Source organism: Gorilla gorilla, chromosome 21 (assembly GCF_029281585.2).
Source record: "Gorilla gorilla gorilla isolate KB3781 chromosome 21, NHGRI_mGorGor1-v2.1_pri, whole genome shotgun sequence".
Lineage (NCBI taxonomy): Eukaryota > Metazoa > Chordata > Mammalia > Primates > Hominidae > Gorilla > Gorilla gorilla.
The window spans coordinates 56,466,518-56,537,454 of record NC_073245.2 but is presented as its reverse complement, the minus strand read 5'-3'; the positions used below and the strand labels follow the sequence as shown (position 1 = coordinate 56,537,454).

The 70,937-nt window shown below is 47.9% G+C and overlaps 2 protein-coding genes across 7 annotated transcripts in view; one reads left to right on the top strand and one right to left on the bottom strand.

Moving 5' to 3' along the window:
- The window catches only part of FITM2 (fat storage inducing transmembrane protein 2), an 8,384-nt gene extending 4,766 nt beyond the window's left edge, over positions 1–3,618 (top strand). Inside the window, exons 2-3 of one of the 2 annotated variants that reach the window (XR_008674556.2) lie at positions 1–273; positions 853–3,618. The exon at positions 1–273 is cut by the window's left edge and continues 788 nt beyond it. The gene's annotated coding sequence lies outside the window, so the exon portion shown is untranslated. The other variant, XM_004062194.4, reaches the window with a different exon arrangement.
- A 21,885-nt stretch (positions 3,619–25,503) lies between these two features.
- Positions 25,504–59,156, bottom strand: GDAP1L1 (ganglioside induced differentiation associated protein 1 like 1). 5 transcript variants are annotated; one of them, XR_008674554.2, is made up of 7 exons: positions 58,740–59,018; positions 48,911–49,103; positions 47,611–47,784; positions 42,894–42,991; positions 41,662–41,776; positions 26,926–27,594; positions 26,138–26,827 (listed from the first exon to the last, which is right to left on the bottom strand). XR_008674554.2 is itself a non-coding variant. In XM_055373024.2 (6 exons), the coding sequence occupies exons 2-6, from the start codon at positions 49,014–49,016 to the stop codon at positions 27,251–27,253; spliced, it is 837 nt and encodes a 278-aa protein (XP_055228999.1). In that variant the 5' UTR covers positions 49,017–49,103; positions 59,052–59,156; the 3' UTR covers positions 25,510–27,250. The 5 variants fall into 5 exon arrangements, 4 of the variants coding, with proteins under 4 accessions (XP_004062238.1, XP_055228999.1, XP_004062236.1 ...); XM_055373024.2 differs by lacking the exon at positions 58,740–59,018 and adding an exon at positions 59,052–59,156 and having other exon boundaries at positions 25,510–27,594; XM_004062188.4 differs by having other exon boundaries at positions 25,512–27,594.
- Positions 59,157–70,937: the final 11,781 nt, after the last annotated feature.

Genomic DNA, 70,937 nt, shown 5'->3' with positions numbered 1-70,937 from the left:
GGCGACATCACCAGTGTTGCAAGCACCACCATTCCCAGTTAGGCACTTTTTGTCCCTGGTAAGACTTGACCTTTATCTGGAACACTCCTTTTGTCCCTAGAGTGGGGAGCTAAGGCTCAGCAAAAGGGCAGAATCAGGAAAGCCTTTATGGTGTGGCTAAAGGAGTGGCCAGAGCCTTGGGACTCCTTTGCTGCCTTCTCCCTGGTTCCAGTTGTCTTTAGATTTTCACGGCTCTTACTGCTGTTACTTAACAGTATTTTCCAGCCGGGCATGGTGGTTCACACCTCTAATCCCTGCACTTTGGGAGGCCGAGGCAGGCGGATCACCTGAGGTCAGGAGTTCGAGACCAGGCTGTCCAACATGGCGAACCTCGTGTCTTCTAAAAATACAAAAATTAGCTGGGTGTGGTGGCCCATGCCTGTAATCCCAGCTACTCAGGAGGCTGAGGCAGGAGAATTGCTTGGACCTAGGAGGTGGAGGTTGCAGTGAGCCGAGATCGCACCACTGCACTCCAGCCTGGGTGACAGAGCAGACTCCATCTCAAAAAAGAAAAAACAAAACAAAACAGTATTTCCCACTGGTCAGTTTTGCATAGGCATCTATTTCAGGCAGAGTTCTTTTTTTTCTTTTTTTCGAGATGGAGTTTTGCTCTTGTTGCCCAGGCTGGGGTGCAATGGCCCGATCTCGGCTCACTGCAACCTCCACCTTCGAGGTTCAAGCGATTCTCCTGCCTCAGCCTCCCGAGTAGCTGGGATTACAGGCATGCGTCACCACACCAGGCTAATTTTGTATTTTTAGTAGAGATGGGGTTTCTCCATGTTGGTCAGGCTGGTCTCAAACTCCTGACCCCAGGTGATCCGCCTGCCTCGGCCTCCCAAAATGCTGGGATTACAGGCATGAGCCACTGCGCCCGGCTCAGGCAGGGTTCTTTATAAAAACACCCTGATGCCTGAAGGACACTCTCTGGTTGTAATATTTGTTTCATCCATGAAATGTTTAAATATTGCAACTGACTTGCGATTAGCCACCAAAACAGGCCCTTTTAGATGCAGTGCCTCTCCGACCAAGTATTGGACGATTCATACGTAATGGACTATGATCATTTTCTGTCCATGTTTTCTATTACTATATGCTGGTTTTTTTTGGAGCAATAAGATTACTTTTTTTCTGTTCTATTTTGAGCGAATCCTTTACAGTTTTTGATAAGAACTATGGCATTTGTTCTTTGTTGATAAAACTCCTGAAAATAACTCACAAGGCCAGTGCTGCACTCTGGCACATGTAGGTTGTTTTGAGGGTTTGTTGGTTGGTTGGTTGGCTGGTTGATTGGTTGGTTGGTTTAGAACACTAATGTACTTGTTATAAACCAAACTCTGGACTTACAGTCTTAAATTCCACCTCATGGGGCTGTTTTCTCTGTTAGCAATGAAACCTGGGCCAGGTGTAGTGGCTCACACCTATAATCCTGGCACTTTGGGAGGCTGAGGTGGGAGGATTACTGGAGCCCAGGAGTTTGAGACCAGCCTGGGCAACATAGTGAGACCCTGGTTTCTATAAATAAATAAGATAATCAAACCAGAAAGCAGGCATTTTAATAACAACCTGTTGAATTTTAAGGTGAATCAAGGTAATTTTGCAGAATGCGTTCTTGCACCGAAATGTCCCTGACCACATATCAGTGGTATAGACTGAACAGTGTGCTTCAGGGTCATGTGCTGAGTGCACTGATCACTCTCCTGTGGCCCAGGGCATCTGTACCTTTTGGACAAGATTATGATAATTCAGAAGTGAAGTAAAATGCCTCCCTCTGATGGCAAAAAGCCAACCTGTTTGCAAAATCACCCTTATTGAAGGGTGGCATGGCTGTGGTCCCTCCCTCCTGTTACTTGCATCACCAACCAAACTAAACCAAACCATACCTGGGCCTGTTCAGCTGGACTTGAAATCAGTTTCCTTTTTCTCTCCCCTTTGCAGCACTTTTCAGTTTCCAGCTTTGTCATTCTGTGGCCTTTGCTGTGACAATGCTGGGAACGGTTAGAAATCCTGTCACCTTCATCCACAAAGGCACAGTTCCACGCCCTGTGATAAGATATCCCCTCTTCTCTCCCAGACTGTCTCCTTAAGCCTTTCAAACTGAGCCCCTTGCTATTGAGGTAATCACCCTTAAGGCCACCTTGATGCCCCTCTCTCCAATCAAGCCCAATAGTAGCATTAACTGAGAAGCACTACACCTGACTGGCTTCACTGAAGCTTAAGTGGTTGAGGGTGAATCTTCGGTGTAAAATCTTTTACTATAAGGATATATTTTAAATATTTCATATCCCATCAAGTTGGAGGTTAATTTTATCCATCACAATGAGTCATGATTTGTTGCACCCAAAAGGAGCAGAAACACAGGTGATGAGATATGAGAGGTGGCACCATAGTGCTTTGGAGGCGTTGGTAAGATGTGACCCTCTGTTGCCTATGCCCATAAACCTGTGGTGGGAGTGGCCATGGAGTAGATGGCAGGGGCTTGTTGAAGGGATTGAAAGCTCTCCTAGGCTAGGCATGGTGGCTCACACCTGTAATCCTAGCACTTTGGGAGGCTGAGATGGGAGGATCACTTGAGGTCGGGCCACCCTAGCCAACATGATAAAACCCCGTCTTGACTAAAAATACAAAAATTAGCCAGGTGTGGTGGTACACGCCTGTAATCCCAGCTACTCGGGAGGCTGGGGCAGGAGAATCGCTTGAACCCAGGAGGCAGAGGTTGCAGTGAGCTAGGATCACGCCACTGCACTCCAGCCTGAGCGACAGAGTGAGACTCTGTCTCAAAAAAAAAAAAGGCTCTCCAAAGTGTCATGTTCAGCACCAAAAGGGAATAGGCACAGGGTGACCCCAGAAGTTCATTTGTGACACTTAAATCTCCAGATATTTATCCCACGTGGGTCTGATGCGGGCTCAGCACTAAATTAACTGTATGTGGAAAGTGTCAATTGCAGAGCCTTCTGTATCGATGAGGCTTCCGCCACTTGTCCATGCTTAGCCCCCTTGCCTCTTCCTTGGGAGCATGCTTTCTATTCCTATGTGAAACAGCCTGACATAAGTGAAAGGATTTGGGCTCAAGCAAACATGAGATGTGGGTTCATATCTTGGCACCACTCCTGATAGCTGTGTGATCATGGTAAACCTCGTTTTCATCGTCTGTCAGGTGGAGATGAAGAGAAATGGTGCATGTGAAGTGCTCAGCATCTGTGCTTAGCAGGCCATAGTCTCCCTGCCTCCTTTTTCTTGAGTAAGCCTTTAGAACTTTCTGACTCCTCTAGAGAAGGCAGAGAAACTAATATATTTTGGGTGCCATTTGGAGTCTGGGTCTTTTGTTAAAATTGTCTTGTATTATGTTGAAAAGTGTTGGTTACCCCCAGGCTCTGGGGGCATCTGTGATCATAGAATACTGCCATGCTTATTTTGCCTCTCTATGTTGAGATTAATTCACTGACGCCTCATTTTCCACGTGCATCTGTCATAGTTTGGGTACCAGATTGTATTTAGAGAATGGCTCTTGCCACTGTTATGTACACACAGATCGTGTGTGTAAACAAGCAAATTAAAGTAAACTGAGATAATGAAATCCCATATTTCAGCATTTTGTGTGTTCTTTTCTAATACTCTTAAGGAAGTGCAGAGCCCAGTAAACCTCAGCGCACTTTGTGAAAGTAGGTAATTATTTCTCAATTTAACTTGTCATATACAGGTTATTTTATGGCTAGAGTTGCTCCTGTATTTCCCCCTATGTCTTGTAATATAAATGCATGTTCAGACATGTATTTCTTAGCTTGACTTACTCCTTCCTTGTGTGCCACCTTCGTGTCTTACAGTCCTGAGGTCAGGATCAGCCAGACTTGGGAGCAGTTCTCTTGGTAAAAAGTGAAGTAGGCCTCACAGAAGCAACACTGAAGAGCACTTTCAAAGTTTACTCAGATGAGGTCACCTTTGCAAGTGCTTTGTAGCCCTGGAGGCCTGTACACATGTGAGAGCTTCTTGTGCCTTTTAGTGCCCACTCGTTTGTCAGCCTGACCTGCTTGGCACGTCCAGGAAGTGTCTGTTGAAAGCTCCGTGGCTCCAGGATCAGAATCCCCTCCTGTTGCAGAACTTCCCTGTTCAGATTCCTTCGGCAGCAACAAACCCTTCTTGGGCTCACACTGTGAGCTGGGAGCTGGGGTGGAATGATAAACTCCCCTCCTCGTGGAGATTGTGGTTCAAAGTCCATCCTTTTGTAGCTTAAGCTGTGTGCTGGTGTTGCAAAGATGAATTTGGTCTATCTCTGCCTTGGAAGAGTTTTCACTCTCATGGAGAAGAACCAATCCTGCCATAAAGGGTTCTGAGTGCTGGGGCAAGGTCAGGGCCAAGAACATAAAGCAGGGAACAACCAGAGGCCCTGGAGAGTCAGGGAATATTTTCAAAGAAGGCAGCAATTCTTTGGGTTTTGATGGATGAGGAGGAGTTCAAGCAGTTAGGCAGAGAAGGGAATCCAAGGCAGTGGGGACAGCACACACAAAGGCTCATAGATATGTTACCATGATTTTTATGCGGACATCCATTTTCAAGAAGCCTCATTTTCCTGTCATTTTTAAAAGCAACTGAGATTGGAAGTTAGCCTTAAAGGACTGTGAGTGGAGATCATAGATACTCCCTGCTATAACATAAAGAGCACTCGGTGCTGTGGTTTGAATATATTTTCCAAAGTTCATGTCTTGGAAACTTTAATCCCCAATGCAACAGCATTGAGGTGGGACCATTAAGAGGTAATCAGGTTATGAGGCCTCTGGCCTCATGAATGGGTTAATGCCAGTATTTGGGGAGTGGGTTTGTTACCATGAGAGGAGCATCTTTATAAAGGATGAGTTTGTCCTCTAGCCCCCAAAATCTTTAGCCCTTTTGCCTTCCACTATAGGATGACGTAGCAAGAAGGCCCTAGCCAGATGCCAGCCCTTTGATCTTGGACTTCCCAGCCTCCAGAACTGTAAGAAGTCACTGTTCTTTATAAGTTACCCAGTCTGTGGTCTTCTGTTATAGCAGCACAAAATGGACTAAGATGCTTAGCTGGAAGTTAGAGCACCTGGCTTTGAGCTGGGTTCTGCTGCTGGTTTTTCCACTCTTTTGTGTGACCTTGAACTAGTCACTCAACATCTCTGGGTTTCAATTTCCTCCTGTAATAAATGATGGGGGTGGACTGGATAATCTCACCAACTCTTTGAATCTTTTCTACTCTGTTTCTCTCTTCTGCTTGATGAAAAGTTCTTCCCAAGCTGACTATGGCTTTTATTTTTGGAAACAACATGAAAAGAAACTCCCACTCAGAGCTGTTGTGGCAGCTGGTTTCTTGGTGAATGATGGGGGAAGCAGACCTCTGGGTGGACTTTGTTGCAGCCCTGCCTCCTTTTTCTCTACATCAACACACAAATGTAGTTCAGGCCTGGTTGCACATGTTCACATAGGTTTAATGGACATGGGGAGCTGGACCTAATTCCCAGAGGAATAAACTGCAGAGGTCTTGTTTATTTGTAATATGTATTTATTTATTTGAGACATAGTCTTGTCTTACCCAGGCTAGAGTGCAGTTGCTAGTGTCGCGTCACTGCAACCTCCACCTTCTGGCTTCAAGCAATGCTCATGCCTCAGCCTCCTGCGTAGCTGGGATTACAGGCATGCACCACCATGCCTGGCTAATTTTTGTATTTTTAGTAGAGACGGGATTTCACCATGTTGGCCAGGCTGGTCTCAAACCCCTGACCTCAGGTGATCCACCCACCTTGGCCTCCCAAAGTGCTGGGATTACAGCAGTGCGCTACTGTGCCTGGCCAGGTCTTTTAAAAAGTCTCAAAAATAAAAACATTTTTGAGAGCTGTCAAGAAGGTAGGTTCTGTTAGGAGAAATCCTTTACAGTTTAAACACCTTTAGAAACTGTCCCAGAAACCTCGAATACAGTCTCTGGGGAGTTTTAAAGTTGAACACACACAGTACAGAAAACAGGGATTCTCATACCTTAGGAGAAGAGGAGGTAAGCTAGTTGTACCTGTTTAGATAGCAACCTAGCGTGTCCAGAATTGGTGGGTTCTTGGTCTCGCTGACTTCAAGAATGAAGCCGCGGACCCTCGCGGTGAGTGTTACAGCTCTTAAGGTGGTGCGTCTGGAGTTTGTTCCTTCTGATGTTCAGATATGTTCAGAGTTTCTTCCTTCTGGGGGGTTCGTGATCTCTCTGGCTCCGGAGTGAAGCTGCAGACCTTCGCGGTGAGTGTTACAGCTCTTAAGGCGGCTTGTCTGGAGTTGTTCCTTCCTCCTGGTGGGCTTGTGGTCTCGCTGGCTTCAGGAGTGAAGCTGCAGACTTTCGGGGTGAGTGTTACAGCTCATAAAAGCAGTGTGGACCCAAAGAGTGAGTAGCAGCAAGATTTATTGCAGAGTGAAAGAACAAAGTTTCCACAGTGTGGAAGGGGACCTGAGCGGGTTGCCACTGCTGGCTCGGGCAGCCTGCTTTTATTCTCTTATCTGGCCCCACCCACATCCTGCTGATGGGTAGAGCTGAGTGGTCTGTTTTGACAGGGCGCTGATTGGTGCGTTTACAATCCCTGAGCTAGACCCAAAGGTTCTCCACGTCCCCACCAGATTAGTTAGATATAGAGTATCCACACAAAGGTTCTCCAAGGCCCCACCAGAGTAGCTAGATACAGAGTGTCGATTGGTGCGTTCACAAACCCTGAGCTAGACACAGGGTGCTGATTGGTGTGTTTACACACCTTGAGCTAGTTAGAGTGCCGATTGGTGTATTTACAATCCCTGAGCTAGACATAAAGGTTCTCCACGTCCCCACCAGACTCAGGAGCCCAGCTGGCTTTACCCAGTGGATCCCGCACCAGGGCTGCAGGTGGAGCTGCCTGCCAGTCCCACGCCGTGCGCCCGCACTCCTCAGCCCTTGGGTGGTCGATGGGACTGGGCGCCGTGGAGCAGGGGGCGGCGCTCATCTGGGAGGCTCGGGCCGCACATGAGCCGATGGAGGAGGTGGGAGGCTCAGGCATGGCAGGGCTGCAGGTCCCGAGCCCTGCTCCGCGGGAAGGCAGCTAAGGCCCGGTGAGAAATCGAGCGCAGCGCCGGTGGGCTGGCACTGCTGGGGGACCCAGTACACCCTCTGCAGCCGCTGGCCTGGGTGCTAAGCCCCTAATTGCCCGGGTCCGGCAGGGCCGGCCGGCTGTTCCGAGTGCGGGGCCCGCCAAGCCCACGCCCTCTCGGAACTCCAGCTGGCCCGCAAGCGCCGCGCGCAGCCCCGGTTCCTGCTCGCGCTTCTCGGTCCACACCTCCCTGCAAGCTGAGGGAGCCGGCTCCGGCCTTGGCCAGCCCAGAAAGGAGCTCCCACAGTGCAGCGGTGGGCTGAAGGGCTCCTCAAGTGCCGCCAAAGTGGGAGCCCAGGCAGAGGAGGCGCCGAGAGCGAGCGAGGGCTGTGAGGACTGCCAGCACGCTGTCACCTCTCACTAGTAGTAGGCCAGGCGCGGTGGCTCATGCCTGTAATCCCAGCACTTTGGGAGGCCGAGGTGGGCAGATCACTTGAGATCAGGAGTTTGAGACCAGCCTGGCCAATATGGTGAAGCCCTGTCTCTACTAAAAATACAAAAATTAGCCGGGCGTTGTGCCGTGCGCCTGTAATCCCAACTACTTGGGAGGCTGAGGCAGGAGAATCACTTGAACCCAGGAGGCAGAGGTGGCAGTGAGCCGAGATCGTGCCGCTGCACTCCAGCCTGAGAAACAGAGTGAGACTCCCTCTCAAAAACAAAACGAAACAAAACAAAAAACACTTAAAATGTGTAGACCCAGTGATTTCAATCTGGGGATTTGGGCTTTAGAAATGCTTCAAGAAGTGAGCAAAGCTAAGGACAAAGGTTTCATTACAGCTGTCTGTAAGAGTGAAAGATTATCAAGAACCTAAATGCCCATCGGTTATAGCAACTCCATTTTAGTGATAAATGCAGTCACTGCAAAGAATAAATGATCTCACCACCACAAAGAAGGCGAGGAGGAATAAAAAGAATAAGTGGTATATGTCTAGTGTAGAACCTGGAGGTAGAAAGCCGCAGGCTCATGTTGGCTATAACTCACAGCCGTGTGTCCTCGCCAAGTCAATGTCTCTGAGCATCAGTTTCTGAAGCATGTGGTGGGGTTAATAGTGCCTCAACTTACTCAGCATTCACTGCCCCAACAGCTGAGGAGCACCAGGTATACCAGGCTCAGTACTAGGCACAGGGGATGCACCATTAACTCAGAGAGACACAGACCTGCCCTCAGCAGGTCTACAGTCTAGCTGGGCATAGGCAGTGAAAGGAGAGTCCCCAAAGTGTGCTGAGGGTCAAAAGCAGGGTGTTTTCCGAATCTACCCTGACACTGTCACCAGCTCAGGCAGAGATGGTTTATATAAAGCATTTAGAAAAGCAAAGGAACGGAGAGATTATCATGGACTGCATTAGTTTAAATCCTTACTCTGTCACACTCTGGCTGTTCCTTAACAAGTTCCTTGACCTCTCTGGGCCACGGTTTCCTCATCTGTAAAATGCGTATAAGAACTTACCTTAAAGGGTTGTGAGAACTAAATGAATTAACACTTGTACTCAGAACAGGAACTAGTGAGGCCGGGCATGGTGGCTCATGCCTGTAATCCCAGCACTTTTGGAGGCTGAGGTGGGCGGATCATTTGAGGTTAGGAGTTTGAGACCAGCCTGGCCAACATGGAGAAACCCCATTTTTACTAAAAATACAAAAAAAAAAAAAAATAGCCGGGCATGGTGGTGGGTGCCTTTAGTCCCAGCTACTCAGCAGGCTGAGGCAGGAGAATCACTTGAACCCAGGAGGCAGAGGTTACAGTGAGCCAAGATTACACCACTGCACTCCAGCCTAGGCAACAGGGTGAGACTCGGTCTCAAAAAATAAATAAAATAAAATAAAATAAAAAGAACAGGAAGTAGCGCGTGGGAGGTACTATATAAATGTCTTTCAAGTGCACAGTAAATCTCTGATGTGCCAGCAGAACCATAACTTACTTTAAAATCAGGGGGAAAAAAACCCATGCATGTGACTTTTAAATTTTTATTGACTCATGGGTAGTCAAAATATACCATCAGGGTAGGCTCAGTGGCTCATGCCTGTAATCCCAGCACTTTGGGAGGTCAAGGAGGGCGGATTGCTTGAGCTCAGGAGTTTGAGACCAACCTGGGCAACATGGCAAAACCCTGTCTCTACTAAAAATAAAAAAAAAAAAAAATTAGCCGGACATGGTGGTATGCACCTGTGGTCCCAGTTACTCGGGAGACTGCAGTGGGAAAATCACTTGATCCCAGGGAGTGGAGGTTGCAGGGAGCCAAGACTGCACCATTGCACTCCAGCCTGGGTGACAGAGTGAGACCCTGTCTCAAAAAAAGAAAAAAGTGCAGTTAGTGAATGTGGAAGGCCGGGTCCCAGTGCTCCAGCATGGGAATGGAGTCTCCGAGACTCTGCAATCTGGTTTCAGGGTTCACTAGGGGATGAGGGAGAATAAGAACTGTTTTTTAGGAGAGCTGTAAAAGGAAAGGGCACATTGTGTCTGTGGCGTCCTTTTGGCTAAGGTTAAGTAGGTCCCCATCTTATTTGAGGTGCTATCTGCCCAAAGGTGAGCTAAGGGCTGCCTGGCACTAGTTCCTGGGCTGCTTAGTTTTGGGGACCAGGCTGGGGGCCTTCTCACTGAGCCCTGCCACTTGCCATGTCTTCTCTGTCAGGGTGTGGCTGCCCAGGGCATGTGCATCTGGGGTGTGGGAGTGCCTAGGAGGTAGGTGGGTGGGAGCCTGGGAGCCACCTCTGGTTAGCCTGTTAATTTCTAAAGTTATTGGGGGTCGGGTGCAGTGGCTCACACCTGTAATCCCAGCACTTTGGGAGGTCGAGGTGGGCGGATCACTTGAGGGCAGGAGTTCTAGACCAGCCTGGCCAACATGGTGAAACCCCATCTCTACTAAAAATACAGAAATTAGCCAGGCACAGTGGTACCTGCCTGTAATCCCAGCTACTCAGGAGGCTGAGGCAGGAGAATCGCTTGAACCCGGGAGACGGAGGTTGCAGTGACCAGAGATGGCACGACTGCACTGTAGCCTGGGCGACAGAGTGAGACTCCATCTCAAAAAAAAAGAAAAAGAAAAAGTTATTGGGGCCCTGCCCTAACAAGCTGCTGTGGTTAATTTCCCACCCTCCACTCCTCTCAGCCCTTCCTGCCTTCTGCCTGCATTTCCTGATCATGCTCCATCTGCCAGGCACACCCCCCCCGTGCTGATGGGAGTGGTATGGGGTGAATGGATGGGGACATAAGTGGACTCTCATCTGGAGTTATTTCAAGCACTCGACCTGGAGCCAAGCAGACCGCGTTCCAGATCTGCCAATCAGCTCCTCGGCTGTATGATCTTGGGCAAATCACTTAGTTTTTCTGAGCTGGTTACTCAACTATGAAGTGAGGATAATACTTTCTGCCACACTAGTCTTTAATTGTCTTTTTTATTTTATTTATTTATTTTTTTGAGACGGAGTTTTGCTCTTGTTGCCCAGGCTAGAGTGCAATGGCGCGGTCTTGGCTCACCACAACCTCTGCCTCCTGGGTTCAAGCAGTTCTCCTGCCTCAGCCTCCTGAGTAGCTGGGATTATAGGCATGCACCACTATGCCCAAGTAATTTTGTATTTTTAGTACAGACAGGGTTTCTCCATTTTGGTCGGGCTGATCTCAAACTCCCGACCTCAGGTGATCCGCCCGCCTCGGCCTCCCAAAGTGCTGCGATTACAGGCGTGAGCCACCGCGCCCGGCCACCTTTAATTGCCTTAATGAAGTCACGGGTTGGAAAATATAAGTTTTAAAATGTCAGGCACCTATGGGGGCTACGTAATATTATATTTTTGCCTAAGGATGTCTCTCTCAGAAGCCTGGGCACTATAGTTCCTAAATATCCCCCAACAACCCTGAAATGACTTAGTATCATCAATATAATAATAAAGCAACAATGAATAACATTAATAACAAGCATTTGTTCCTCATTTTTTTATTTAGGGTCTGACATTTTTACTGTATTTTCTCACCTGTAGTTACCAACAACCTACACCATAGAGAAAATAGCAAAGGCTTTGGCTCCTAACACATCTGATGCTTCATATCCCAGCTCTGCCATTGTATTAGAGATTGCTGTAATAATGAAACCGCCTTTGCAAAATTATAGTAGGAAATTATGACAGTGAAAGAAATCAGACCTAACCGACTCCATCTTGCATCTAACCTTTAAGCTGTCCTTGTTCATTCCTGGGTATAGGCCAAACTAACTTTGGAAAGGAACTCAGTTCATGGTTTGACTTGGAAACAAAACTGATAATAGCCGTTTCCCAAAAAGACCCTCTTCTTGCCTGAGGACCAGTCTGCCTTTGCAGGACTAACAAATTAGCTACAAGATTAGAAATTACACTTCAGGGGTCATGCAGTCCCTGGCTCCAAGAATCTGAACACCCCCAAATTGCTCCTGGGGATAACAACACTGTTGTAAAACCTAAGATCAGTGCTTGAGATATTTTGCAAATCCTGCACTCCATGGATCGGCTGACACTAACCAGACCGGTAATTGGGCTCAACCAGTTCTGCCATTCAACCCAGGAACAGAAGACCGCAAGAAAACCTTACTTCAACCCCCTATGATTCCATCTCCAACCTGACCCATCAGCACTCCCCACTTCCCAAGCCCCTGCCTGCCAAATTATTTTTATTTTTCTTATTTATTTTTTACTTTATTTTTTTGAGGTGGAATCTCACTGTGTTACTCAGGCTGGAGTGCAACGGTGTGATCTCAGCTCACTGCAACTTCCGCCTCCTGGGTTCAAGCGACTCTCCTCTCTCATCCTCCCATGTAGCTGGGACTACAGGCATGTGCCACCACACCCAGCTAATTTTTGTATTTTTAGTAGAGATGGGGTTTCACCATGTTGGCCAGGCTGGTCTCGAACTCCTGACCTCAAGGTGATCCACCCGCCTCGGCCTCCCAAAGTGCTAGGATTATAGATGTGAGCCACTGCACCCAGCAACCCAAATTATTTTTAAAAACTCTGATCCCTGAATACTTGAAGAGACTGATTTGACTAATAATAAAACTCCGGTCTCCTGCACAGCTGGCTCTGGGTGAATTATCCTCTCTCCATTGCAATTCCTCTGTCTTGATACATTGGGTGTGTCTAGGTAGCGGGTAAGGTGAACCCACTGGGTGGTTACAACAATGCTTTACAACAAGCCACCTCCAAACTCACGGGCTTGCAAATGCTCACAGATCAACCGCAGCTCTGCTGGTATGGGCTGGCCTCAGCTGGTGAGTTCCGCATCAGGCTGCCCATCGGCTACACTTGGCTCCAGGCCACAGCTGGGCTCTGCTGTTCCGCTTGTTTCATTCTGGTGTCCAGGCTTAAAGGGCAGCAACTATATGGGGGCATGCTCTTCTCATCAAGACCACTGAGGCACCCAAGCCTTGGCCAAACCATACAGCACATTTAAAGCCTCTGCTCGGCTGGGCGCACTGGCTCATGCCTGTAATCCCAGCACTTTGGGAGGCCAAGGTGGGCAGAGCACCTGAGGCCAGAAGTTTGAAACCAGCCTGGTCAACATTGGTGAAACCCCGTCTCTACTAAAAATACAAAAAATTAGCTAGTCATGGTGATGTGTGCCTGTAATCCCAGCTACTGGGGAGGCTGAGGTAGGAGAGTCACTTGAACCCAAGAGACAGAGGCTGCAGTGAGCCAAGATCGTGCCACCGCATTCCAGCCTGGGCAACAAGAGCAAAACTCCATCTCAATAAATACATACATACATAAATAAAATAAGGCCTCTGCTCCTGACACATCCTTCCTCTAACCTTCTGTGGGCGCATCAGTGGGGCAGGGAATGAACTCTACCGACAGTGGGAGGTCCTGCAAAGTTTCATGTCAAAGGCCAGGAATGTACAATCCAATTGGGGAAGACGAATAGTCTAATCTACTGCCTTTACCTTCAGTACTTGAACTCTCTGAGCCTCAGTTTTCTCATCCATGAAACATAAAAACTGCACTTCTCAGGGTTAGAAATAATTTATGTAAATTTCAGAGTGCATAGTTAGTAGTCAATGAATGGAAGCTATTATTATCAGCTCCATTTCAGAGATGAGAAAACTAAGGCCTTTAGGTAATGTAGGTTGCTAGAAAGGAACCAAACAGGTCTTTGGAGATAAGCTGATGTGATCTAGGCAATTGAGTCTGTGACTTTGGCAGTGAGGAACCAATGAGCTAAAAAAAATATGCCCTTTAGAAGCCCTTACTGTCCTCCCCAGCAGGAATCCTGTAATGATGGAGAGACCTTTCTTAACAGTCTAAACTTTGGGAACACCTACTACCACAGTCCTGGCAGTGTTGTCCATCAGACTACTGAACTCTGATAGCCACCGTCGTCTTCATTTCTGAAGCACCTGATGGCAACTCATAGAAGGCTGGGCAGCTGACGGATTTCTGGGTAAAGGCCTATGTATTGACACTTCCTGTCTCCCACTCTGGATTTTCTCCATGATGTTCTGAGAGACAGAATGGGACCAGGAGCCAGGCATGGTGGTGCACGCCTGTAGTTCCAGCAACTCAGGAGGCTGAGATGGGAGGATCACTTGAGCCCAGGAGTTTGAGGCTGCAGTGAGCTATGATCTCACCACTGCACTCCAGCCTGGGCAACAGCAGAGTGAGACTCTGCCTCTAAAAATAAAAATAAAAATAATGGGACCAGGGAAAGGACTCCTAGGGCTCTAGTCCTCTTACAGTGGGATCCTGACCAAACCAGACATCACCCCATGCAGGGCCTTGGTGTCCCATATGTAGAACAGGTGGGTGAGGGGTTTCCAATGTCTTCCAGCCCATACCAAGTCTGCCATTTTCTTTCTTTCTCCTCCTCTCCTCTCCTCTTTTCTCTCTCTCTCCCCTTCCCTCCTTCCTTTCTTCCTTCCTTCCTCCCTCCCTCCCTTCTCTCTCTCTGTTTCTCTCTTTCTCCTTCCTTCCTTCCTTCCTCCCTCCCTCCCTCTCTCTCTTTCTTTCTTTCAAGACAAAGTCTCCCTCTTGTTGCCCAGGCTGGAGTGCAGTGGCGCAATCTCGGCTCACTGCAACCTCCGCCTCCCAGTTCAAGCAATTCTCCTGCTTCAGCCTCCCCCTAGTAGCTGGGATTACAGGCGTGCACCACCATGCCTGGCTAACTTTTGTATTTTTAGTAGAGACAGGGTTTTACTATGTTGGCCAGGTTGGTCTCAAACTCCTGACCTCAGGTGATCCACCCATCCTGGCCTCCCAAAGTGCTGGGATTACCGGTGTGAGCCACCACGCCCAGCCAGAGTCTGCCATTTTCTCCAGCAGTCTACCTGATCTTCTTCTCATTCACAGTTATTCCTTATGCCAGAGGCTGCTAGCTGTCCAGGAAAATCTGTTCTCTTCTTCCTTAGCAGTAGACTACCCAGCCAGAGACTACATTTCCCAGCCTCCTTTGCAGCTGGGTGAGGCCCTCCATTCTTACCATTGGAATGTGAGCGGAAGTGATATGTTGCTCTTTCAAGCCTAGGCCTTAAACTATTGGGCATATGTTCCTCCATCCTCTCTTTCCTGTCCTATCACATAAAACCCGGCTTCTCATGATCGAGTTTTGACCATGCAGATGAAGACAATGCACTGGAAGGTGGAGTAACAGGCAGCGAACAGACACTGGCTAGTCTGCACCACTGAGCTTGTTAATGGGAGATAACTGAACTTCCCCTACCCCTTTTAAAGATTTGAGTGATGGGGTTTCACTTTGTTGCCCAGGCCGGATTTGAACTCCTGGGCTCAAGCGATCCTCCTGCCTCAGCCTCCCCAAGATAACTGAACTTTTACTCTCTCTCTTTTTTTTTTTTGAGATGGAGTCTTGCTCTGTTGCCCAAGCTGGAGTACAGTGGCGCCATCTCAGCTCACTGCAACCTCCGCCTCCCAGGTTCAAGCAGTTCTTCTGCCTCAGCCTCCCGAGTAGCTGGGATTCCAGGTGACTCCCACCATGCCCGGCTAATTGTTGTATTTTTAGTAGAGACAGGGTTTCACCATGTTGGCTGGTCTCAACTCCTGACCTCATGATCTGCCTATCTCGGCCTCCCAAAGTGCCGGGATTACAGGTGTGAGCCACCACACCTGGCCTGAACTTTTACGCTCTTAAGCTCCAGGTGTTTCTTCCCTCTTGTTAAAACAGCTCAGTGTTCACCCTAATGATTCTGCACTTCCCAGCCCCTGTATTCCATCTCCTTTATTCCCACTTCTCCAAGCTGGGGTTCCTCATTCTCTTCATGCAGATATCCTTAGAAAAGCTACTGTGTGTTGGCCATTTAGTGGAGACAGCTCATTTGGGCAACAGTCTTTCCACAGATTCTAGGAAGAGTTGCCAGCTCTTCTAACAACTGAAGACCCTCCCTGTCTCCAAACCAAGATGGGAGTTTCTCTGTCTTTGCTGTGGGCAGTCATCCCCAAATCTCAGCAGACTCTTCCTGCTGATCAGTCTTTCATTTATTGTTCTGGCCAAAATTGCTTTCCATCCTGCTTCCAGAGTTCCCCTTACCTTCAAGCAATATTGCTCTCTTCTTCAGCCCCAAAGCTGGAGGCTCCCTGGGGGTGGGGACTGGGTCCTATTTAATGACTCTGGCCCAGGGTAGGTGCTTCAGGAGTGTTTGTAAATGGATTCTCCTCCTTGTCCTCCTGCTAGGGATCCCGAGCCCAGGGCAACACTAATCTGCTTCTGCTCCAGCAGACAGAAGAGGCTGACTGGAAGCATCCTCCCAGCTCTAATCCTTGCCCCCCCACCCCCAAACAGGCATCTGTGCTTTCTCCCTGGAAGTGAAATGGTCAAAACACCTGTCAGAGAGTCAAGAGAGCTGTGCTCAGATCTGACTCCACCCTGACTTTGTGTGCAACCTTGGGTGAGCTACTTAAGCTCTCTGAGCCTCAACTTCTTCATCTGAACAAGGAGTATGTGTAACACTCTGTGCCCTTTCTGCATCTTAGGGTGGTCTTAAGGGTCAAATGTTTGTGATGGTACTTGAAAGCACCACGATAATTGCTTTAGCATGGTTTCCTCAGAAACAGACTCTGAGATGAGATTTACATTTAGAAGGTTTGTTGGGAGGTGCTCTTGGAAACATCACCTGCAAGGGAGTGAGACAAGCAGGGAAGGGCAGAGAGAGAAGTTGAACTATGATGCAGTTGTTCCAGAACCTTAGCTGATCCTGTGGAGAGTTGTGGGTCTCGGATGGCCCTTCAGAGATGTCCTAAATTGAAGTAAGGAGGGTCAGACCTTTCTATCTCTGTACCTACCAGTCGTTGGATGTAAGCTACCCTTAGGGAACTGGAGTAACCTTGAATGAGACAGCTCCCTTCAGCTGAGGCAGTGCCCCAAGAGGGACTCAGCTGTGAGCCATTAACAGCCAATCCTCCCAGCCACTGGGGGAGCAAGGGTGGCAGTCCCAGTACCTATTACAACAACAATATAAATAACCCATGCAACTGTAATAATAACTGGAATAATAACATTCTATTGCAAATGTACAGCACTTGATTAATTTATAAAGTAATCTCACAATCATTATCTTAGTTCCTCAACATAATCTACAGAGGTAAGTAGGGGGTGAATTTTTAACTTTGTATTTGAGGCGAGGGACCTGAAGTTCAGCAGGGTTAGTGTCCTGGGCGATGCCCGTTGACTCTGACCTCCACCCTTCCCCTCCACGTGCTCCTCTGTATCCCCAGGATGGGAAGCCTGCATTGTGCGTTTCTCATCCTGCTTTCCTCTGGGCTCTGCCAGTGGAAGACACTGGTGGAGACTGGGAGGTGGAGGAAACGAGGACATTTTTAATTTTTTCTCTGATTCTAGAAATGGGCTCTGACAGTGGCAGTGGGTGACTGAAGGTGACTATAGATGATCCTGGGCTCTAACAACATGAAAAGCATTTTAGCAATCAGCAGGAGTGGGGGTTTCTGTTTGTTTTTTTTTTTTTTTTTTTTCCAGCAGCAGCGGTGAAGTTCCATGAGCTTCAGTAGCGACAGCAGTGCCCCCAGTCATTCAGTAGCAATGGCAGGCTCATGGGCTCCATTCCATTATTCAGATACAGTTTGGACCCTTGTGGGTAAAATCAGATGAATCTGCCAACCTTGAACCTCCATATCAACCCAGGTCCTCTTTAACAGTGGAAGCAGCCCTCCTCCTCTTCTGAGAAGATCATTCTCTTGCTTGAAGACTCGTAATGACCTCATCCAAGACAGTTTCCTTGCAAGGGGGTGCCTCACCTCAAGGCCAACTCCAGCACCCTTCACTGCTTCCAGACCCATACACACCCCAGGAGAGCAAGTTCAAAGTCTGACCAAAAGAGAGTCTATGACACCAAAGAATAAAAATGTTTTGTTGATGTATGTTGACAGAGACCTGGGGGAGTATGTGTGGCAATGGAACATGAAGATGCCAGACCAAGAAGAGCAAACCATATTAGGCTGGGTTAAATTTATGGATATTCATGCATTTTCTGGAGAATCTAGATTTAATATGTTATCTCAGCATTTGCAAGTGACTCTAATGGTTTCCTGGATTGATTGACTGAAACCTGGACTTAATGGTGGTCTACATTCATTGAAGTTGAGATGCTAGAATTTCCCTAAGATACTGTTAAGGGAGGAATTCAAAGTTTTAAGGAAATAGAAATGTTGGGATGGATTTACTATGTACGGTTTTTTAAAATATCATGGGGTGACATCTTTCTTTTTTAATTTTAATTTTAATTTTTTTTTGAGACAGGGTCTCACTATGTTGCGCAGGTTGATTTGAAACTCCTGGGCTTGATTGGTCCTCCCATCTCAGCCTCCCAAGTAGCTAGGATTACAGGTGCCCCACCACACCCAGTTGTTATGTATGACTTGACCCTGACCCTATCACCTTAAATAACCCTATCATTTAAGTCCACCAGGGGGGCCCAGAGGACACTCCTTTCACTAAGGCACTGAGCAAGCACTGGCTGAGAAAGCACTAGTACCATTCAAAAGCCCTGGAGTACTTTCCTCTATAGCCTAGGTGTGACAGTGGAAGTGCCGCCACTGAAATGGGCTTCCTGGTTTTGATGAGGAGTGGCAGAGTCTAAGTGGCAGCACTTACTGCCAGAGATGAGTTGGGTGCATACTCCATCATAGCAGCAGAGCCATAGCAACCACTGGAATATTCTGACCCACAGGGACTTTTACTGGAGGTGAATTCATCATATTGTCCCTAGAAATCAAACATTTGAGCAGTTTAAGTCTTACTTGCTCTGTATAGTCAGAAAAACTTTGGGTCCAGTGAGCAGAGACCTAACTTTAAGTGGAGACATGGTTTGGCTGTGTCCCCACCATAATCTCATTTTGAATTCCCACGTGTTGTGGGAGGGACCCAATGGGAGCTAATTAAATCATGGAGGCAGTTCATTCCCATGCTGTTCTTGTGATAGTAAGTCTTACAAGATTTGATGGTTTTGAAAAACTGGAGTCTCCCTGCACAAGCTCTCTCTTTGCCTGCTGCCATCCATGTAAGACATGACTTGCTCTTCCTTGCCTTCCACCATGATTATGAGGTTTCTCCAGCCACATGGAACTGTTAGTCCAATTAAACCTCTTTCATTTGTAAATTGCCCAGTCTTGGCTATGTCTTTATCAGCAGTGTGAAAACAGACTAATAAAGTGGTGAAACAGGCTCACCATGCACTGGCTACCAACTTGTCTGAGTCCGGTGGGACAGAACACTCATATGCACAAGTTACATGAAGCAGATTTATTACTTACAGATAGGCAGCAAAGGACAACAGAAGCCTGGTCCCCCAAGCCTCAGGAATGCTGCCCAAGGTGGATAATGCCTTGACTGTGTATGCCTCACTTGCACTGCAGCAGTGGGACCCTGGAAGTAGCTTGGCTTGGGTTTTATGACCCAGGGCAATGTGATCACTGGGCTAAAGCACTGAAGGACATCCTGTTCTGGGTGGGCTTTGGGGGGATTGGAACAGAGCCCAGGAAGTTCTGGCTAGTCCCTTCCTATGTCAAGATATTACATTCCAGCACATTCTACTGTTATTTTAGGGAATTGTAAACAAGAAAGTGGGGAGAACTGGGTCAGTCCAAGGACACCCAGAGAACTGTCCTGCAGAAGTAATCTCTTACCCAGTTCAGTGTCCTGGGGCCCATGAAATGTAGGGAAGGCTAGATCTCCTTGAGAAAAGTTCCTGTGACTGTCACAAGTATAAACTATTTTCCTTTAAGCTCTTCAGAGGAGCCTGACACTTACCTGAGTGTATCCCAGAGAAAAGGAAGAAATTTCAAGAAAGAGGGAAATACCCAGAGCTTTCAAGGTATATTCTACACTGGCTCTGATTCGAAGCTATTCCCTGGGGACCCAAAATGCTACTATAATCACAAGCAGGGCTTATTTCCAAACTCATTCTATGAGGTCAGTATTACCCTGATACCAAAACCAGACAAAGACACATTAAAAAAAAAAAGAAAGAAAACTACAGGTCAATATCCCTGATGAACATTGATGTAAAAATCCTCAACAAAATACTAGCAAAAAGAATCCAACAACACATTAAAAAGATCATTAATCATGACCAAGTGGAATTTATCCCAGGGATGCAAGGATGGTTCAGCATATGCAAATCAATCAGTTTGATACATTATATCAATAGAATGAAGGACAAAAACCACATGATAATTTCAATTCATGCTGAAAAAGCATTTGAAAAATTCAACAACCCTTCATGATAAAAAAAACTCAAAAAACAGGATAGAAGGAACATATATCTCAAGACAATAAAAGCCATGTATGGCAGACGCACAGCCAGTATCATACTGAATGGGGAAAAACTGAAAGCCTTTCTTTTAAGATCTAGAACAAGACAAGGGTGCCCACTTTCACCACTGTTATACAACATAGTACTGGAAGTCCTAGCTAGAGCAATTAGACAAAAGAGAGATGTAATGAGCATCCAGATTGGAAAGGAAGAAGTCAAATTATCCTTGTTTGCAGATAATATGACCTTATATTTGGAAAAAACAAAAGACTTCACCAAAAAACTATTAGAACTGATAAATTTAGAACTGATAAGTTGCAGGATGCAAAATCAACGTACAAAAATCAGTGGCATTTCTGTATGCCAACAACAAACAATCTGCAAAAGAAATCAAGAAAATAATCTCATTTACAATAGCTACAAGTAAAATAAAATACCTAAAAATTAATGTAACCAAAGAAGTGAAAGATCTCTATAATGAAAACTACAAAACATTGATGTAAGAAGTTGAAGAGGACATACCAAAAAAGGGAAAGATATTCCATGTTCATGGATTGGAAGAATTAATACTGTTTAAATGTCCATACTACCCAAAGCAATCTACAGATTCAGTGCAATCCCTATCAAAATACCAATTACATTCTTCACAGAAATAGAAAAAATAATCCTAAAATTTATATAGAACCATGAAAGATCCAGAATAGCCAAAGCTAAAGAATAAAACTGGAGAAATCACATTACCTGGCTTCAAATTATACTGTAACCAAAACAGCATAGTACTGGCATAAAAACAGACAGATAGACCAATGGGAAAGAATAGAGAACCCAGAATTAAATCAGTACATCTACACTGAACTAATTTTCAACAAGGGTGTCAACACTAAAAGGCTGCGCATGGTGGCTCACGCCTGTAATCCCAAAATTTGGGGGAGCCAAGGTAGGAGGATTGCTTGAGTGTAGGAGTTTGAGACCAGCTGGGGCAACATAGTGAGACTTTGTCTCTACAAACAAAATTTTAAAACAAAAATACTAAAGAGGCCAGGCACAGTGGCTCATGCCTGTAATCCCAGCACTTTGGGAGGATGAGGTGGGGAGATCACTTGAGGTCAGAAGTTCGAGACCAGCCTGGCCAAAGTGGTGAAACCCGTCTCTACTGAAAATACAAAAAATTAGCCAGGCGTGGTGGCACGTGCCTGTAGTCCCAGCTACTTGGGAGGCTGAGGCAGGAGAATCACTTGAACCTGGGAGGCAGAGTGAGCTGAGATCATGTCACTGCACTCCAGCCTGGGTAACAAAGCGAGACTCCATCTCAAGCAAACAAAAAACTGAAGAGTATAATTGGATTGTTTGTAACACAAAGAAAGGATAAATTCTTGAGGTGATAGATACCCCATTTACCCTGTTATGATTATTATGCATTGTATTCCTGTATCAAAGTGTCTCATGTACCCCATATATACCACAGAAATGTAAAAGTAAATAAATTAACAAATAATTTTTAATGAGGCTTATTGGGATTAGGTGATAAATGGAGTTTTGGTTTGAAAACATCTCATAGTGAGTGGACCAGCGGCTCTGTGGACCCATCTGTGATTTTTAACCCAGGTCCTGAATATGTTATTGCAACAAACAAATTTAACAGCTAGCGGAGCCTACACAGGACTCCTTGACCCATGAAATGAGGACTACTTAGGTAAAAGGACCAAGAGAAAGCTCCTGGAACTTCACATCACACCACCTCACACACTAGACTAGTAAACTAAAAGCAATACTGTAAAAGGGATGGGTTCAGAAGAAGGATAAGGTTTTACTGTGAACCCCCTCAGGTGGTAATTCAAACTGCAGTTTTTTCAGATGTGGTTTCTTTATTAATGCAAATCAACACAGTCTTTAGCACTTTGTATCCAGCTCTTGGTCTAGAAAACGTTTATTCTATATATCAAATTGATAAGAATCACCAAAAGTCATTTTTTTTTTTTTTGAGATGGAGTTTTGCCCTGTCACTGAGGCTGGAGTGCAGTGGCGCAATCTCGGCTCACTGCAACCTCCAACTCCCGAGTTCAAGAAATTCTCCTGTCTCAGCCTCTCGAGCAGCTGGGATTAGAGGCACACGCCACCACACCCAGCTAATTTTTGTATTTTTAGTAGAGATGGGGTTTTACCATATTTGTCAGGCTGGTCTTGAACTCCTGACCTCAGGTGATCCACTCGCCTCGGCTTCCCAAAGTGCTGGGATTACAGGTGTAAGCCACCATGCCCAGCCTCATTTGCCTTAATTGACAGGGCAGTGGCATATCACTTTCTTCATGGGACTGTGTCAGCTTTTCTTTTTCTGTCATAATCTAGTGTGTAGAGACCTTGATTATCTTGATTATCTGTAACAAAACATTGATCCGCTACATTGATGACATCATGCTGTAACTAATGAGCAGGACGCATCAAGTACACCAGATGATTCACTAAGACCCAGGCATGCCAGAGGGTGGTATGTAAACCCCATGAACATTCAGAGTTCTGGAAACCTGGTAAAGTTTTTAGCAACCCAGGGATCTAGGAAATGTCAGGATATCCCCTCCAAGTGAAAGATAAGTTGCTGCACCTCCTACTAAGAAAAAGGCACAATTGGTGGCCCTCTTTGGATTTGGGAGGCAACATACACCCATTTGTTTTTATTTTTGTCTTTGTTTTTGATGGGGGTCTCACTAAATTGCCCAGTCTGGTCTCAAACTCCTGAGCTCAAGTGATCCTTCTGCCTCAGCCTCTCAAGTAGCTGGGATTACAGGCATGTGCCACTGTACCTGGCAATACATCCATTTGTGTACACTGCTCCAAACCATTTACTGAGTAACCCATAAGACTGCCAGTTTTGAATGGATCCCAAAGCAAATTCAGGCTACAGTATAAGATGCTCTGCGAGTTCAGCCTTATGACCCAGCAGATCCAGTGGTATTTAAATCACCTATGACATAGGCATCCAGTATGGAGCTTCCAGCAAGCCCTAATAGGAAAATCTCAGTGCACATCCCTAGGGTTTGGGACAAAGTCATGTCCTCTTCTGCAAACAATAATGGTCCTTTTGAGAAGTAACATCTGGCTTTCTACTGGGCCCTGGTAGAGACTACACGCCTGACCAGGAGACACCAGGTGACTATGCAACCTGATCTCCCCATCATGAACTTGGTATCATCTGATCCATCAAGCCATAAAGCTACATATACAGCAGCATCATTCTATCATCAAGTGAAAGTGATATAGCTCAGACGATGGCATCTATTTCACCACATTGCTGCCTCTTCCTCAGTCAACACTGGAGGCCTCTTGGCAAATGCCCTATAATCAGTTGATGGAGGAAGAAAAAGACTCAGGTCTGGCACCACCTGGAAGTGGATGGTTGCAGCACTACAGGAATCCCCTGAAAGACATTGCAGAAGGCAAATCCTCGCAGTGAACAGAATTTCAAGCAGTATGTCTGCTTGTCTGCCTTATCAAGATAGAGACAGAAGTCCAGGAATACAAATCTGTACATATTCATGGGATGGATGGTTTGGCCGGATGCTTATGAACATGGAAAGAAGACTGGAAGATTGGTAACCAGGAGCTCTGTGGGAGAAGGAATGTGGATGGGCCCCTAACAGTGGACACAGAATGGGAGGATATTTGTGTCCTATGCACATGTTCCCTCAAACAGTACCCACTGCAGAGGAAACCATTGTTCAAGAAACCAATGGACAAGATGCCTTGTTCTGTAGCTGTCATTCTCTTTCCCCAGCCACTCCAGTGCTTGCTCATTAGGCTGATGTACAAAAGGGCCATGGTAATTGAGCTAGAGGTTATAGATGGATACAACAACACGGACTTCCTCTGATTAAGACTGATGTAGTGAATGCCACTGCAGAGTGCCCCGTGTGCACAGTTCCTAATATGACACCATTCGCCATAGGAACCAGCTATCTGAGGGCAGATAGATCACATTGAACCCCTTCCATCACAGAGGAAGCAGCAGTTTGTACTCACTTATTCTCTGTATGGGTTTGCCTTCTCGGACCACTATATCCATGGACTTATGAATGCCTTGGTTCCAGTGTTGGTATTGCACATAACATTGCTTCTGACCAAAGAGTTGATATTATCGCAAAAGAAATTCAGCAATGTGGTTATACCCATGGGATATTGTGGCCTTACCATGTACTCTCTTATCTAGAAGAAAGTACTCTCTTATCTAGAAGCAGCTGGTCTTATTGAACACTGAAATGGTCTCTTGAAGACTGGTACAGTGGCAGCCAGGAGACACTGCAATGTGGAGTGCTGTCCTACAGGATACAGTATGTACTTTGAACCAACCACAGTGCTGTTTCTCCCACTGCCAGAGAACACGGGTCTAACAATGCCAAGGTGGAAGTGGAAGTGACTCTCACTATTATACAAATAACCCATTCATAAAACTGTTGCTTCCTATCCCGGAGACTGTGGATTTTGATAGCTTAGAAATTATAGCTCCTAAGGGAGGAGTACATCTATTGAGGAATAATTCAATGGTTTAATTAAGTTAGAAGTTGAGACTGCCACTTGGCCATTTTGAGGTCCTCATACCCTGGAAACTACAGGCAAAGTAGTGTGTTTCTCTACAGGCTGGGATGATTGAGCTGATTACCAGGGCTAAACTGGGTTGCTCCTGCACAACGATAGCATGGAAGAATAGGGGATTGTCTGCAGTGCCCCATAATACTCCCACATCCAATAGTAATGGAAGACCATAGCAATCTAAGGACCACCAGAGTCTGAGTCATGTCACCAGGTAAAATACGCTAACTAACTGAGGTGCTGGCTGAGGGCAAAGAGAACCTAGAATAGCTAGTGAAAAAAGAGAAACTGTAAATATCAACAGTGGCCTTGGAATCAATTACAGAAATGAGACCTATAGCAGTTCTGAGTATTTTCTTTGCTTGGGGTGTGTGTGTGTGTGTGTGTGTGTGTGTGTGTGTGTGTGTGTGTAATTGAATATAAGGAATGCTAGTGATGGTCAAATTTATGTTTTCATCTGAATATTATAGTAGATTGAGGTATGGGTGTGATCTCTAGAGCTAGAGGAGGAATGAGAAGAGAATCCACCATTATCCAGAGTGATGTTACTGACTGATGGGGCTTTGTGAGTCTCATTTTTGGAGAGAGGTTTAGCACGTCCTCATTGCAGGAGGCAGTAAATCCTGTGAGGATTGAGTATTATATGTTGTTCTTGAGTGGAAGTTGAATGAAGAATGGGGAGAGTCTGTGTGGATGTTTGATTTTTTTTTTTTTTTTTTTTTTTTTGAGATGGAGTCTCACTCTGTTGCTAGGCTGGAATGCAGTGGTGCCATCTTGGCTTACTGCAACCTCTGCCTCCTGGGTTCAAGCGATTCTTGTGCCTCAGCCTCCTGAGTAGCTGGGATTACAGGCATGCGCCACCACACCCAGCTAATTTTTGTATTCTTTGTAGAGACGAGGTTTCACCATGTTGGCCAGGCTGGTCTTGAACTCCTGACCTCGTGATCCACCTGCCTTGGCATCCCAAAGTGCTGGGATCACAGGCGTGAGTCCACACCTAGCCTGTGTGAATGTTTGATTAGCCAAGGGGATGGATGGTGCCAGACAGTGTTCATGGTCTCTAAGTTCCACCTTTGCCCTGTCTTGGCCCTGGATGACTAAGCTTTCTTTTTACCTTGATGAAAAAAGATGTGCAAATTCTTAATACTTTTTTTTTTTTTTTGCAAAATAAGTAAAACCATGCCTTATATTCTATACATTATACTTCTGATTTAATGTTCTTTGGGCATTTTAAATACATTTTTCCCTCTGGGAAATTGGGGTGGGGGGCATGTGCCCTGGGTGCCCCCTGAGGTCCATATATAGGTTTATTTTATTTTATTTTCTAGAGATGGGGTCTCGTTATATTGCCCAGGCTTGTCTTGAACTCCTGGCCTGGAGCAATTCTCCTGCCTTGGCTTCCCAAAGCACTGGGATTATAAATATGAGTCACTACACCTGGCCCTTGCACAGGTTAATGAGAACAAAGGGTTGTAAACATGCCCTGTAACCTGTAAAGGGCTGAGCCTAAATGAGCTGGGTTGATGTTAAGGTCAGAGCCCTGGAAAGTCAATCTGGAAGCCAGCCCCAGACCCAGCAACTTGAGACAGGGAGTCAACTCTTGCTTGCTCTTGTGAAGAACTGAGACTGAAACCTCACATCTCTACCCTTCTGGCTCCAGCGCTTGGCAATGAGAACTAGATGGACAGCACAGGTTTAGAAATGAAAAGCAACTGTTCCTCCTGGATGCTTTATTGGGGCTTTTGGTGGTTTCTATGCATGAGCGGCAGTGACACCAAGACCCTTTCCCAACATGCAAAAGGCACAGGAAAGTGAGACCCGACTGGGGTGGGTGGCATGGATGCAGAGACTTCCCCCCTCCCCCCGGCTCCATGGCACCGTGTAGTACAGGGACAGCCCCGGGAGTGACAGGAAGGGGGCGATATTGAAGGAGATGGCTTGGACAGAGGCTAGGAGGGGGACCTAGGTTTGTCCACCTCCAGATCCGCCCCTGCACTTGGGCTAGACTGACCTTCTGAGAGAGGGTCAACATGGCTTTTACTGAAAGTCCCACCTCACAGGGTAGAAAAACTCAAGGTAGGAAGAGGATGATGGCTGCTGCCTTCAGAGATTTCTACTAAGGCCAAACCCAACACATGGACCAAATCAGAAGGACAATGAGAGGGTGTGCTCATGGTATCCGTCTCCACTGCAGCCTGGTTTTTGGGTGCCACTGCCTTGGCTCAAGCTAGTCCATGTCCAAGAGAAGCGCGAAGCCCCTTCTGATCTTCAGGGACCTCCCATGGGGTCTCCAGTTATCCAGCCCCATTCAGAGGTACCGGTTAGAGGAGTTGAGTCTTGATGTTGGCTTTGTCCTGTGGTAGAGTTCCCTGGGCAAGAGGGAAGGGGAGGCGAGGGGTCAGGCCCTCTGAGTCCCCAGCACCTCCCAGAATCTGGGCCCTGGTGGACGAAACATCCTGGGACTCACCTCAGATCCTAACCAGTCTCCACAGTTCCATCTTGAGACCTTCAATCGATAGAAAAGGCATTCGTGTTTTGTTTCTGTTTTTTGTTTTTTCTCTCTCTCTCTCGCTTCCTCTCTCTCTTTTAGTAGAGCCGTGGCCTTGAGTCACAGCATTGGCAACGTCTACTTCTAAACTACGGAATGTTTTCACACTGACGATATTATTACTCAGAACGAAGGGCGGGGAGGGCTGTCCAAGTGTTCATGAGACAGTGAGTTACTGAGAGCTCACGGGGAATCACACAGCACAGAGACACCGACAGTCAGACACCAAGCCCCAGGTCTGGCCCTAGATGTATTTTTTCTTGAGGTACCAGTAGGCAAAGTAGCCCATCCCACCCAGGGAGCCCATGAGGAAGGACGCCCCGAAGAAGGATGGGGGTTTCCTCTTGACCAGCCGGAAAGCATTGGGGATGACGGCCGACAGCAGGGTGGTGTGGATGTCACCCAGGACTTTCCGGAAGGCAAAGCGTCTCTGGACCCTCTCAAAGAAGGACTGCAGGTTGGGCCGGCTGCCATCTTCCCAGTATTTCTTGGACAGTCCCAGGAACTTGAGGCGGTGCAGGGTGGCTCCCAGGAGGACATCAGCGAGGGTGAAGGCACAGCCACAGAGCCACAGCTCGCATTTCTGCCCTAGAGTGGAAGAAAGAGGAGGCAAGGGGATCAACCTCCCCTAACACACACACTCACTTCTCTCCATGAGCTCCACTGGCTTCTGCATGCCTGCCCCAGTATTTCCTGAGGGTTACTCATTCCTGTACAACTTCAGTGATTTTTGCCATATCCTCATGCTACTTCTATTATTATTATTTTTGTTTAAATCGACTGTTTTTCTTTTTTTTTATTCTTTTGTTTTCTTATCCTCATTTTACAGCTGATACATCAGCTGACTTTTAAAGTGCAAATACGTGGCCAGGCATGGTGGTTCACACCTGTAATCCCAGCACTTTGGGAGGGCAAGGTGAGCAGATCATTTGAGGTCAGGAGTTCAAGACCAGCCTGGCCACTATGGTGAAACCCCATCTCTACTAAAAATATAAAAATTAGCTGGGTGTGGTGGTGCACACCTGTAATCCCAGCTACTCAGGAGGCTGAGGCAGGAGAATTGCTTCAATGTGGGAGATGGAGGCTGCCGTGAGCCAAGACAGTGCCACTGCACTCTAGCCTAGGTGACAGAGTGAGACTCTGTCTCAAATAAATAAATAAATAAAGTGCAAATATGTGTCATGAAACTCCAGACACATATACAACTACTCCTTTGACAGTTCCACTTGGTGTCTGCTCTGCATTTCAAACTCAAAATGGAACTCCCCCCAGAGCCACCATGCTCATCCCCATCTCAGTAATGGAACTTCCACCCTTGCAGTTGCTCTGCCCAAAAGCCTCGGAACCACCATTAATTCTCTTTATTTTATTTATTTATTTTTTTGAGATGGAGTCTCACTCTGTTGCCCAGGCTGGAGTGCAGTGGCACAATCTAAGCTCACTGCAACCTCTACCTCCCAGGTTCAAGTAATTCTCCTGCTTCAGCCTCCCTAATAGCTGGGATTACAGGTGTGCACCACCATGCCCAGCTAATTTTTGTATTTTTAGTAGAAACAGGGTTTCACAATGTTGGCCAGGCTGGTCTTGAACTCCTGACCTCAGGTGATCCACCCACCTCGGCCTCCCAAAGTGCTGGGATTACACGCATAAGCCACTGCGCCCGGCCCCACCATGAATTCTGTCTTACCCCCACATACAATTTGTCAGCAATTTCCATCAGCGTTATCTTCAGATAACTTCAGATATCTTCCAGAATCTAATACCGCCTCTACTTGTACTGTCCTTGTCCAAACGACCATTATCTTCTAAGTGATCACAATGTCCTTTTAAAAGGTCTCCGTGTTTCTGCCCTTGTCCCCTAGAGTCTATTCTTAGCACAGCAGCCAAAGTGGTCATGTTAAAATTTAAATGTTGGATAACGTCACTTCTCCCTTCTCAAAATCCTCTAATGATGATGCACCGTTGTGGCCAGAGTAAAAGCGGAAAGCCTCCCAAGCCCTGTAAGGCCCTGTGTGATCCAGCCCCCAGGTACCTTTCAGACCTCAGAATCTGCTTCTCTCCCGCTTCCTCACTCTTCTCCAGCCACATCGGACTCCTGCAACTCCTCACATCAGGGACATTCCTACCACAGGGCCTTTGCCCTTGCTGTTCCCCCTGCCTCAGTCTTCTGCACAGCCTCAGAGCTCATTCCTCTGCCTCCTTCACATCTTTGCTCACATGCCATTTTCTCCTGGGCTTCCCAGACCGCCAATTTAAAATGGAAGTTTTGGCTGGGCGCCGTGGCTCACGCCTGTAATGCCAGCACTTTGGGAGGCCGAGGTGGCTCTACTAAAAATACAAAAATTAGCCAGGCATGGTGGCAGGCACCTGTAATCCCAGCTTCTCAGGAGGCTGAGGCATGAGAATCGGTGGAACCTGGGAGGCGGAAGTTGCAGTGAGCCAAGATTGTGCCACTGCAGTCCAGCCTGGGCAACAACAGCAAAACCCCATCTCGAAATAAATAAATAAATAAAAATAAAAAAATAAAATGGAAGTTTTAAATGGAAATTATAAATTGGTGGTCTGTGAAGCCCAGGAGAAGCTGGCATGTGAGCAAAGATGCGAAGGAGGTGGAGGAAGACCTTACCCAGCAGTCACTTTCCCCTCTCCTGCTTTGTTTTCCTCCATAGAACATAGCGCCACATTGCACCATCTACTTGACATTCTCATTTTGTTTATTGTCTTTTGTCCTCTACTGGAGTGGAAACTCCACGAGGGCAGGGATTTTGGTCTGTCTTGTCTGTGGCTGTATCCTTTGCATCTAGAACTGTGCCTGGCATACAATAGGTGCTCAATAAATCTTGACTGAATGATTGATGAATGAAAAAATAAACTGTATCATTAACAGTAGTATTAAATGATATTTGCTATAAACTATCTGCAATGGTAAAAGTACACATAACAAAAACAAAACAAATGCAATTAAATTCCAGCTGGATACTACTGCCCGTCAAAGTATCTGCTCCCAAGACTGGCTTCTTTCTTTCTTCCCTCCCTCCCTGCTTACTTGCTTTCTGCCTTTTCTTTCTTTCTTTCCTTCTTTCTTTTTCTTTCTTTCCTTCCTTCCTTCCTTCCTTCCTTCCTTCCTTCCTTCCTTCCTTCTTTCCTTCCTTCCTTCCTTCCTTCCTTCCTTCCTTCCTTCCTTCCTTCCTTCTTTCCTTCTTTTTGACAAAGTCTCGCTCTGTCACCCAGGCTACAGTGCAGTGGCGCAATCTCGGCTCACTGCAACCTCCACCTCCAGGGTTCAAACAATTCTCCTGCCTCAGCCTCCCAAGTAGCTGGGACTACAGGTATGCACCATAATGCCTGGCTAATTTTTTTTTTTTTGGTATTTTTACTAGAGATGGGGTTTTGCCACGTTGGCCAGGCTGGTCTTGAAATCCTGACCTTAGATGATCCGCCTGCCTCGGCATCCCAAAGTGCTGGGATTACAGGTGTGAGCCACCACACCTGGCCTCATTTTGATTTTAAGAAAGGGGCAGATGTTAAACACATATTATAAAGGGGTTAAGCACTAACATCTTACTAATACTCTTTCTTTGATGTAATCAAAAGAGGATAACTCACACAACGTGGTTTTACATTATTTATCACCATGTTTTTGTGTCATCTAAATTTAGCTTGACTATCGCATTTGGGATTAAGAAAGAAAAACTTAGCCTGCATTTTTAGAAAACACTTGTTTGTGCAATATTTTCTCCTAGTTGTTTTGACCTGAAATTCTGGAGCATCTTTGGTCTCTTACATCTCCTCTTTGCTCAAAAATCTTTAATTCTCCCCACTGACCACACCTTAATGTCCAAGTTCCTGTGCCTAGACGTTAAGCCCTTTCAAGAGTGAGTTTAGCTTTAATATGTCTCTAATCTTGACTCCTCATGAATTGCCCATTGGTCCACTGTCTTCCCCAACAAGCTGCCCACTTCAGCCTCCGGGCCTTTGTCTCTGCTGTACCCCATGCCCGGAATGCTCTCCCCTCTCCCTTCCCTTCCTGTGATGGCTGCTTTCCTGGGAGGCTTGCCCCCGCACCTTTGAACAGGTTGTTCCTTTCAGTTCAGGAATTCCATGAGTCCAATGCTCCCTACCGTCAAAACCTGAGCCCCCTCCTTCTGCTCTGCATCTTCTTGGTCACGGATTCATTCATTTAGCAAGTCGTTACCTGGCAGTATGTGCTGGGCATGAAGACACGACACAATACAATGTCTTCCCTCAAGAGGCTCACAGTCACAGGGAAAGGGGTAAAGTGTAATGAAGGCTGTCATCAGAAGGTTATCCTTGAATAGGTAATCTTCAAGGCACCTGATGAGGCTGGGTGCAGTGGCTCACATCTCTCTCCCTTACTTTAGGAGGCTAAGGTAGGAGGATTGCTTGAGCACAGGAGTTTGAGACCAGCCTGGGCAACATGGCGAGACCCTCCTCTCTACAGAAAAATTTAAAAATAGCTGAATCGGTAGCATGTGCGCCTGTGGTCCCAGCTACTAGGGAGGCTGAGGCAGGAGGATGGCTCGAGCCTGGAAGGCTGAGGTTGCAGTGAGCCTTTTTCACACCACCGCACTCCAGCCTGGGTGACAGAGTGAGACCCTGTCTCAAAAACTAACAAACAAACAAACAAAGAAGACACCTGATGGGCCCCCGAGGGGAGATAATGAATTGGGAGTTAGTGATGCAGGTTCCAGGCTCAGAGAAGCACCGTCAATGTGGAGGTGGTATTTAAAGCCAGGAGAGTGGACAGTATCAGTGTAGCCAGACTTGAAAATAGGGCAAGGGACTGAACCTGGGGTCCCTCTGCAAACTTTAAATATTGACACCAAGAGAAACCAGCAAAGACAATAAGAAGGAGCCGCCTTTGAGGTAGGAGAAGAACCAAGAAGAGTGTGGTGTCCAGCAAGCCAACTTAGGACAGGGTTCCGAAGAGGAGACAGTGCTCAGCTGTGTTCAAATGCTGTGTTGAGGTCAAACAGGAGGCCTGAGAACTGGTGACTGCGTTTACCAACTGGCGACCCTGGCAAGAGCAGCTGGAGTAGAATGCTGACTTAAAAGCTGGTTTGGACGGAGTTCAAAGAGAAAGGGAGGAGAGGAATTGGAGATGGTGAACAAAGATCATTCTGCCACGGAATTTTGCTAGAATGGGGAGGATGGGCCAGTAGTGAGAGACAAGTCAAGAGCATTTTCATAAGTTGGGAGGAATAAAATAGCATGTGTTTGTGGATGATGGCACAGAGAAGGGAAAGATTCTATGGGGAAGAGTGGATAGAATTACGGATGTGGTGTACTTACAGGGATGAGAGTGGATGGGATCTGGTGCACTAGGGAAGGGATTGGTTTTAAAGGACAATCCCTTCCATCCTTGGACAAGGACAAGAACAGTCCATCCTTGGTAACAAGAGGGCATATGTGCTACCGTATTTCATCAAATCTAAGTTACTATTAAATATAAGACACTTATCCAAAAGTAAGAAAGGAGAATTAAACTATTGACTGGAATAAACATTCCAGTTTCAGAGATGCTAAGATGTGGTCTAACAAAGATGCATCTTAGAATTGATGATATACAGTGGGTGGGTCGATGATATACAGTGGGTGGGATCAGAGCTGTGAAGATCTCTTTCTAATGCTTTGATTTTCTCAGTGATATATTGCCATTACTTTTAATGGCCAAAACCACAATTATTTTTGCACTAACCTAAAGTGATCAGTTCTGAATGAGGATGTGGGGGAGGTGGCTGGAGGGCTGAGGAGGAAGGAGAAGGCGTAAAGGAGTCATCTAGAGAGTGAAGTGGGGAGGCCTGGGGCAGCATTGAGGTCACCTAAGGCTTGCAGTCGTGAATACAAAGTGAGTCCCGCCAGCATCCTGTGTGTTTCTCCAGCCACATATAGCTTCACAGGTGAAGGCGCTGAGTAGGTGGAGAGCTGGGTTCAACAAGGTTTGAGGTTTTGCAAAGCAAGTATGGAGGGCCAGGGAGTTGAATGTGCAGGCACGAAAGTTCTGCTAATGATGAACCAGGGAATCACCACTAGGTACGGAGGGAGGTGCGATTGTGATGGGAGTGAGGGACAGTGAAAGGATCAAGTGACATAAGTCCCCAGCTGCAGACTGCATGATACCAGCAAGGGAGTGTGGGTAGATAGATCAGAGAACAGGCCCAGGGACTAGGTTTAGATACTGGGCAACATGGAGAAACCAGCAAGGGACATGAGAAGAAGCAGCCCAAGAGATAGGAGGCGAACCAGGACAGTGTGGTATAATTCCCTGGATCTTCCAACAACTCTGTAAAGGTGATGTTATTATCCCCACTTTACAGATGAGGCAATTGAGGCACAGAGAGGTTAAGTAACTTAGTCAAACCTCAGCTAATATGTGTCAGAGCAGAGCCTAGATTTGAACTTAGGCCATCTGGTTCCAGATTCTGTGGTTGTAACCACTCTATTAAGCTACTTATTTCCACATGCAAATGAGCATAGACACAGCAGGTATCTCCACGTCAACTCAGGCCCCTTTCAGTACGTGAGTTCTTTACTCAGGTCTGTGTGCAGATCTCTTCATGCGTCTGTATCCCGCATAGACTGCATGTTTGCCCCGTGTCTGCCTGCACAAATCCATGCAGCCGATTATTTATATGCACGTGGATATCCACTCTCCTGGGCATCTGTGTCCACGTGGTGTGGGATTACCACACATGTGAGTGCAGTTTAAGCCCAGGCGAATCTGGATGTTTGCCTCAGACATGTTCACTATTATGTTCATGCCTATGTTTATGTTTGTAGGCAAATGCTGATGGCCTTCTATGCGTGTCCGTGTTTGTGTGTGCGCCTGGGCAGCAATCTGGTATCTGATCCCTTCCCTGTTCTCTCTTCTCCTCCACTTGTGTGTTCCCTTTGCAAACCCCAGGCCTGGATGAGCCCCTTCTGCACTTCTCTGGGTCTGCCAGCTGGAGGCGATCTCACAATGAGGCCAACTGGTTACACTTTAATGTCAGGACTGCAAAGCCCAGGAGGGCACTCCGTGCTGCCCAGGGTCCTATTATATTTCTTGAGTGCTTCCTGCTCCCTGTGGAGACAATTGCATCTTTTCATCCTCTCTTCTCACCCTTCTCACATCCTTTCCCCAGTTCCCTCTCAGCCAATGACATCACCTCATGCTTCGTTCAGAAGACAGCAGCTTTCAGAGATGAAAGCCCACACTCCCCACCTCGATGCTGCAAAACCGCTCCATACTGCTGATGCGGACACAATGCAGGGCGTGTCCTAACCCCATGGCCAAGCCCTCCATGGGCCCTCTGCACCTGCTCCATGCCACGTCTCCACATCTTTTCAGGTTGCCTTTCTAGGTCCTCCTCCCCCTTCTCCATGTTGTTCTGCACCCCAGGAAGCTCACTTGCTGGCTCCACCCCCCGGGGCTCATGCCCTCTGGCTTCGGAAAGTTAGGCAAGTAGGAAGCAGGGGCGGGAGAGGAGGGAGAGCAACAGTGATGTTGGACTGACTTCCCTCGGCTCCTCTCTGCTAGTCACCACAGCTGGCAGTGACCACCTCTGTCCAGGTTCCTGAATCTGCTCTCATGACCCTGTGATCTCAAGACTTCAGGCCTGGGGTACTCCTCTCTGCCTTGGCATGTCCCTGCATCCTGCCTGTGGCTTGGTAGAGTCCCTTTATTGAGCCGTCTTCCATTTCCCCTGTTTGAAGATGTCCTCTGTTTTCTACGGGGCCCCTGCCTGAACCACGCCCCTCCTGTCTTCGTGGCCTCTGCATCGCCGTCCTGAACCCCCGATTCCGCCTTTCTACTGCACTGTTTCCACCAGCATGAGAACACATTTGTACATCTCCTGTCCAAAAACAATTCCTCCTGTCACCCCACATCCTTCTTCAGCCACCACCACCTTCTTTGTTCACCTTTACCATTCTCAAAAGAGGTATCTACACTCACCGCCTTCATTCCTCACCTCCCATGCACTCTTCAGTCCATTCCAATCTGACTTTTGCCCCAGTTTGCAGTGAAATGCTTCTGGCGAGGTCACCGCCGACATCCATGGTAGAAAGCCGAGGGCACACTTTCCTATCCTGGCTTGCTCAATCTCCCAGCAGCACTGACACCATTCTGTCTCCTTAAAACCCAATCTTCCCACGGTTCCTTCTAACATGAGGGTCTTCCTACTTCACTGGCCACTCCTCAGTGGGCTTTGCTGACTCCTCTGCTTAGTGTGGGAGAACCTCTGCCTAGATGTGGTAATTATGTTTTTATTATTATCATTATTTGAGACAGGGTCTCACTCTGTCTCCCAGAAGACGACTCACTGCAGCCTCAACCTCCCAGGCTCAAGCAATCCTCCTGCCTCAGCCTCCTGAGTAGCTGGGTCTACAGGCATATACTACCACACCCAGCTAATTTTGGTACTTTCTTGTAGAGACAGTCTCACCATGTTGCCCCGACTGGTCTCGAACTCCTGGGGCTCAAGTGATTCTCCTGCCTCAGCCTCCCAACTAGCTGGAATTACAAGTGCACGTGACCTTGCCTAGTCCAGGTGCGACAGTTTTAAAGTACACCCACAAATTACTTGATATACTCCTCCCTTCAGTGGAGCCCAATTCTCCTCCCCTTGAATAGCGGCTGTATTTCATGACTTCTAATGAATGATGGGGCAGAGTGACTTCCAGCAGTAGATCATAAAAGACATTGTGGCTTCTGCATCTTCTCTTTCTCTGGGATAACTTGCTCAGGGAAAGCCAGCAGCCATGCTGTAAAGAAACCCAAGCAGCCTATTGAGAGGCCCACATGGTAAGGAACTAAAGTCTCCTGCCAACAGCCAGCAGGGGATAGAGGCCTCTAGCTAAGAACCACATGAATAAGGCAGCTTGGAAGTGGATCCTCCAGCCCCAGTCAAGCCTTCAAATCATTGCAGCCCCAGCTGACAGCTTGAAGGCAACCTGCATCAAGCAACCCTGTCTCAGAGCTGCCCAGCTCAGCTGCTCCAGAACTCCAGATCCACAGAAAATGTGTGACATAATAAATGATTTTAAAATTTAAGACACTGAGATTGACAGCAATTTCTTATGCCACACAGATAACTAATACAGCAGGTCCTGATTCCTCTTTTTGTCTCTCTCTGCTCTCTTCCTTGATGAAAACATCCAATTCTATAGCTTTAAACACCATGTATGGGCTGAGAACTCCTGAATCTCCAAATTCTGACCTCTCCTTTGAGAGTCAGGCTGGAATATCTAATGGCTTCTGTGACATCCTCTCTTGGGTGTCACAAACTCACTGTCTCCCAAACGCCCAGCCTGGAGTGCAGTGGCACAATCTTGGCTCACTGCAACCTCTGCCTCCCAGGTTCAAGCGATTCGCCTGCCTCAGCCTTCCAAATAGCTGGGATTACAGGCACGTGCCACCACGCCCGGCTAATTCTTTGTATTTTTAGTATAGACAGGGTTTCACTGTGTTAGCCAGGATGGTCTTGATCTCCTGACCTCGTGATTCACCTGCCTCGGCCTCCCAAAGTGCTGGGATTACAGGTGTGAGCCACTGTGCCCAGCCCAGGAATTACTTTTGATTCTCTTTACCTCACTCCCAACCCTCATAGAAATTCCTGCTCATTTTATCTTCAAAATACCTCTCAAGCCCATTCACACCTCACCATCTCCACTGCAACCATCTCAGTCCACGCCAACATCATCTCTCACCTGAGCTGCTGCACCGGCCTCCCCTCTGTCTCCCTTGAAATCCATTTTCACACAGCAGTTGGAATTCTCTCAAATATAAAACCGAACAACTGAGCCCCATGGAGACTGCAAACAGGGCCATGAGTTCCTCCCATTCCTGTACGCATGTCACTTTGCAATGTGTGCATCTTGATGGCTTTGCTCCTCCTGCCATCTAAGACTCATAGTTTTTTTTTTCTAAGACTGCAAACTCCGTGAGAGCAAGAATGACGTCTGGATTTTGCTCATTAATTTATCCCTAGGACCTAGTATCTAGGAGATGTTCAATAAATATTTGAATAAATGAATGAAAAAGAATGGTGATAATAATAATTTTTAGAACATTTCATCTTGAGCTGGGCGCTATGCAAAGTAATCAACATTTACTGTCTTAAATTTGCTGGCCGCAAATGCAGGAATGAGGTCAGCCACTCCCCATGTGTGAGAGGTAAGCCGTCCCAGCTGAGCCCAGCCCATACTGCCAAGCCACATATCATGAACACATAAAAGGCCCTTCTTTTATGTCACTCAGATTTGCAATGGTTTGTTATACAGCAGAAACTAACTGATACAATCCCCTCCTCGAAGCCCTCTAGGGACTTCCCATTGTACTTAGTATAAAATCCAGACTTGTAAATGCAGGCTCTGAGGCCCGTGATCTCACCTCACCTGCTCCAGCTCTCCCCTCATTCCCACCGCTTTCCCGAGGACTCCCCACACAGCAGCCCGTTCCTGAAGAGTTCCCAGTTCTCTCCCACTCCATGGCATCCCTCAGTTTGGGTCATATCTGCCCTGATTCTTCTCTAGGCTCCTTCTCATCCTTCAGGTCTCACTTTGAATATCACCTTCTCAGGGAAACTTTATCCACTTTATCCTGCTCATTTACTCTCAATCTTAACACTTATCACTGTGTGCAATTCTGTGTTTACTTATGGGATTATTTGACTAATGTCTTTTTCCTCTGTAAGATTGCAAACTCCATGAAACCAAGAATGAGGTCTGAGTTTTACTCATTAGTTTATTCCTAGGACCTACCATCTAGTAGGTGTTCAATAAATATTTGAATAAATGAATGAAAGAGAATGGTAATAATGATTATTTTTAGAACATTTTACCTTGAGCCAGGCACTGTGCAAAATACTCAACATTTACTATCTTAACAAATCTTCCACCAGCAACCCTGCTATGAGTTTGATTCTATTATTATCAACATTTTGCAGATGAGCTCAGAGAGATGAAGTGAGTTCCACAAGGTCAAAGAGCTAGGAGGTGGTTGATCAGGAATCTGCATCAAAGCCATCTGGCTCTATGCAAGGGGTCTCAACTGTGACATTAAAATCCCTTCCAACACTGGGCTCTGCCCACGAGGGAAGAAATGGAAGGCATAAAAGTGTTTAACCCAGTCAGGTTCAGGGAACCTGGATGAGCAACAGAGGCCATGTGGGCCCAGCCAGTCAGACCTTTAAAATCCATAACCACTTCCCTGGGGCTTCTGCTACCTCCCCCAGCCCCAGAGGGATGCAAGGACTGTTGACACCTCTCCATCTTGAACAACCCCACTTATCTCACCATGGGACAGTGCAATGCTGTCTCCTCTCAGAAGACCTCAGGACAGCGGTCAGCAGTAGGGTCCCAGCCTAGGAATCCCACAAGGAATGCATGTCCGAGGCTATTCTCCAGAACCATCCACCCTAGCCTCCGTCCAGTTCAGACCCTGGGTCTCTCTGGATCACAATGTATGTGAACACTTCTGTACTCTGTGCCAGACACTGTGCTAAGCCCCTTACATGCATTTGCTCATTGATCCTCGCAGCAGCCCTGGGACGTAGGCACTCATGTTATCACCCCCTGCCTTTTTTTTTTTTTTTCTCTTTGAGACAGAGTCTCGCTCTGGTGCCTAGGCTGGAGTGCAGTGGTACAATCTCAGCTCACTGCAACCTCTGCCTCCTGGGTTCAAGTGATTCTCCTGCCTCAGCCTCCCACATAACTGAGATTACAGCTGCCCACCACCATGCCCAGCTAATTTTTTGTATTTTTAGTAGAGATAGGGTTTCACCATGTTGGCCAGGCTGGTCTCGAACTCCTGACCTCAAGTGATCCACCTGCCTCAGCCTCCCAAAGTGTTGGGGTTACAGGCGTGAGCCACTGTGCCCAACCTATCACCCTTTTATAGAACAGGAAAGAGCCCAGAGCTAGTGCTTCCTCATCTGTTAAACAGGATCCTCATCTGTTAAACAGGATCGCTGATATTACCCACCTCCTGGGGTTGTTATGGGGATTAAGTGAGTTGAAATCTGTGAAACACCTAGAACAGGGCCTGACACACAGTAAGGTCTATTAAATATATAGATTTTTCTGGGCTGGATTGTGACCCTCACAAACTTCACATGTTGAAGCCCTAAGCCCTAGAGCAAGCTTGTCCAACCTGCAGCCCGCGGGCCACATGCAGCCCAGGATGGCTTTGAATGTGGCCCGAAACTAATTCATAAACTTCCTTAAAACATTCTGAGAATTTTTTGCGATGTTTTTTAAGCTCATCAGTTATCGTCAGTGTTAGCATATTTTATGTGTGGCCCAGGACAGTTACTCTTCTTCCAATGTGGCCCGAGGAAGCCAAAAGATTGGACACTCCTAAAATCTCAGAATGTGACTGTATTTGGAAACAGGGCTTTTAAAGAGATAATTACCTTAAAATGAAGAGCTTAAGGTGGGTCCTCATTCAATCAGACTAAAGTATTTATAGGAGGAAATTTGGACTCAAAGACACCAGGCATGTGCAGCACAGGGGAAGGGCCATGTAAGGACACGGCAAGAAGGCAGCCACTTACAAGCCAAGGAGAGAGGCCTCGAGAGAAACCCACCCCACAGGCACCTTGATCTGAGATGTCTAGCCTCCAGCTCTGTGCGACAATAGGTTTCTGCTGTTTAAGCCCCTCAGTCTGTAGTATTTTGTTATGGAAGTCCTAAGAAACTAATGCATAAGTGAATAACATATACTTGATGTCCAAGGTCACCCACCGAGAGCATGGCAGAGCTGGGACTCTCTCCCCCAAAGGCCCGTCTCTGAACTACCAAGCCTTTTGGCCCCTCAAGAGCCATTAACTCTGCAACAGCTCCCCTTAGCTACCGTTAGGATAGAAACAGGAAAGTTCCTTTTTTTTTTTTGGTTGGGGGGCAGGGGATGGAGTCTCTCTCTGTCCCCCAGGCTGGAGTGTAGTGGCGCAATCTGAGTTCACTGCAACCTCTGCCTCCCAGGTTCAAGTGATTCTCCTGCCTCAGCCTCTCGAGTAGCTGGGATTACAGGAACCCAGCACCCCGCCCAGCTAGTTTTTGTATTTTTAGTAGAGACAGGGTTTTGCCATGTTGGTTAGGCTGGTCTCGAACTCCTGACCTCAGGTGATCCACCCGCCTCGGCCTCCCAAAGTGCTGGGATTACAGGCGTGAGCCATTGTGCCCAGCCAAAAGTTCCCCTTTGAGGTGTGTTATTTTTTTACTCACTTAGTCATACCAGGCTTTGTTTCCAGAAACGATTTAAGGCAGCTGGCTTCAGTATGCATGATGATGTCTCTGTTCGGGACATAAGGTCTTGTGCTTGTGGCATCAGTTGTGAGATGCTGGAAACAACACTGGACCCACCGAGAGGGAACAAGTTCTGGCCCTAACCATGACATCTATGAGCTGCCTGACCTTGAGCAACTCACTTCATCTCTCTGAGCCTCAGTTTTCTCATATGGAGAATGTGTGTCCCTTTAGCTGCCATATGTATTAAACTAGTAATGGGACAGGCAGTGTGCTGAGTATACTGAATTTTCACAAGAGTCCAGCAAGACAGGGTTAAGTTGTATTATTACCATCCCATCTTATAGATGAGGAAACTGAGGCTTCAATAGGGAAAGCAACTTGTCCAAGGTTACATATTTGAGGCAGCAAAGCTGGAACTCTAATTCAAGTTTTTCTTACTCTAACCCCATCTGTTTAGACCCTGGGCTCTACGGCCTTCCCATACACATAGCCATGCATGTGCAGGAGGCTGTTGCAAATGCACCATAAATTTGCATTGTTCAGGAGACAAGACTCATCACAGGTCTTAAACGGAGCAAGATGGGAAACTCAGAATGAGATCTGAAGAAGGGCTGTGGCAAAGATGGTGTGCAACAGGCAAAATGGAGTGGAGTGGTGTAGGAAGGGTGCTCCAGGAGGGAGGGGCTGTGGGAGCAAAAGCGTGGAGGTAGAATGAAGCTGGCATGTCCAAGTCTAGAGGCCCAGCTGGGAGCAGGAAGAGTCAAGGTCGAGGAGAGTCTGGGTGAGCTTGGATGTCTGGCTGGAGCATGAAGGAGCCATAATGCATTCTTGGGCAGGGCAAGTGGGATGGTGTGGTGGGTAGTGGACATCAAGTTGTGTAAGGGAGGTGACGGGGGAGCAACCGAGTATTCAGTATGCATGATGATGTCTCTGTTCGGGACATAAGGTCTTGTGCTTGTGGCATCAGTTATGAGATGCTGGAAACAACACTGGACCCATCGAGAGGGAACAAGTTCTGGCCTTAACCATGACATCTATGAGCTGCCTCTTAACATCATCTTCACCTACCTTTATTAAACACCTACTATGTGCTAAGCCCTAATCTAAGCACTCTACGTGTATTATTTCACACAATGTCTCAACAGCTCTTTGAGGCAGGTCCTACTATTATTCCCATTTTATAGATGGGAAACTGAAGTTCAGAGAGGGGAGAACCTGACCACATTTACTAAGCTAGGAAGTGGCCAAGTTATGACTTGAACCTTAGTCTGACTCCATAGCCCATCCTCTTAACCACCTGGGAGGTCCTCTGAGACTTTTGGGGGAAAAAGAGGCTGAGACTGGGCAGGGGAAGAGTAGGCTGGGTGGGCTGCAGCCCCCACCTCCCCCAGGGCTGGCACCCACCCTCGTTCTCCAGCTTCCTCTTCTCCAGCTCCGCCTCAATCTGGTCCAGCACCATGGCCAGCTCCCCGAGGATCTTCTTCAGGTAGCTCACATCATCGTGCTCCAAGATCTTGGCCTGGGGGCAGGACAGGGCCAAGAGAAGCTGAGTTGGCCTCAATAGAGCCAGGATGTTCAGGGATGGAAGGAGCTTTGCTGAACTTCTTCTGCAAACCCAGCCTCCAAATGCCCCCCAAGTGTATAGGATGCCCCCCTGTTATGAAGCACCCTCATCTGGTGCCTACAACAGTCCTGTGAGCTTGGCTGTCCTGCCTAGATCCCTAGTACATTCTTACACCCAGATGCTGGGAGGGCTGGCTGCTAGTGGCTCACAGCTGCCCCTTCTCTCAGCCAATAAGGAGATGCATTGCCCACAAGTACTTGGGAGGTTACCTGCCCGCACCCCTCCCTCCAACAATCTGTAGCCAATGTCCCACTGATATGAGGGGATAAAAGGCTGGCCCGTTACTTCAAGGTTGATCACCTTTGTGGTGCCATTTGTGCTCCAGAGCTTCCTGTGGAATCAATTGAGGCTTAGCAGCTTCCTCTTCCTTATCCCTCCCATCCCTCTGGGGTCCCCCTCAGAGCAATCCTTCAATACCTCCTTTCCCAAGACCCCCTGTTCAGTGCTCTGCATTTATTTTTATTTATTTATATATTTATTATAATTATTATTATTTGAGACAGAGTCTCACTCTGTTGCCCAGGCTGGAGTGTAGTGGCCCGATCTCAGCTCACTGCAACCTCTGCCTCCCAGGTTCAGGCAATTTCCTTGCCTCAGCCTCCCGAGTAGCTGGGACTACAGGCATCCGCCATGATGCCCAGCTAATTTTTGTATTTTTAGTAGAGACGGGGTTTCACCATGTTGGCCAGGCTGGTCTCAAACTCCTGACCTCAAGTGATCCACTTGCCTCGGCCTCCCAAAGTGCTGGGATTACAGGAGTGAGCCACCATGCCTGGCCAATGCTCTGCTTTTAAAGACACAACCTAACACATGAGGAAACTGAGGCCCCACGGCAGCAGTGGCTTACCCAAGGTCTAACAGCTAGTAAATGGCAGGGGACAGGATTGGAAAAGCAAGCCAGGGGCTTTTCCATTTCATATCATCAGCTGATCTTCTACTTAGCTTCTCCTATTGTCCATTTCCATGGAAGAGCTCGTAGGGAAGGGGACTCAGCAGGCCGGGAGGTACTCACCATGAGCTTCTTCTGTTTAGAAAGGTAGGGCTCGGAGAGCTGGGGCTCCTCTTCATGGTCCAGTTTCATGAGGTCCGTGGTGGCATTGGCTAAATGTCCTGGGGAGATAATAGGAAAGGTCCCATCCCTCTGATACCTCAGTTGCTCCCCCATCACCTCCCTTACACAACTTGAAGTAGGCCCCATCCAAACACTGGTCAGAGGAGGAATACTGTCAACAGCCAACACTTAGGGAGCACTGCAGGCTGTGCCGTAGTGATGGATAAGATGCCATCCTGCCCTGAGCTCAGGCTGGTGGGAGAGATAGGCACATAAAGAAATCTCAGCCAATGGCTCACCCCTGTAATCCTAACATTTTGGGAGGCTGAGGTGAGAGGATCACTTGAGCCCAGGAGTTCAAGACCAGCTTGGGCAACATAGCAAGAACCCATCTTAAAAAAAAAAAGTTAGCCAGGTGTAGTGGTGCACTCCATAGTCCCAGCTACTCAGGAGGTTGAGGCAGGAGGATCGCTTGAGCCTGGGAGGTCAAGGCTGCAGTGAGCTATGATTGCACCACTGCACTCCAGCCTGGGCAACAGAGTGAGACCCTTACTCTAAAAAAATACAAAAATAAATAAATAATACACATCAGCAATATTATAAAATACACATTTTAAAAAAATAAAAATAAACTCTATGGTACAGCATGATTAAACTGTAGGGAAGAGTGAACACAAGGCATAGGGACCCAGGGGCTGCCTGCCTGGGGCACAAGGGGCTGAGAGACCTCACGGAGGAGGAGACTGTACCCTTGAGGATGAGTAGTAGATGTCAGAAACCGATAGACCCAACCCTAGACCTGGTCATCTTCCCTGCCTCACTGCTTCTCCCCCTGCATTCTTCCCAAATTGCAGCATCCCCTCCCCGACACAAAGCCCAGCCAGATTCCTGGATTTGCCTTCAGCTCCTCCCACTACCTCACCCCACATCAAGTCATTCCCAGGTCCTGTTGATTCTTCCTCCTCCATCTTTCTCATATTTTCTCACATTTAACCTCCTCCATTTAACTGACTATCTCTTAGTTCAGACCCCATTAATGTCTCACCTAGATGATTTCACCCACCCTCTGTCACCTCCCCTCTCTCCCTTACAAGCCCTTCTCCCCACCCCTACCAGAGATATCTTCTTCACACACTTGACCATGCCACTCTGTTTAAAACCCATCCCTGGCTCCTCACTGCCCCCGGATAACATCCTAGCTCCCCAACTTGCCTTCAAAGAGCCTTCAGGATCCACTTGCCCTGCCTCTCACCTACTCCATCTTTCACTGAGTTTTCCCAACTGTTCCTGTCCCAATATGTACGTTTCAGCCACTGTACATGCTTGCTGTTCCCTGAATGTGCCAGACCACTCCACACCTCCAGGCTTCTGCTCATACTACTACTTCTTCCTAAAATAGCCTTATCCTCCTTTCCTGAAAGCCTCCTTCTAGATTCAGCTAAAGATTTCCTCCTCCATGAAGCCCTTCCTGATCCTGTAGGAGGTCTGCCCGCTCAATGTCTTTGTTCCCCAGTTTACGCCCTACAGACTTCTGCCAGGGAACGCAATCACGCTAATCAGAGCTGCCATTCACAACTCCATTAACCTTGCTGTCTATATGAAAAGAGCCCTCCTGGGCTTGAGTCCACAACCTGCCTGCTTGCTGTACATGGAGATTTTGGTGCTAACGTAGTTATCACTGAATGTGTATGTCTCCCTCTAACACTTGAGCTTCTGGAGAGCAGTGGCTATGTCAGATTCATCTTTGTTCCCTTAAAACTCAACACAGGCCTGGCACAGAGCAGGAGCTCAGTGAGTGTTGAATGAATGAATGAATGAAATGAGTGAGTGACTTAGGTTGTTTAGCTTCTGTCATCTGAGATTTCACCACCCGCTGCCCCATCTCCTGTCCTGACACAAATCCCAGTAAACACACTCCCAGATCATTCAGCTTCAGGGCTATATTAAGTCTCATTGATGTTTTATGAATGTGAAGGTCAAGGACAGCATCTTCTTTCTTGCGTGTCACCCAGCGCTGCCCATGTGGTGGCTTCAGACTCCAGGAGGGCAGGCCACCCCAAGAGAAGACTTGAGACTGATTAAGGGGTCACTGCAGGCTGGCTTCTACTCCTTCTGCACTCTGGGACCTCCCTCCTCTCATCCCCCAGCTGGGCTGGAGCCCTGAGATCCTCTCTGCCTCCTCAGAGAAAGATGGGGAGAGAGGGGGTGGGCTGGGTCTGCTCTGGACTCCCAGTGCCTTCTAGGCACCTTCAAATGGCTCAGGGCAAGATTGAGGGAGAGTGCCCCTAATTCCCAGAAGCCCTTGGGGACTGCCTCCAGCCCTTGGCCGGGACCCTGCCTACCAACAGCCAGGGCCTACCCCGTTCATTCTTCCCTCAGAGGAGAGATCTTCGTAAAATGCAGATCTGACCACGTCACTTCCCATCACCGTTTCTCCACTGCTCTTTGGACAAAATCCAAATTCTGCCAGACCCTCCTCCCCAGACATGCACCACGACCATTTCTACCCCACCTTGGGCTACACTTGCACCACACTGAGCTTCCTCCATTCCCCAAACACAATACACCCTGTCCTACTCCAGAATGTGAAATAATTCTCCCTCTTCCTCCCCTTCTACCTGCTACACATCCTCGGTCGCTGCTGCATTTTGGAAGGCTTCTGTGGCCCCGGAGGCTGGGGTGGACATCGTGTATACCCACAACCTCCCTGATCTCCTGCTCGTAACACTCATGGGCACCAGATTAAACATTTTTAAACGAATTTATTTTTGAGCAGGATATACATGTATATTGTTGAAATTCAAACAAGATTGAAGAATGTACTATAAAAGTAAATCTCTGTCCTCTGCAGCTGCAGTCTCTTAGTTCTGCTCCCCAAAGACACAAACTTGGCAGCTTCTGTGTATCCTTCCAGAAATACTCCTTGCAGTGCAAGCACCTGTGTGTCCATTTAACCTCATTCTGAGTACTAATGAGAGCACACTAGATTTTTTTTTTTTTGCCCTTCACTTTTTTCCACTCACTAATATATCTTAGGAAGCATTCCATACACCTATTAATTTTGAAAAACATCTGCACAGTATTCCGTTGTATGGAAGTACCCACAACTTATTTACCCAGTTCCCAATTCATGACAGCTGGGTAATTTCCAGCGATAGTCTTGCTCTTGCCAACTATGCTGCAGTGAATACTTTTGTTCATACTTCTTGGTGCATATGTTCAAGTGTAACTGCAGGGTAATCTCCAAGATGTGGGCTTTCCCATGTTTGACATAGAGTACCAGGCCGCCCTCCTGAGAGCTCATTCAAACTCACTTAGTTCTGCACTGTAATTGCCTGGTGACTTGTCTTTCCTTCCATGGAACTTGACCCTGGGATGGCAGAAGCTGTGTCTATTCCTGTTTGTCCCTAGTCCCCTGCCCAGGGCCTCATAAATGTTGTTGAGGGGGCTGTTGCTGGGAGCCAGATGTACAGGTAAATCCTGAGTCTTGGCCACATATGGTGGCTCATGCCTGTAATCCCAGCGCTTTGAGAGGCTGAGGCAGGCAGATCACCTGAGGTCAGGAGTACAAGACCAGCCTGGGCAATATGGCAAAACCTCATCTCTACCAAAAATACAAAAAATTAGCCAGGTATGGCAGCATGTGCCTGGGGTCCCAGCTACTTGGGAGGCTGAGGTGGGAGAATCGCTTGAGACTGGGCAGAGGAGGTTGCAGTGAGTCAAGATTGCGCCACTACACTCCAGCCTGGATGACAGAGGGAGACCCTGTCTCACAAAAAAAAAAAAAAAAAAAAAATTCTGAGTCTTGTTCAATGACAATGGTTCTCAAGGGACAGGGTTGAGTTCTACAACCTAACACCACCCCAACCCTGCCTTTGAACATTAGCCACGTTCCTTTGAGGGGGACGACATGACCATTCACTGAGCACCTATTATCTACTGAGAATCTTCAGGTGTCTTTTGGCTGTAGGACCCCATGGTGTTTGCTCAAAGCCTAGATCGTAGTCTGTGAACAGCTGCTGAGGGATTATCTGACTTAATCCAATACCCATTCACTGGGTGTCAGATACAAAAGGATGAAGTAGGCTGTGAGCATGTCCAGGCTGGCCATTAGGACAGGACATGCTCATGGGTGACCTTCAATCTGAGACCCCACTGGGGGCCTTGCCACATCTGGGCAGCCTTCCTTGGTAATCCTAACCCTGAGGTCACTCAGAGCCCTTGGCCACGAAGCACAGCCCTGACTGTCTAAGGCTGAAACTCGTGCGGGGAGAACAAACCTTGTGGGGACAGACAGCCCCATAGTCTCTGTATGTGGGGGCAGGACAAGAGTAGGGGACGGGGGAGGGGGATGGGAGCGAGACTGGCAGAGAGGGAGAGAGACATATTCTGTTAGAAACTGGGTGAATGAGATGGAAGGCCGGGAAGTCGGGGGTGAAGGGGATGGCAAGCAAGAGGAACAGAGAGAAAGAGCAAGAGAGAGAGAGAGACCAGCGGAGTGAGAAACCAACCCCAAGCACTCAGAGAGAGGCGGGGACAAATGGAGAATGCAAGAGGGAGAGAAGGAGGAGGAATGGGAGGACAGAGAGAGGCCCAGGAGAGGGAGGACATCCTTTGGAAGAAAGGAGTGGCGCGAAGGGGGAAAGCAGAGGGGCTGTCTCGCCGCCCTGGCACTCACTGCGGATCTCGGCCGTGGCGTACTTGGGGATCATGGAGTCGGTGGTGAGCTCGGGGTGCAGGATGCAGCCATGCGTGTAGGCATCCATGGGCAGCGCGTCCAGCAGCTCCCGGTACTGCAGCACCCGTGCGTGCTGCAGGCTGCCCACCTCGGGCATCAGGGCCACCACGTGCTCTGTGGGCACCGCCAGGGGCTGGGCAGGGAAGCCAGAGGGGCACCTGCCCCAGCCACCTGCCCCTGGCATCCCTGAGCCCCAAGATGTCTCTGCCCAGAGGCCCTGGGCACCCCCATGCTCGGGCTTGCCTGCTGGCGGACAGGGGATTCTAGTGGTGGCCCGGTCATCTCTCCTCACTGGGCTCTGCCAAGCTGTCCCCGAGGGCTAGCTCCTCTCAGCTCCAGACTTGCTGCCAGGCGGGGTCCTAGGCCCAGTGTTGCGGGATTCAAGAGAAGCTGCAACCTGGGTGCTCAATGCTTGGGTCCCCTTGACTTTTAAATGTTGGCAACCAATTCACATCTTTTAAAACAGTGCATGTCTGGGCCCTGATGCCCTCCCAGTGGGTGTCTGAGCCTATGCAATGGGCAGTAAGTTCCTGAGCCTGAGGAGGGCCTAAGGGGGGAGAGGACGGGGTCTCTGCGAGGTTCTGGGGTACCTGGGCCCTCCCCTGCCTGTGGGGTTTTGGGGTGTCTGGGCTCTCCCCTGTCCATGGGGTTCTGGGGTATCTGGGCCCTCCCCTGTCTCAGGGTTCTGGGGTGTCTGGGCCCTCGCCTGTCTCGGGGTTCTGGGGTGTCTGGGCCCTCCCCTCTCTCAGGGTTCTGGGGCGTCTGGGAACATGTCTTCAGGTTCCTATGGGGTCCTAGGGAATCTATGTTCCAGAGGGAGCTGGGCCCTGTCCTTGCCCTGGAACCCGTGGGAGATCTGGACCCTGTCTGTGGGGACCTAGAGGGTGGTCTGGAGCCACTCATGCTGAAGGGGCCATGCCTGTGACTCCAGAGCTCGGGGGAAAAGGCTATAGCCCCACTGCTCCTGGTTGGGGGGGCGGGTGTCTGGGTCATGCCCTTACAATACCAGGGGAGGGGAGGTCTCTGTATGGATCAGTAGCTATGCCTGTGGCTCTGGGGCTCTGGGGGCATCTGAACCCTGCCTGTGGCTCTGTGGCTCCTTTTTGGGGAGACTGGGCCTTGCCCATGGCTCCAGTGAATTTCCCAGACTTCCCAAAGTTCTGGGACCCCGTCTGAGCCTGTGGGGGCCCCTGAGGATCTGTGGTATGGAGTGGGCCCCTGGGTGGGGAGGCAGCCGTACCTCCTGTGAAGGTGCGCTCCACATAGTCAATGATCTGGTCATAGTCACTGATGATGTTGTCGCGGTGGATGATAACGGGCACCTCCTCGCCCAGGTTGAGCCGCATGAACCACGGCTCCTTGTGCTCGCTCTGCGGCAGGCTCACGTCCCGCTCCTCGCACACCAGGCCCTTCTCGGCGATCACCAGCCGCACCTGCAGGCGCCAGGGTCAGAACGGGGAAGGCGGGCGGACACAGGGGACACTCTGCCCAGGTGGGGCGGGGGTGTGCGGGGAGGGAGGTCAGAGGTCACACACAGGAGGGGACACGATTGCTTTCAGCCCGTTCTTGGGCACCTGGGTTTGGGGGGGATATCTCCCAGGGGCATGTGCCTGGTGGAGGGAGGAGCGCAGTTCTGCTTGGGGGACAAAGGGCAGTGCTGCCTGGTGGCTAAGGGGCTGGATTTGACAGCTGGACACATCTGGGATAGGATTCCTGGCTGTGTGAGTGTGGGCAGTCCTTAAACTTTCTGAGCCTCAGTTTTCTTATTTTAAAAATGATAGTATTAACAGTACCAACCCAGTGTCTGGGACAAATTATTGGCACTCAATTTGTGATCGTCGTTATCACAGTTGAGCACTCAGCCTGGCCCCAGGAGTAGATCTGGCCAGGAAATTCACAAAAACTGTTTTTTTCCCCCTTTTTTAAAGACAGAGTCTCGCTCTATTGCCCAGGCTGGAGTGCAGTGGCGCAATCTCAGCTCTCTGCAACCTCTGCCTCCTGGACTCAAGCGATTCTCCTGCCTCAGCCTCCTGACTACAGGCTGTCACCACTACACCCAGCTAATTTTTGTATTTTTAGTAGAGACAGGGTTTTGCCGTGTTGGTCAGGCTGGTCTTCCACTCCTGACCTCAGGTGCTCTGGCCACCTCGGCCTCCCAAACTGCTGGGATTACAGATGTTAGCCACCGTGCCTGGTCAGAAACTCTTATTATTATCATAATCAACAGCTAAATTTCTCAAATTATTTGGGGTACTAAGTGAGGGGAAAAGTAACTTGCCGACATTAGTCGAGCCCTTTATTTCCCCCAAACACCTCATCTGGTTGCCTGGTTGGAAACTCACAACAGCCCCTAGAGGAGGGTAGAATAGTATCTCCCCATTTTTCTTGATGAGAAAACTAAAGCCCAGAGATGGCAAGTAATCTACCCAAAGTCACACAGCAATTCAGCAGCAGACTTAAAACTGGAAGCAAGGTTCTTGACTCCCAAACCAGTGCTCTCTGCCCTGAGGGCTCCTTCCAGGGAGTTCTGGGCCTGCACCTTCCTGAGTCTTTCTTTATGTTTCTAGGGGCTCCCAGATACACATTTGAGCTGGTAGAAGCTGCCAGAGAGCCTTGAGGCTGGGGCATGCTCGTGACCCAGCCCAATATTTCTAAGCTAGAAGATGGCTAGAGATCACCTAGTCCTATTGCCCCCTGCCTGTGGACTCAGAAGGAAGGATGGGCTTGTCCAAGATCCCCTGGCAAGATGGCAAGTGGCCCCATTCTTATGCTTCCCTCCCCACCTTCCACTCTGGTCCAGGGGAGAGGGAGGGTATCCCCAAAAGAGGAAAGGCCCATTCCCCTTGAGCATCAATGTCTCCACCCACAGCTGAGATGGTGGCTCCTGGGACAAGTTAAGCATCCAGAAGAGGCAATGCAGTGTCATGGGCAGAACCTGAATGGTGTTGTTTCAAATGCCAGCTTTACACTTATTTGCTGGATGACTTGGCTTTACAAGTAGCTTTACTTTTTTTTTTTTTTTTTTTTTTTTTTTTTTTTTTTGAGACAGAGTCTCGCTCTGTTGCTCAGGCTGGAGTGCAGTGGTGCGATCTCGGCTCACTGCAACCTCTGCCTCCTGGGTTCAAGCAATTCTCCTACCTCAGCCTCCTGAGTAGCTGGGATTACAGGAGCATGCCACCACGCTTGGCTAATTTTTGTATTTTTAGTAGAGATGGGGTTTCACCATATTGGCTAGGCTGGTCTTGAACTCCTGACCTCAAGCGATCCACCTGTCTTGACCTCCCAAAGTGCTGAGATTACAGGCGTGAGCCACCATGCCTGGGCAGCTTTACTTCTTTGTGCCTCAGTTTTCCCTCTTATCCAGTGGGAGTCCTATAGTAATTGCCTCGGAGGCCCGCTGTGAGGATGAAATTCATTAGTCCCTGTGGAATGGTGCCTGGAACACAGTAGGGGTAATGTGTCTTAGCTGCTGGTATGAGGGCAGGTTTTGGAGGCAGACAGACTTTGACTTGGAAGCCTAGCTCTACTGCTTATTTGCTGTGTGACCTTGAACAAGTCACTTGCTCTCTCTGATTTCTAGCTTCTGTGAAGTGAGGAATGCAAGTGTGAGGTTGAAATGGGCTGTTGTGGAGACAGCCCCAGCACAGAAGGTTAATACATGAGTTCTAGCATCACTTATTACACACACACACCACGCACATACCCTGGTGTGTCCTAGAGTACTTCATGCCCCACCCTCACAGTGAACATAAACACCTCCTCCTGTTTGGTGGATCATCGGAAGGGAAGGGTAACTTGCCCTGAAACACCCAACATTCATTCACAGACTTATTTGCTCCATTAGCCAAGAGCAGGTCCTATAGGTGGGGCACATGGTGCAGGTAGAGACCCTGGGCTAGGAGGCAGGGACTCAAGTCCTCATCTTGGATCTGCCATAGCAATGCTGTGTGACCTTAGAGCAATCACTGCCCCTTTCTGAGCCTCCTTTTTCTCATCAGCAAAACAAGGGGGCTGGATTCAGTGTTCAAAGAGTGCCCCGCAGCCCTGCTGCAAGCTGACACTACTACATTCACAACCTTGCAGGAGGCAGGAGACAGGGCTGGCTCTGCCTCCCTCCTCGGCAGTGGGAGGGAGCTTCTGGTTCTGTCTGAGAGAGGGGGAAAAACTGTTGCAGACAGTGAGCAGCCTGGGGGCAGCATCTGTTTGGGTCTGAGTGTGTGATTGCGTGTGTATGAGTGAGCAAATGTGTTTGTGTGTCTGCGTGTGTGTGAGTGTGGGTGTGCATGGAAGAGTGTATGAGTAAGTGTGAGTATCCAAGGACTGTGAGTGTGGATGTGAGAGTGCACATGTGTGCACATGTGAGTGTGTGCCATGTGTGTGCCCGTGTCAGTGTGAGTGTGCATGCGTGGGAGCAGGTATGCATGTGTATATTTGAGCTCATGGGCGGCCTGTGCCCTGGAGAAGCCCAGAGTAGTGGAGACTGGAGTTTGGCTGGAGCAGAAAGCCCCCTTCTCTTGTCTTTACCTGGCCCTCCATCCTCCAGGCCAAGCTGGGACCTCTGAATGGGTGGAAACAGAGTCCAAACCAGGCCTTTGCCCTTGGTAGGGCCAGACAGTTGGCCTTCCATCTTGGCAGGGCACCTGCCTCCAGGGGCCGCTCCCATGCTCTACCCTGGGTCTCCCGTGAAAGTGTCAGGGCTGCTATTTGGGGAGGGGACTATATCTTTAGAGGCATGACAATCCTGCTTGGAGCTGCTTTGGGGTCACCCTGGCAGGCGGCCAAGGAGACTTTCACCTTTAGCTGAGCTACAGGCCAGAGCCATGTGTCACCCTGTGGGGGAGGGGACCCAGAGAGGAAGCCAAGCCTAAGGGAAGGGCATTCAGCTACCAAGGCCATCTGCCATCTCTGCCCCCTGGAGGCTGGACTAGACCTAGGTGGTCACCACTTAGTGTGATCAGACATCACCCATCTCTAGGTAAACGAACTTCCCTGTGGGTGCCTGAAAATCACCCACGGTGCCGCATTGTCATGGGTCAGGCACTGCCTCTCCTTACCCAGGCCCTTGTTTAATGTGATGGGCTGGGTTGGTGTCTCTGCCTAGTCATTTAGTTGCGGTGTGACTTTGTATAAAACACTTAGCATCTCTGACCTCAGTTTATTTCAAATTCTTTTTAAAAAAAATTAGTAGGCCTTATTTTTAGAGCAGTTTTAGATTTACAGAGTCAAACGGCTTTTTAACATAACACCTTACAGCTTGCAAATCCATCACTTTTCACCACTTGTTTATTGAGTGCCTACTATGTGCCAGGTCTTGTTGGAAACTTAGCAGTGAACAAAACAATGATCCCTGCCCTCAGGGAACTGACATGTCAGTGGGGGCAGGCAGATGATAAGCAATTTGGTCTGTCAAAAGACGGTGAGTGCTTCCAAAAAAAGAGAAAATAGAGCAGGGAAGGGGAATCGGGGTACCATGGTGTGAGGGAGAAAGGTAGCAATTTTAATTAAGGTGGTCTATTAGGGCAGGCCTCTCGAGAAGGTGGCCCTTGAGCAAAGGCTTGAAAGAAGTGAGGAAGTGGTCCACACAGGGACCTGGGGAAGAGAGCTTCAGTCAGAGGGAACAGCCAGTGCTAAGGCTCTAAGCATGTTGGACATGCTCAAAAGACAGCAAGGAAGCCAGTGTGTCTGGAGCAGGGCAGTCAGGAATAGACGAGGAGGGTAGGAGCAGAAAGGGTTGTGCATAGGATTTTTTTTTTTTTTTTTGAGACGGGGTCTCACTCAGTTGTCCAGGCTGGAGTTCAATGGTGCAATCTCAGCTCACTGCAACCTCCATCTCCTGGATTCAAGCGATTTTCCTGCCTCAGCCTCCCAAGTAGCTGGGACTACAGGCATGCACCACCATGCCTAGCTAATTTTTGTTTTTTTTGTTTGTTTGTTTGTTTGTTTTGAGCTGGAGTTTCGCTCTTGTTACCCAAGCTGGAGTGCAGTGGTGCAATCTCGGCTGACTGCAACCTCCGCCTCCCAGGTTCACGCGATTCTCTTGTCTCAGCCTCCCGAGTAGCTGGGATCACAGGTGCACACCACCACGCCCAGCTAATTTTTGTATTTTTAGTAGAGACGGGATTTCACCGTGTTGGTCAGGCTGGTCTCAACCTCCTAACTTCAGGTGATCCGCCTGCCTTGGCCTCCCAAAGTGCTGGGATTACAGGCACGAGCCACCATGCCCAGCCTGTATTTTTAGGAGAGACAAGGTTTCACCTGTTGGCCAGACTGGTCTCAAACTCCTGACCTCAGGTGATCCACCCACCTTGGCCTCCCACAGTGCTGGGATTATAGGTGTGAGCCACCACGCCTGGCCGGGTTGTGCACAGGATCTTTTAATCCACACTCCCAGGCCAAGGGGTCCATGAATTAATTCAGGGACTCCTTGAACTAGGATGGGAAAATTACATGTTTATTTTCAGTAATCTCAAACTGACAGTTAGCATTTTCTTCAATTATGAATGTAGGCGATAAAGTAGGGTAGCGTTTAGCAGTGCCTGCAATATTGTCACCACTAGGAATCAGATATTTTCATCACTTCACAGTTGTTGCAGTTGTCTCAAAATATCATGCGCACTCATCACGACTCCAACATGACAGTTGTTATGAGATCGGCCACCAGACCGTGTTATATAAGGGGTTAATAAAGAAACATAAATATTATTATATAACACCGTACTTCAATATGATTGGTTTTCGTTCTAATCTAAAAATCCTATACATTTTATTTTATTCAATTAAAAACATTATTCTGAGAAGGGCCCATACACTTCCCCCAAGTTAGGTCTTGACTCAAGCAAGGTTAGGACCCTGCAGGAGGGCCTGAGGCCATTGAGAGGACTCTGGAGTTTTCCTGAGGGACCTGGGGAGCCACTGCAGGCTTCTGAGCAGAGAAGCAGGGAGATGCATCTCATTGTTGCCCCCATCAGCTCTCCTCTCTGGGGCTCCTCTTAGGTGAAGGGAGGCGGTACACGGTCAAGTGCAGCATGGACAAGTTGGAGGGTCAGCCCTAAGAGTTTGAAAGGCAAGGGCAGGGTGGGAAAGAGAGCTCATCCTTCACCCCCTTGCTTCTCTCCTGCCATGCCTGGGTGTCTGAACTGGCCTCTGGCAGGCCCCAGACTTGGGTCTCTTGCCCCTGGGATCTGAAGGCTGGGCCAGGGGCCCTCCAGAGGTACATCCAAGACAGGGCAGACCCTGAGAGGAGGCAGTAAGGGAACCATGAACCAGGCTTGCTGCAGGGAGCCAGAGACGACCCTCAGAGACTCACTCTGGTGGAAATAACAGCAGTAACAACAGCCAACTCTTATTATCACCTCCTCTGTGCCAGGCACTATTGTAGAGCTTTACATGCATTAGATCTTAATCCCTATGAATTCCAATGAAATTGGTACTAGTACCTCCCAGTACCCTCACTTTTAAGAAAAGGAAGCAGGCACAGAGATTGTAAGTAACTTGCCCAGTCACACAGCTAGGAAGTAGCAGTCTTGGTTTTTGAAAAGGGGCAGTTGTGAGGACAGATGGATGCCCCAAAGTCAAGGGGCACCGAGAGGTAGGGCAGTTCTTCCTGCCTGGGGAAGGAGGAGGGAGGCACGTTGTATCAAACATCTGGTTCATTTCCCTGCTGAGAAAACTGAGGACCAGAGAGGGTCAGGTCACACAGCCAGTTAGTGGGACTGGCAGCACTAGAACCTTGGTCTCCTGACTCTATGCTTTTTTGCCCCTCCTGGCCTCATTCTTCCCCACAAAGGAGGAAGAGGCTGGGGGCAGGAACAGCCTCAGAAGCATCCTAACATTGACCTTAGGCATTTAGAGCCTCCTTCAAACCCTGTGGCCCCAAACAATGACCTATGATAGTGCTTGAAAGCTCAGTCTTAACAGGCAATTGTTTAAGGCATTGTGCTAAGTGTGTGAACATGCATGATATCACTCAATCTCCTCAACCCTCTCCCCCAAATATATGAGAAAGCTGACTTAGAGAGGCAAAGAAGACACTTGTACAAAGTCACATAGCTGGGAATGGCAGAGTTGGGGTTTGACCGCATGTCTGGCTGATTCCAAAATCCATGCCTTTATAACAGCACCCAGCACTTAACTGAGCACTTTCTATGTGCCACGTGCTATTCTAGGTGATTGACATGGATACTTTTGCTGAATCCTTACAATGACCCTGTTGGGGAGGCACCATTAATATTCTCAATGTACAGGTGTGGATATAACTGGGGCGTGAGAGGTTAAGCAGCTTGCATGGGATTACCCAGCTGGTCAGTGGTAGAGCTGAGATGGAAGCCCAGGCAGTCTGGTCATAGAGCCTGGGCCCTGGACCCACACACTGTCCTGTTGCCCTCTGGGTCTGGAATGATCTCCAGATGCCCAATGGAGCCACCATCACTCCTAGAGGTGGACTATTTTTTTCCATTCATATTTCATGTGCCATTAAAGACAGGCTATTTAGATGCTTGACAATGGGGGACTGCCCTCTTTATATAATTAAGGCCCTTCAGGATTGGAGAGAAGGAAGAAAACTCACCTGCTAAGCTCCTACTACATGCCAGGCAGTTAACATATGCCTATGTCTTCTAAAGGAATTCTGCAGGGTAGGATGTAAAATCCCCTTTTCCAGATAGGGACATTGAGGCACAGAGAGGTAAAGTGACTTGTCCAAGGTCACTCAGCCAGTAAGTAGCCAAGACGAGAATAGAACCCAGGACTATATGACTGCAGAGCCCATGCTCTTTCTGCCAAGCTACACTGCTTCTAGAATCCACCATGGGCCCCGGGGTAGGGGGAAGGCCCTGGTATGGGAGACAGAAGGATGCCCAGGTTAGCTTGGCCAGAGACTTGGTCAAAAGTGGGGCTGCAGCAGATGGTCTCATCCTGACTCAGGGGCCACCTCAGCCCTGAGCTCACGCTACATAGGAAATATTTCATGAAGCAAAGAACAGGAGGCTCCCTCATGATATGGTTATGGGAGATGCCACCTCCCTGCCCCCTGTCTGGTCCCCGCCGCTGGAGCCCACTTCCTGAGGTTCTAGTGGGGAGGAGGTTCTAGACTCTGAAGGGCAGTCTGATTCATCTCCAAAGCCCCCATCCCCAGGCTCCTTGAACGAGGCCTGGCACGTGCAAGCATGTGCAGAATTTGTGGATGACTCCAGTATGACCTTGACTAACTCTGGCCCCTCCTTTAGCTAGTGCCTTAATAACATCATAACAGCCGCTCCTGGTGGCTCACACCTGTAATACTAGCACTCTGGGAGGCCAAAGTGAGTGGATCACTTGAGATCAGGAGTTCGAGACAAGCCTGGCAAACATGGTGAAACCCTGTCTCTACCAAAAATATAAAAAAATTAGCCGGGTGTGGTGACGTATGCCTGTAGTCCCAGCTACTCAGGAGGCTGAGACAGGAGAATCACTTGAACCCAGGAGGCGGAAGTTGCAGTGAGCCAAAATCATGCCACTGCCCTCCAGCCTGGGCAATAGAGCAAGACTCTGTCTCAAAAAAAAAAATCATAACACTCATTATCAACAGAGTCTTGACCTCTCGCCAGGCACTGCCATCATCAGTACTTTTTGTGCATCATATCACATTTCACTCTCATAATAGCCCTCCGAGGAAGTTACTGCATTCACCCCATTTTACAGATTATAAAGCTGAGGCTTTGCACAGGCAAAGGGACCTGTCCACAGCTCCACAGTGAGTCAGTGGGCAATATGATTGGTGGACCAGCTTCATCAGCATCACCTGGTCGCTTGTTGGAAAGGCAGCATCTTGGACCCCATTCCAGACCCACTGAATCAGGATCCTTGGGGTAGAATCCAGCAGTCTGGGTTTTAACCAGGATCATCCAGGGATTCTAATGCACGCTCAAGTTTGAGTAGTCCCAGTCTATAACACTAAGTTCCTAAGTTATACCCCTTCTTCAACAACCATATCAGCAACCCTGAGAAGGGGTTGGGATTGGAAGTGGCTATTGTTATATCACTATCCCGCTTTCCAGATGATGAAATGAGCCTGGACCAAGACTCAAATCTAAGTATTTGAGCTCCAAGGCCCTTTCTCTTCATGGATTCTGTTTTTCCATCTGGAAAATGAACGAATGGAACAAAAGGATCTTCCAGGAAGAAGAGGAGTCAGAAGGTCAGGCAGTGGTGCCGCTTAGGCCCCTGCAGGACCTGCCTCTGGGCCCTGGCCATGGTGCTGAATCCGTGGCCCAGAGACGGGACAACAGCCCAGGGTGGGAGATTGCGCCCCTAGAGGCGCCCCTGTCTGAGGGGTGCAGTTCACAGCCTCACCCCCAGGAAGCGGGAACCCTGAGAATCCAGTTGGATTTCCAACTGCCCCTCAGGTCCCCTAGGTCCTAGAAGCATTTTAGGGGCTGGGGCCACTCTGTGCCTTTAAGAGCAAAACAGACCTGATGGGCTGAGCCGAGCTGGTGTGAGGGGATGGTTTAACTCCTTCCTTCTCAGCTCAAGACACGGAGTGGGGGGTGGGCGACGACTGGGGACAGACCCTCCAAGCCCTAGCCAGAAGGCGGCCCGCAGACAGAGGGGCAGAGGAGCTGTGACCTGGGGGCCTGCAGTGTCCGGGACGGCAGCGTGCAGGGAGCGACTGAGAGGGGGCTACCGAGGCTGGACCCCAAGAAGCGCTTCTTCTCCCTCCCCGCAGCAGCAGCACCTCCCACCCCACCAAGCCGCCTTCCCAGCAGTGCCCATTCCCTTCCCCTCGCCTTTGTCTCTTTTCTCAGCCCCCCCACCCGCCCCGCACCCCAACAGACCGGCTGTTTCTGGGAGGGAAAGAGGCAGAATGGATGCTCCTAAAATTGCGAACTGTGCTCCTGGGGCCCAGACAGAGCCTGTCGCTTCCCAGGTGAGCAGCCCTGGAAGGAACCCCTGCGTCCCCCGACCTCCGGGACCCCCAAACCCCAGGTTATCCCCTCTGCAGTCTTTCGCCGCCCTCAGATCCCTCAAGCCCTGGGGCTCCCCTCCCCAAGCTTCCTGGCCACCGGCGCAGGCGGCTCCCGGCCCGGCTCTACCTTCTGCGAGCTGAAGGACTGGGTCCAGTGGTACAGAACCAGGCTCTCCCTGGGCCAATGGGCGGGGCTGGCCGCCTCGGGAGCGTCGGGGGCCTCCGCCGGCTTGGCCGCATCGCTCTCCAGCGCGGAGATGGGCCACCAGCTGCAGTTGGTGGGGGTCAGATTGTTGGGGGTCGCCATGACAGCCCGGAATCAGAGGCAGGAAAGAAGGAGGCTCCGGCGCGGCGGCTCTCTCTCGCCCAGCATCACATGGCCTCGCCGAGCCTGCCCCTCTCCTCCCTCCCTCCCCGCTCCGTGAATGTCATTACTCACCGGGCAGTTGGGGGAGGGGGCGAGGGGATCCCGGGAGCTCCTTTCTCCTCCTCCCCCTGGCCCGCGCCAGAAAAGCCGCCAGCCCTCAGTGTCAGGCTCCCTGCAAGGGTGGAAGGAGCCCGAGGAAGTGGGCCGTGCCCCCCAAACAGCTCAGTGTATTGGGCCAGGCACCTGCCAAAGATTCCACCCTCATCAACGCTTTCCTGCCTCTCAGTCTTCTAAGGGGCAAATACTTCTTAACTGGGATTCTAGAGATCTATTCCTTTAGAAATTAGTGTCTGGAAATTACTTGTCTCGCTTTGAAGCTGTTATCTTCTAACTTTTCCCCTGAAGGGCCTCGAAGGGCAGAGGGAACAGACTATGATTTATTTAACAGACACTTACATAGCACTTACTGTATGCCCAGGCACTGTTCTAAGAGCTTTACAACTATCAGCCCATTTAGCTCTCACAATAGTCCTATTAGCTTCATTTTACAGAGAAGGAAACTGAGGCACAGAGAGGCTAAGTGACCTTGCCCAAGGTCATCGAGCTGGTAGGTGGTGGAGCTGATGTGAACATAGGCAGTCTGGCTCCAGAGTCTGTGCTCCTAGCCATAAGGTCATGATAATATGGTAAGAATATAAACAATGGCACAGCAACCATTTATCAACCTGAGCCCCTTACATGCATCATCTCATTTCATCTGCACAATAATCATTTTTCACGGATGAGGAAGGCGAGGCTCAGAAATGTCAAGTAATTTGTTCAAGGTTGCATCTTCTACCAAGGCACAACCAGACGAGCCCAAAGAAAGCCCATAATGCCTTTGCTGTCACAAAGTCTGCCCTAAACATTCATAAGAACTTCAGCAAAGTTCCTTAATACACCTATACTTCCGTTACTATAAATACTGTGTTTTAATTTATTTACCATTGAGGAAATACAGAAGCAGACCCTGGGACAACAGATGCAAATAGATGTACTAGGAAGATAAGCTCAGTCCTCCCTTTCACCCCGACCGCCCACCCCCATCCATCATGCTGCTAAGGACTCCTGGGTACCTCATCCCCCAGGCTGTAAGCCTGGCTCATAAGGAACCGGTGAACCTCCTTCTACCAGATAACAGATGCTCTGTGGTCCCTGGGTTTCCCTTTTTGCCTTGGCTGCCACAAAGCCTGTAGCTACATTTTCTATCAAGTCTCAGTCGCTACATTAGCCTCCCTGGTTCAGCATACTTTTTTTGTCACTCTTGTGAAATTTTTGATGTTGTTCACTGTTCAATTTTGCAAAAAAGGGCATGGTATGTCTTGAAGGAAAATTCAATCCTGTATGCTCCCAGGGTCACAATCTTGTAGGTTTAACAAGTGCCATAGGTGATTCTCATGAGATGCAAGGTTGGTGATACTGTTTGCATCTGTGTCTCCACCAAATTTCATGTTGAAATGTAGTCTCCCCAGTGCTGGAGGTGGGGCCTGGTAGGAGGTGATTGGATCATGGGGGTGGACCCCTCTTGGCTTGGTGCTATCCTTGCAATAGTCAGTGAGTTCTTGTGAGATCTGGTTGTTTAAAAGTATGTGGTCAGGAACAGATTAAGAAAGCAAAAATAAATAAATAAATAAGTATGTGGCACATCTTCCCGTACTCTGTCTTGCTTCCTTTCTCACCATGTGATATGCCAGCTTCGCCTTTGCCTTCCACCGTGATTGGAAGCTTTCTGAGGCCTCACCAGAAGCCAAGCAGGTGCCACTGCCATGCTTCCTGTACAGCCTGCAGAACCACCAGCCAATTAAACCTCTTTTCTTTATAAATTACCCAGTTAAACCTCTTTTCTTTATAAATTACCCAGTCTTGGGTATTTCTTTATCACAATGTGAGAATGGTCTAACACAGCTGGGAAACACTGAGCTAGAGGAAAGATCCCTGGATTGGAGGCAGTAAGATAGGGCTCCTGGCTGTGTGACTTCTCACAGGTCACTTACCCTCCCTGAGATTCGGCTCATCATCTGTGAAATAGAGATGATGATAACTGCACGAGGCAGAGATGGATCACTGTCACCCAGAGATCTGTGTTCTCAGTCCATAGGACACAGTAGTTGCTGGAAAGTGGCTGCCACTCACCAGGGACTGCTCCACTTTGCATTGAGGTGAGGTGACCACATGACTGACTTGTGGCCAATGAATGTGGGCAGAAGTGAGGAATGCTGCTGCCCATAATATCCCCATGATTCTTCACTCTCTCTTCCCATCTGCCTATTGAATATCAATGCCTGGAGGAACTTGAAAGCCCCAAGGGAAGGTTGATAAAACTCCTTGTTCCTCCCCACACCTGCTGCCAGCTGGACTTTATATGAGTGAAAAATAAACTTCTATTGTGTGAAGCCACTGAGGTTTGTATCTGTTATAGCAGCAAGTGCTATGTTACTGAACATACTGCCTCCGGGAGTGTGGCAAAAATTAAATGCGCTAATGCAGAAGTTGCAAACTGACAATGTGTTGGCTTGGACCCACCCTGCAGATATGTTCTGTTATGCCTGACCCAGTGTTATTTTATTGATAAATTTTAAAATGAGCAATTTCACACAAATATCTGGATTTCCAGGTTCAAGAAAACCCAGAATAGCTGGCACCCGGGTTTGCATGCCAGCAGTTGGACCGGGAGTGCCCATCCTGTTGGATGGAAATTTGATGGCGGTGGAAAATCTGGCCCCATCAGTGTCTTGAAACTGGTGGCATTTAGGGAGCCTGACTCACAGCAGTCATGCTCAGATGTGTGTTCGTTCCCTCAACTAATATTAATTGTGGACCCACTGTGTGCCAGGTGCGTTGCTAGGCACCAGAGATACAGCAATAAGACAGACAGACAGACACTGGCCTGCTCTTTGGCTTGTTCACTTAGCAAGACATCTTGGAAAGAGATTCCTATCAGCACAACAGGTCTACCCTATACTTTGTAGGACTCTGTACTACATGAATAGACCACAAAAAATTTACTTAACAACTTCTATTGATGGACATATATGTTGTTTCTAATCTTTTATAATAAAGATAAAGCTGCAGTGAATATCCTTATTTATATATATTTGCCCATATTTCTATATACTCTGTATGCTAAATTCCTAGAAGCGGAATTGCTGGATTGAAGGGCATGGCTTTGCCAAACATCACTTCAAAGAGGTTGTACCAAAGTGCCCATTTCCCTACACCCTTGCCAACGCAGCCTATTTTAAAACTTTTTCTTGGTGAATCTATGGGTAGAAAATGGTATGTCTTTAGTTTGCTTTTATTTTTTTCTTCTTATTACAAAACAATTTCAAACATATGAAAGTAACTCAATGAACATCCATATATCTATCACCTAGATATAAGCATTGTGAAAATTTTGCCATATGTGTTTAATTGGGGAGTGAAGTATTTTGAAATAAATTATAGGCATCATGATATTTCTCCAACTAAATACATCAGTAGTAGATATTTATAAAGTATCAACATAATTTGTATCTAACATAGGTCATTTTCTTACATAAAATACAATTTTCATATTAAGAAATTAGCAATATGAAGGCCAGGCATGGTGGCTCATGCCTGTAATCCCAGCACATCGGGAGGCCGAGGCAGGTGTGTCACTTGAGTCCAAGAGTTTGAGCCCACCCTGGGTGACATGGTGAAGCCCCATCTCTACAAAAAATACAAAAATTAGCCAGGCGTGGTAGCATGTGCCTGTAGTCCCAGCTACTCAGGAGGTTGAGGCGGGAGGAATCGTTTGAGCCTGGGAGATGGATGTTGTAGTGAGCTGAGATCATACCACTGCACTCCAGCCTGGGCAACAGAGTGAGACCCTGTCTCAAAAAATATATTTATATTCAAATTTCTCCAGTTTTGCCAGAAATGTCTTTACAGGTAGTTTCAACCAGGATCCAATCAAGGACCATGTAATGGATTTTGTTCCTGCAGTCTTAAGTCTATTTTAATCTAACATGGTCCTCACTCTTTTTTTTTTTTTTTTTGACCCCCCAATGGCATTGACTCATGAAGAGACTGGGCCAGTTGTTTTGGACAGTGTTCCTCTCTGGGATCTGTCACGTTGCTTCACTGTGGTGTCCTTTAACTTCCTGTACTCTCTCCTATATTTCCCCAAAACTAGTATTTAGATCCAATGGATGGATTAGATTTAGGTGGAACATTCTGGGGATGAGAAAGTAATTATATTTCACGAGTGGTGCTATATGCTCCATTTCACCTTACTTGGTGTCTAACTGTCCTACTACTAATAATGCCAAGCTTGATCATGGGGTTCAGGCGGTGACCACTCCTCTCTAGGTAAATATTCATTTCTCCTCTTCTGACCAGCACCTTGTGGGTGTCCAGTTCCTCATTCATTGATGGTCCTTGACTGAGTCAGTTACTATCGTTAGAAAATGGTGATTTTCTAATTTTGTCCTTTTGTTTGCATTTGTCAGCTGGCATTCTTTATGTGAATTTCATTAATTATGAGTGAAGTTCACCATTCCTTTAACTGTTTAAAAACCAGGCTGGGTGTGGTGGCTCACACCTGTAATCCCAGCACTTCTGGAGTCCGAGGTGGGTGGATTCTTCGAGTCCAGGAGTTCAAGACCAGCCTGGGAAACATGGCAAAACCCCGTCTCTAGTAAAAATACAAAATATTAGCCGGGTGTTGTGTCATGCACCTGTAGTCCCAGCTACTCGGGAGGCTGAGATGGGAGGATTGCAGTGAGCTGAGATCGCGCTACTGCACTCCAGCTTGGGCAACTGGAGTAAGACCCTGTCTCACAACAAACAAACAAATAAAAGCCAACTTAACTTCTTTCCTAGTGAATCATCTGTGTTTCTATAGGGACCTGGACAATGATAGGACTGTGTGATACGTGCTGTGACTGGGATGGGAAAGGGGTCTGGTAGAGCCAGAAGGGGACATCTGGATTCCCCGTCTAAGCACTGGTGATGCCAGGGAAGGCTTTTCAGAGGCAATGGCTTTCAGTATGGGTTCCTGCCAAGCAGACCCTGAGACAAGTATTCAAGGGCACATAATTAACTTTGGAGAAAAATCCTGGGAGGCAAGTGGGGAAGACAGGAAAGACAGCCAAAGAAGGTGTATTGCCAATCAAGTTACTACTGTGGGTGACCAGGGCTTAATTCCAAAGGGAAATTCTGAGAGCCGCATGAAGTTCCTCAGCATTACCCTGCCCAAGGAGGGAGAGAGCTGGGGTATTTATACACCAAGTCCTGTCAGTCTTTGTTTGAGGGCTGCTTCTTGAGAGAAGTTTTAGTTCCCTGGCACTTCAGGCCTGCCCTGCAGTTGGCAGAGTGGGTCCCAGTGGCACAGAAAGCCCTCGGGCAATAAACATGGGTGTTGCCAGCTAGGGGTCAGTTGATGTGCATTGAGTGGGAAGAGTGGGGCATACAGGCAGTCATCATCAGCATCTGCTCAGGGACTTGAAGCAGAGGCTTGTGGGATGAGGGGGACATAGCCAGCTGGGGAGAAGAAGGTGGAAAGGATGCATGCTCCAGGTAGAGACGCAGGCCCAGAGGTGAGACAAGAGTAGAGTGCTTGACGGGCTGACGCCCACTCATCTGCTGGAGGCAAAGTGGAGACGTGAGGCTGAATGGTACTGCCAGGCCACTTAGGCCACCTGTAGGAGTCATCACATTGTGCCGAGGGCACTGGGGAGTCCCTGAAGAATGTTTTGTTTTGTTTTGTTTTTTGTTTTTTTTTTGTTTTGTTTTTGAGATGGAGTCTCGCTCTGTCGCCCAGGCTGGAGTGCAATGGTGCCATCTCGGTTCACTGCAACCTCCACCTCCTGGGTTCAAGCAATTCTCCTGCCTCAACCTACGAATATCTGGGATTACAGGCGTGCTCCACCATGCCTGGCTAATTTTGTATTTTTAGTAGAGATGGGGTTTCACCATGTTGGCCAGGCTGGTCTTGAACTCCTGACCTCAGGTGATCCACCTGTCTCAGCCTCCCAAAGTGCTGGGATTACAGGTGTCAGCCACTATGCCCGGCCCCCTAGAGAGTTTTAAGTGGTGAAATTATTGTCCAGTTTGGGTGTCAGAAATCCAAAAAGGCCTGAAGTATGTATTCCTCACAGGGTGGGACTACTCCTCCCCTCCTTCCGAAGTAATGGACTCAGCCACCAAGTGGTTGCCACTGAATGTGAACCCAGGGCACAATGAGATGGGGTGCCTGGGGAACATCTCACCCAGAGCTATACTGGCAGACTGTATACTAAAAATGTCTGATTACACATATGATCATATGTTATCATGACATAAAACAGCCAGGAGGATGTTCCATGTACTCAATACCTCGCTAAGCACCACACTGTCATTATCTCAATGAGGTGGATACTGTTATCACCTTGATGTGGGGATGGATGGTTCAGTTGGCCCATTCTGGGATTTCCCAGCCAGTGTCTCTCCTCCCTGAACATGGCTAGGACACATGGCTGACTTCTGGCTCTCTGGGGCCACCTTTCCAAGTTTTTTTACTGACTGTCTCTGTCTCCTGTCTTTCTCCAGGCAGGGTTTAATACAAAGATCTCAGGGGTGTTTAGTGACTCACAGTCAATCCTCCAGTGGTGTCTCATCTCACACGGAGGAAAGCTGAAGTCCTAATGACTTAAAGGTGCTACCCGATCTGGCCCCGTCTGGTCCTGATCTGGCCCCATCTGGTCCCCATCACACCTCCCCATCTCTTTCCGCCCTCCCTTGCCTGCTGCCCCAGCCCATCGGCCTCCTGACTCTTCCCTAGAGGCAGAGGGTGACGCCCTGAACTTTGCTGAGGGTCTCTTCACTTGCTGTTCCCACTGCCTGCCATGCTCTTCTTCTTTTTTTTCCCCAAGCTCTCTCCCTCACCACCTTCATATCTCTGCTCATGTGAATGCCACCTTAGAATTAGCTGAACCTTTCCTGACTGCCCATGTAAAAGAGGTAGCTACTCTGACCCAGCACTCCTTTGTATGACTTTGTTTTTCTCCATAGCACTTACCAACAGGGGGTCTGCATGCAGGGTTTTTTTGTTTGTTTGTTTGTTTGTTTGTTTGTTTGTTTGTTTGTTTTGAGATGGAGCTTCACTCTTGTCACCCAGGCTGGAGTGCAATGGCTTGATATCGGCTCACTGCAACCTCCGCCTCCCAGGATCAAACGATTCTCCTGCCTCAGCCTCCCAAATAGCTGGGATTACAGGTGTGCGCCACCTCCCCTGGCTAATTTCGTATTTTTAGTAGAGATGGGGTTTCTCCATGTTGGTCAGGCTGGTCGCAAACTCCTGACCTCAAGGGATCCACCTGCTTCGGCCTCACAAAGTGCTGGGATTACAAATGTGAGCCACCACACCTGGCCTGCCATGCAGTTATTATTTATCTCTCTGGTAGGGATATAAGCTCCATAAGAGTAAGGACTTGGTAATGTTCACCTCTGCCTTCAGCTCCCGGCCCAGAGCCTGACACAGAGTAGGTGTCCAGTATTAAATAAGCAAGTCAATCAATGAATGCCCCCTGGCCTGCCCCTGGTGATGACCTCTGCTCAGCCTGACGGAAGTTTGCCGTGACCCTAAAGTCTCCATTCCACACTTTTACATAGTCTCTCAATTCTCTTTTCCAGAACACTAATCGCATTCACTGGGTGTCATCTTAATTCCGAGAGGTGACATTATTTCCAAGGTCTTGAAGGGCACTGCTGCTCCCCATCATTTTCCCTTCCACCCCAAAATACTTCAAATCCTGCTTGGACTAAAAGAGTAGGGGAAGGGCTGACAGATTTGATACACAAAGCTTAACAAATTTTGTACCACGAAAATTATAAAATAAAGTTAAAGGATAAGCAATAGACTGGGAGAAATATTCACAATTTACATAAAAATATGTATTAGTCCATTTCCATACTGCTATGAAGAAATACCTGAGACTGGATAATTTACAAAGAAAAAGAGGTTTAATGGCTGAGGAGGCCTCACAATCACGGTGGAAGGTGAAGGAGGAGCAAGGATATGTCTTACATGTACTCTCTTGGCAGCAGGCAAGAGAGTGTGTGCAGGGGAACTGCCCTTTATAAAACCATCAGATCTCATGAGCTTTATTCATTATCATGAGAACAGCACATGAAAACCCACCCCCATGATTCAATGACCTCCCACCAGGTCCCTCCCACAACATGTAGAGATTATGGGAGATACAATTCAAGAAGAGAATTGGGCGGGGACACAGCCAAACCATATCAAGGCATAATATTCATCATATATAAAGAGCTCCTACAAATCAATAAGTAGTAGTGAAAATTAGAAACAAGCAATTCATACTAAAATCTGCAGTGGACACTGTGGTTATCTGTCCAACATCTATTCTACATACATCTACCTCCCCTCACCCCACCCCATCATGTTGCTGCCTTGCTGCCAAGGGAGTGGGGTGGAGCTTACCTTGACTCCTGTCCCAGTGGTCAAAGCCAATCAGGTTAATCCCATCCTCCCTTGTTCCAGTGATTGTTTCTAATACATGAGCCAGTCAGCCCAGAGCATTTCGCTGGTGGTCCTGTTAATGCAAAGCTCAGGTTTTTGTGCAGTGCTTGTGGGATGTGTCTGCTCTTTTTTTTTTTTTTTTTGAGACAGAGTTTCACTCTGTTGCCCAGGTTAGAGTGCAGAGGTGTGATCTTGAGTCACTGCAACCTCCACCTCCTGGGTTCAAGTGTTTCTCCTGCCTCAGTCTCCAAGTGTCTGGGATTACAGACATGCACCACCACACCTGGCTAACTTTTGTATTTTTAGTAGAGACGGTGTTACACCATGTTGGCCAGGCTGGTTTTGAACTCCTGACCTCAGGTGATCTGCCCACCTTGGCCTCCCGAAGTGCTGGGATTACAGGCATGAGCCACTGCGCCGGGTCATGGGATGTGGCTGCTAGACATCAGCCAGGAAGCCTGTAGCCTCCACTGTTCCCAGCAGCCATTCTTGAGGGGAACCAGACTTGAATGAAGCGGACGCCAAGTGACAGGGTACTGAGGTGGAAGCAAATGGCCTCTGGATAAAATAACTGAGTTGCTATCTTAAGTAACCCTACCGCTCCAGCCTACTAAACTTGCCAATTATGAAAGTCAATAATTCCCTGACTGCAATTTTAAAGTCCAAAGTTATAAAATCAAAGGTTTTCTCTCTCTATCCCAACTACAAGTTACAAGTTTAAGACAAACTCATTTAGTGGCAACATCTGCACTGAACCGATATGAGACTATGATCTTTATTTATCTCTCTCTAAAGAAACATTAATGTATTTGATTATGAGGTGCTGCCCCAGCCCCCACTGGGAATTTCACATAATATATAGTGTAGTACTACATTACCTTTCTAAAATCCCACAAAAGCCAAATTCAAAAATTCATTCCAGATAACAGATTGTGGATTTGCCTAGCCTCTCAGGAAGAAAATTTGGTGAAATTTAACAAAAATCTGTCAAATATACTTACCTTTTACGAATTTATCATATAGAAACCATTGGCTAGGTATACAAGGTTGTACAGATTTATAATAATCATAATAACAGCCATGAGGGTTTCCAGGTGTCAGACAGTGCACTAAGCACTTTATAGACGTTATCGTAATTGAGATAGCTATTGTTATTATCCTTATAATATACATCGGGAAACTGACACTCATCTGGATATGAATGTTAGTAGCCTAAAGTCAAGAGCTAATGAACACTAAGTCCATAGAAAATGGACTTTGAAGTGTCCAGACAATAGGGGATTTGATTTAAAAATTAGAGTATATCTATAACATGGTTGGATGAATTGATTGATTGAGACAGGGTCTCACTCTGTTGCCCAGGCTGGAGTGCAGTGATGCAATCATGGCTCACTACAGCCTCGACCTCCACAAGCTCAGGTGATCCTCCTACTTCAGCCTCCTGAGTAGCTGGGACAACAGTCTTGTGCCACCATGCCCAGCTAACTTTTGTACTTTTCATAGAGATGGGGTTTCATCATGTTGCCCAGGCTGGTCTTGAACTCCTGAGCTCAAGCAATCTGCCCATCTAGGTGTCCCAAATTGTTGAGATTATAGGTGTGAGTCATCATGCCTGGCCATGGAATAATTTATATCCACTAAATGTAAGGAAGGATTTCATGATACGTTTAAATTTTTTATTTTTTTTTATTTTTTTTATTTTTTATTGATCATTCTTGGGTGTTTCTCGCAGAGGGGGATTTGGCAAGGTTACAGGACAATAGTGGAGGGAAGGTCAGCAGATAAACAAGTGAACAAAGTTCTCTGGTTTTCCTAGGCAGAGGACCCTGCGGCCTTCCGCAGTGTTTGTGTCCCTGGGTACTTGAGATTAGGGAGTGGTGATGGCGATACGTTTAAATTTTAAGAACAGGTATTGATTATGTAAGGTGTTTTAAAAATTCTATTTAGCTTAGGTTATTACAATCTTTAAAATGTAAAGAGGAAAAAAAAGCAGGTTACCAAAAAAGTATGTACAATTCAATTTTTTAAGACATATAAATTATAGAAGGGCAGTCAATAAAAGTTTAATAGTAGTCATGTGGTTATATTGAGATTGGAGACAAGGGTAAGAAGAGATCATGAGTGGGCTTTTTTGTTGTTGTTTATTTTTCTTTCTTTCTTTTTTTTTTTTTTGAATGGAGTCTTACTCTGTCACCCAGCCTGGAGTACAGTGGCACAATCTCGGCTCACTGCAACCTCCACCTCCTGGGTTCAAGCAATTCTCCTGCCTCAGTCTCCCAAGTAGCTGGGATTTCAAGCACGTGTCACCACACCTGGCTAATTTTTGTATTTTTAGTAGAGACAGAGTTTCACCATGTTGGCCAGGCTGGTCTTGAACTCCTGACCTCAAATGACCCACCCTCCTTGGCCTCCCAAAGTGCTGGGATTACAGGCATGAGCCACTGCACCTGGCCTGTTGTTTATTTTTCTTAATTGGAGTTTCTGATTTTCCTTCTGTTATGGACTTAATTGTGCATCCGAAAATTGATATGATGAAGTAATCCCTAATGTGGTTATATATGAAAATACGGCCTTTGAGGACATAATAAAGGTTAGATTAGGTCATAAGGGCAAAGCCCTAGTTCAACAAGACTCTTGTTCTTCTAAGAGGAAGAGACACAGGAGTGCTCACAGAAGAAAGGCCCTGTGAGGACACAGTGAGAAGGTTGCTGTCTGCAAGTCAGCAAGGGAGGCCTCAACAGAAACCAACCCTGCTGGCACCTTGATCTTGGACTTGCAGCTTCCACAACTATGAGAAAATGAGTTTCTGATTTTTTTTTTTTTGGTCTACTTCTTTCATTTAGTTTCTGATGTGTAAGCCACCTGGGGTGTGATATTTTGTTATGGCAGCCCAAGCTGACTAATATACCTATTGTAGACATGCATTATTCCATATATTTTTTTAATTTTTTAAATCAAAGTTGTTTAGGAAAAAAAAAAAGATATTGCTTGATTTCCCCGTGACCACTGAGGGCAAGCCAGTCCTGGTCCTCACGCTGCAAGAAAAGGGAAGGGAATTCACATCATCTGAGTGTCCTTCTGAGCTAGACCTGTTACCAAAATCTCATGGAAAGGGCATTAATGTCCACATTTGACAGATGGAAACAGCAACTCAGAAAACAGTAAATGCTGACCAGGGCTGTGGCTCACACCTGTAATCCCAGCACTTTGGAAGGCCGAGGCGGGTGAATCACCGGAGGTCAGGAGGTCGAGGCCAGCCTGACCAACATGGTGAAACCCCGTCTCTACTAAAAATACAAAAATTAGCTGGGCATGGTTGTGGGTGCCTGTAATCCCAGCTACTTGGGAGGCTGAGGCAGAAGAATTGCTTGAACCTGGGAGGCAGAGGTTGCAGTGAGCTGAGATTGTGCCATTGCACTCCAGCCTGGGTG

What these genes read in the sequence shown, in the direction of transcription:
- GDAP1L1 (XM_004062188.4), bottom strand. Translation starts at nt 58,919, where the DNA reads ATGGCGACCCCCAACAATCTGACCCCCACCAACTGCAGCTGGTGGCCC. An exon ending in GGAGCGCACCTTCACAGGAG is followed by an intron (nt 47,785 to 48,910) that starts GTACGGCTGCCT and finishes CGGTGCCCACAG; the next exon opens with AGCACGTGGTGGCCCTGATG. An exon ending in CGCCACGGCCGAGATCCGCA is followed by an intron (nt 42,992 to 47,610) that starts GTGAGTGCCAGG and finishes TTATCTCCCCAG; the next exon opens with GACATTTAGCCAATGCCACC.